The sequence below is a fragment of the Salmo salar genome, chromosome ssa25 (assembly GCF_905237065.1).
Source record: "Salmo salar chromosome ssa25, Ssal_v3.1, whole genome shotgun sequence".
In the NCBI taxonomy this organism is placed as follows: Eukaryota; Metazoa; Chordata; class Actinopteri; order Salmoniformes; family Salmonidae; genus Salmo; species Salmo salar.
This window is the reverse complement of record NC_059466.1, coordinates 50,061,687-50,133,775: the sequence shown is the minus strand read 5'-3', so window position 1 is coordinate 50,133,775 and position 72,089 is coordinate 50,061,687. Positions and strand designations below refer to the sequence as shown.

At 46.6% G+C, this 72,089-nt stretch overlaps 3 protein-coding genes across 11 annotated transcripts in view; 2 read left to right on the top strand and 1 right to left on the bottom strand.

The window, feature by feature from the left end:
- LOC106586918 (transmembrane protein 198-B) overlaps window positions 1-6,708 on the bottom strand; it is a 43,423-nt gene extending 36,715 nt beyond the window's left edge. The window contains exon 1 of the mRNA XM_045707885.1: window positions 6,280-6,708. The gene's annotated coding sequence lies outside the window, so the exon portion shown is untranslated. The remainder of the gene's footprint in view (window positions 1-6,279) is intronic.
- An 8,351-nt stretch (window positions 6,709-15,059) lies between these two features.
- Window positions 15,060-55,786, top strand: LOC106586919 (myc box-dependent-interacting protein 1). 5 transcript variants are annotated; one of them, XM_045707875.1, is made up of 20 exons: window positions 15,060-15,213; window positions 15,330-15,466; window positions 18,653-18,733; window positions 19,607-19,661; window positions 19,904-19,998; window positions 23,605-23,700; window positions 24,676-24,789; window positions 25,209-25,301; window positions 26,820-26,905; window positions 28,883-28,958; window positions 31,312-31,367; window positions 37,497-37,578; window positions 44,282-44,404; window positions 45,226-45,321; window positions 45,706-45,729; window positions 49,300-49,632; window positions 50,041-50,100; window positions 51,875-51,946; window positions 52,064-52,165; window positions 55,556-55,786. In XM_045707875.1, the coding sequence occupies exons 2-20, from the start codon at window positions 15,380-15,382 to the stop codon at window positions 55,655-55,657; spliced, it is 1,833 nt and encodes a 610-aa protein (XP_045563831.1). In that variant the 5' UTR covers window positions 15,060-15,213; window positions 15,330-15,379; the 3' UTR covers window positions 55,658-55,786. The 5 variants fall into 5 exon arrangements, with proteins under 5 accessions (XP_045563831.1, XP_045563830.1, XP_045563832.1 ...); XM_045707874.1 differs by having other exon boundaries at window positions 15,060-15,466; XM_045707876.1 differs by lacking the exon at window positions 45,226-45,321 and having other exon boundaries at window positions 15,060-15,466.
- Window positions 55,787-67,478: 11,692 nt separating this feature from the next.
- Window positions 67,479-72,089, top strand: part of slc23a3 (solute carrier family 23 member 3) — a 21,812-nt gene continuing 17,201 nt past the window's right edge. For 2 of the 5 annotated variants that reach the window (XR_006762025.1, XM_045707880.1), the window contains exons 1-2: window positions 67,480-67,782; window positions 70,364-70,566. Coding sequence is in view for 4 of the 5 variants with exons in the window: in XM_045707880.1 (XP_045563836.1) it covers window positions 70,423-70,566 (144 nt within the window). In the remaining variant the exon portion in view is untranslated. Of the gene's footprint in view, window positions 67,783-70,363; window positions 70,567-72,089 lie in introns of all 5 variants that reach the window. The other 3 variants (XM_045707879.1, XM_045707881.1, XM_045707882.1) reach the window with 3 other exon arrangements.

Genomic DNA, 72,089 nt, shown 5'->3' with positions numbered 1-72,089 from the left:
CAGCCTCACTATGATATCCCTAGTCCACTGTGTTAACCATACAGCCAGCCTCACTATGATATCCCTAGTCCACTGTGGAGCACAGGACACTGCTGTCCAGTTGATCTCTGTAAATCCCAGGTTAGTACTGAGGAGGTGACAGAAACTTAAAGAGGTTTAGTGGACGGCTCACTGTTATAGCCACTCCAGGACCAGACCATGGACATCAAGATACTACAGTCAGTGACTAATGGCCCTGGTCAAAAGTAGTGCACTATGTAGGGAATAGGGGTGCCAGCCCAGGTCAAAAGTAGTGCACTATGTAGGGAATAGGGGTGCCAGCCCAGGTCAAAAGTAGTGCACTATAAAGGGAATAGGGGTGCCATTTGGGATTCAGACTGTCTATAGCTGTCAGCGACTCTGACACAGAGATAGCGATGCAGGAGATTTGTATGAGACATAGCAGGTAATACAAAGCCTGGTCCCAGATCTGTTTGAGCCGTCTAACCAACTCATATGATCGTTGTCACACTGCATGGAGGATTAAGGACAGATAGAACTTCATCTAGGGCTAAGTGACACTATTATGATTCCATTCTTACTCAAACCACAACACAGTCTGTTTCTAGAACATGACCCTCTCTCTACATGATGTGTTCTAGAAAATGACCCTCTCTCTACATGATGTGTTCTAGAACATGACCCTCTCTCTACATGATGTGTTCTAGAACATGACCCTCTCTCTACATGATGTTCTAGAACATGACCCTCTCTCTACATGATGTTCTAGAACATGACCCTCTCTCTACATGTGTTCTAGAACATGACCCTCTCTCTACATGTGTTCTAGAACATGACCCTCTCTCTACATGATGTTCTAGAACATGACCCTCTCTCTACATGATGTTCTAGAACATGACCCTCTCTCTACATGATGTTCTAGAACATGACCCTCTCTCTACATGATGTGTTCTAGAACATGACCCTCTCTCTACATGATGTGTTCTAGAACATGACCCTCTCTCTACATGATGTGTTCTAGAACATGACCCTCTCTCTACATGATGTTCTAGATCATGACCCTCTCTCTACATGATGTTCTAGAACATGACCCTCTCTCTACATGATGTGTTCTAGAACATGACCCTCTCTCTACATGATGTGTTCTAGAACATGACCCTCTCTCTACATGATGTTCTAGAACATGACCCTCTCTCTACATGATGTTCTAGAACATGACCCTCTCTCTACATGATGTTCTAGAACATGACCCTCTCTCTACATGATGTTCTAGAACATGACCCTCTCTCTACATGATGTTCTAGAACATGACCCTCTCTCTACATGATGTGTTCTAGAACATGACCCTCTCTCTACATGATGTTCTAGAACATGACCCTCTCTCTACATGATGTGTTCTAGAACATGACCCTCTCTCTACATGATGTTCTAGAACATGACCCTCTCTCTACATGATGTTCTAGAACATGACCCTCTCTCTAAATGATGTGTTCTAGAACATGACCCTCTCTCTACATGATGTGTTCTAGAACATGACCCTCTCTCTACATGATGTGTTCTAGAACATGACCCTCTCTCTACATGATGTTCTAGAACATGACCCTCTCTCTACATGATGTGTTCTAGAACATGACCCTCTCTCTACATGATGTGTTCTAGAACATGACCCTCTCTCTACATGATGTTCTAGAACATGACCCTCTCTCTACATGATGTTCTAGAACATGACCCTCTCTCTACATGATGTTCTAGAACATGACCCTCTCTCTACATGATGTGTTCTAGAACATGACCCTCTCTCTACATGATGTTCTAGAACATGACCCTCTCTCTACATGATGTGTTCTAGAACATGACCCTCTCTCTACATGATGTTCTAGAACATGACCCTCTCTCTACATGATGTGTTCTAGAACATGACCCTCTCTCTACATGATGTTCTAGAACATGACCCTCTCTCTACATGATGTTCTAGAACATGACCCTCTCTCTACATGATGTTCTAGAACATGACCCTCTCTCTACATGATGTTCTAGAACATGACCCTCTCTCTACATGATGTTCTAGAACATGACCCTCTCTCTACATGATGTGTTCTAGAACATGACCCTCTCTCTACATGATGTGTTCTAGAACATGACCCTCTCTCTACATGATGTTCTAGAACATGACCCTCTCTCTACATGATGTTCTAGAACATGACCCTCTCTCTACATGATGTGTTCTAGAACATGACCCTCTCTCTACATGATGTGTTCTAGAACATGACCCTCTCTCTACATGATGTTCTAGAACATGACCCTCTCTCTACATGTGTTCTAGAACATGACCCTCTCTCTACATGATGTTCTAGAACATGACCCTCTCTCTACATGATGTTCTAGAACATGACCCTCTCTCTACATGATGTTCTAGAACATGACCCTCTCTCTACATGATGTTCTAGAACATGACCCTCTCTCTACATGATGTTCTAGAACATGACCCTCTCTCTACATGATGTGTTCTAGAACATGACCCTCTCTCTACATGATGTTCTAGAACATGACCCTCTCTCTACATGATGTGTTCTAGAACATGACCCTCTCTCTACATGATGTTCTAGAACATGACCCTCTCTCTACATGATGTTCTAGAACATGACCCTCTCTCTAAATGATGTGTTCTAGAACATGACCCTCTCTCTACATGATGTGTTCTAGAACATGACCCTCTCTCTACATGATGTGTTCTAGAACATGACCCTCTCTCTACATGATGTTCTAGAACATGACCCTCTCTCTACATGATGTGTTCTAGAACATGACCCTCTCTCTACATGATGTGTTCTAGAACATGACCCTCTCTCTACATGATGTTCTAGAACATGACCCTCTCTCTACATGAGTGTTCTAGAACATGACCCTCTCTCTACATGATGTGTTCTAGAACATGACCCTCTCTCTACATGATGTTCTAGAACATGACCCTCTCTCTACATGATGTGTTCTAGAACATGACCCTCTCTCTACATGATGTTCTAGAACATGACCCTCTGTCTACATGATGTGTTCTAGAACATGACCCTCTCTCTACATGATGTGTTCTAGAACATGACCCTCTCTCTACATGATGTGTTCTAGAACATGACCCTCTCTCTACATGATGTTCTAGAACATGACCCTCTCTCTACATGATGTGTTATAGAACATGACCCTCTCTCTACATGATGTTCTAGAACATGACCCTCTCTCTACATGATGTGTTCTAGAACATGACCCTCTCTCTACATGATGTGTTCTAGAACATGACCCTCTCTCTACATGATGTTCTAGAACATGACCCTCTCTCTACATGTGTTCTAGAACATGACCCTCTCTCTACATGATGTGTTCTAGAACATGACCCTCTCTCTACATGATGTGTTCTAGAACATGACCCTCTCTCTACATGTGTTCTAGAACATGACCCTCTCTCTACATGATGTGTTCTAGAACATGACCCTCTCTTTACATGATGTGTTCTAGAACATGACCCTCTCTCTACATGATGTGTTCTAGAACATGACCCTCTCTCTACATGATGTGTTCTAGAACATGACCCTCTCTCTACATGATGTGTTCTAGAACATGACCCTCTCTCTACATGATGTGTTCTAGAACATGACCCTCTCTCTACATGATGTGTTCTAGAACATGACCCTCTCTCTACATGATGTGTTCTAGAACATGACCCTCTCTCTACATGATGTGTTCTAGAACATGACCCTCTCTCTACATGATGTGTTCTAGAACATGACCCTCTCTCTACATGATGTGTTCTAGAACATGACCCTCTCTCTACATGATGTGTTCTAGAACATGACCCTCTCTCTACATGATGTGTTCTAGAACATGACCCTCTCTCTACATGATGTGTTATAGAACATGACCCTCTCTCTACATGATGTTCTAGAACATGACCCTCTCTCTACATGATGTTCTAGAACATGACCCTCTCTTTACATGATGTGTTCTAGAACATGACCCTCTCTCTACATGATGTGTTCTAGAACATGACCCTCTCTCTACATGATGTTCTAGAACATGACCCTCTCTCTACATGATGTGTTCTAGAACATGACCCTCTCTCTACATGATGTTCTAGAACAAACAACAACATGGTGTCCTTGAGTGTCTTCAAAGTAGCAGCAGCTCCCTGGATAAAGACTGCCATCTGCATGGTTTTGTCATACTGTAGCTGTTGCTGGTGTCTATACAGCATCTGCTGGTGAATCTGTAGCTGTTGGGAAGGACAGCAGTGAAGTGGATTAATAAGGTTAGAATCGACTTTCTCTCTCTGTCATCCTTTCTCACAGTCTCCCTCTTGCTCTCTCTCTCTCTCTCTCTCACAGTCCCACCACCCACCCCCCTCTCTCTCTCTTTCTCTATCCCATCACTCTCTCTCTCTTCCAGTCTAATTTTCTCTCAATCCCACTCTCTTCCTCAGGCCATCACCTCCTCTCTCTATCCCTCTCCTTCTCTCTCATCTCCCTCACCCTCTCTCTCATCTCCATCACCCTCTCTCTCTCTCCCTCACCCCCTCTCTCTCTCTCTCACTCACTCCTCTCTCTCATCTCCCTTACGTCCCTCCCTCTCTCACCCTTTCTCTCTCCCTCACACCCTCTCTTTCATCTCCCTTACCCCTTCACTCTCTCACCCTCTCTCTCTCCTTCACTCTCATCTCCTTTACTCCCCCCCTCACCCTCTCCCTCTGTCCTCTGATAATGAATTAGCCTATCAAAACATTTGGCCTGTTGCAGCATAACTCATTTAGATTGTGAGCCCCCTCCCCTCAGGAGAAGTGCTGTTGCTGCCTGGGTTCTTCTGTCCTTCCATTATTACATAACTGCCTTCACAAAAACACAATGCTCCCGTTTCACACCATTTAACGCTAAGCAGCGTCCATATTACATTCCCAATTCTTTCCTTCCTCGTCCTAACCATCCGTCACTCACTATCCCTAAAGCAGTGTCTAAAGCAACGATTGAAATGCACGTGTTCTGCCTTCAGTACACAGGGGACATTTAAAAAATAAAATAAAATAAATCTTCAAACTAGCGAATATTTAAAATGTAAATTAAGGCTCTTTCACAACAAATTGTTCATTTAACACAGGAGCCTCAAACCACATACAGTATATAACAAAGGGTAGCTTATACTGTATGGTGTTGTCTGTAACAACCACAGTCCAAGACACGGCCAACCAAAAAGCGGTGAAAAACACGTCCTCCTTTACAAGAGACTCATACACACAAAGCTCTCAGGGTCTTTGCACCGATAGCTCTGTGTGTAAATTTGAAGAGTGGGTTTACATTTCTTCAGACCGATCCCCTGTTGTTTTCCCAAGATTGTCCCTTTTCAACTTGAACTAAACTGCCTCATCCTCAGACTACCAGCTCCGAGCCTACATCTCACCTCACACACCCCTAATGACTCTAATCATAACCAAAGTCATTACATGCACACACTATGTACACGCACGCACACACACGCGTGCACGCACATACACGAACGCACGCACACACTATGTACACACACACACACACACACACACACACATAGACAAAGACTGAAACACGTAAACAACTATACTGAATGCATAGGTCTACCTAATGGTCTTTTATATAGGCGGATGCAAAAAAAAAAAAAAACGGTATATATTATATATATATATATTTATATTAAAGCCATTAAAAGCCATCTGCTATGTTTCTGCTGGATGTAGGTGACTATTTATATCATATCTGTACAATGTGCTCAATTGTCAACACAGATTGTGATGGACCGAGTCGTGAGATCGCGCACGTGACTTTTCACCAAGAGTTCTCCGGGTAGCGCAGCGGGCACGCGGGGAATCGATTACAATTATACCACCCTAATATCTAATTAAATACCAACATTTATATATATATATAACCACAGCGATACTTGTTGTTTTTGGTGGGGATATTTGAACAATGGATATGGAGACAATTAAATGTGTTAAGGCATAGGCTATAACCGTTAGTTGGAACATTATTGAAAACAACAAAATGAAAAAAAACAAGGCTTTATTACAAAACCTGTTGTTGTTGTTGTTTTCCTTCATGATAATGTGACATTTTCCCAACGAATTCATTTATTATCTTACTTGTATTGTCAGTTGTCTCCATCGTGTCTTGTCATCAGAAAGACAGTAAGCCTTGAACACAATGTTCAAATGCATCAGACAACAAACGGCTGTTATCGAACAAAGAAAGTTCCACCTGCTTCACTCACCTCCTTTATAAACGACCCGGCATATAGAACATCAACTATCCCCAGCCAGAGTCCATTTAATCATCCTCTGTGTCTGTTCACTGCATCCAAGACAGTCATGTGCCCTCAATCCTTGTCCCGGTCAATGTCTGGCACAAACGGCTACAGAGGAACCTAGAACCTAGAACCACAGAGACTAGCACACTGTCCCCGTCCACCACCAATCCATCCGGATACAGAACAACTTCTCAAAGCTCCAGATTCTGTTATATTCAATGTTAAATAATGAACCACCTATGGTTAGAAATATATATATATTTTTTAAATCAAGCCTTGTTTTTAATTAAAAAACTGTTGTCATAAAGTCCATCTCTTGGTTTGAGATTTCTCTTGTTCTTCCCCAATCCCGACACGGTGGTGTTTCTCGCATCGCGTAGCTCCAGTTTGCCTTGGATGAGACCACTGTGCACCGGAACACAGGGTTGTAGGCTGTAGCACAGCGGAGGATATCAGTGGGTGGAGAGTGCGCTACTCGAGACGTGGAGAAGTCATGTTCTGTTCTTTGCTTTATTTACTGTCGGAGAAATTAAATAAATATGATAAAATAGCATACAGTACAACTACATATTTAGATCAGATCATAATGAAAATATCACGCTACATTAAAACCCCTTTTTAAATGCTTATAATGTACATGCTTTACATTTAGAAGAAACATCTAAAGAAAACCGTTCTTATGTCCGTTGTCTGTGGTCCACAACATTCAAATAATGAATACTGACCACTCAACACCACCACAGGTACAGAGGCTGTAGTAGACTACCAGTGATTCAACACCACCACAGGTACAGAGGCTGTAGTAGACTACCAGTGATTCAACACCACCACAGGTACAGAGGCTGTAGTAGACTACCAGTGATTCAGCACCACCACAGGTACAGAGGCTGTAGTAGACTACCAGTGATTCAGCATCACCACAGGTACAGAGGCTGTAGTAGACTACCAGTGATTCAGCACCAACACCACAGGTACAGAGGCTGTAGTAGACTACCAGTGATTCAGCACCAACACCACAGGTACAGAGGCTGTAGTAGACTACCAGTGATTCAGCACCACCACAGGTACAGAGGCTGTAGTAGACTACCAGTGATTCAGCACCACCACCACAGGTACAGAGGCTGTAGTAGACTACCAGTGATTCAGCACCACCACAGGTACAGAGACTGTAGTAGACTACCAGTGATTCAGCACCACCACAGGTACAGAGGCTGTAGTAGACTACCAGTGATTCAACACCACCACAGGTACAGAGGCTGTAGTAAACTACCAGTGATTCAGCACCACCACAGGTACAGAGGCTGTAGTAGACTACCAGTGATTCAATACCACCACAGGTACAGAGGCTGTAGTAGACTACCAGTGATTCAAAACCACCACAGGTACAGAGGCTGTAGTAGACTACCAGTGATTCAACACCACCACAGGTACAGAGACTGTAGTAGACTACCAGTGATTCAGCACCACCACAGGTACAGAGGCTGTAGTAGACTACCAGTGATTCAGCATCACCACAGGTACAGAGGCTGTAGTAGACTACCAGTGATTCAGCACCAACACCACAGGTACAGAGGCTGTAGTAGACTACCAGTGATTCAGCACCACCACAGGTACAGAGGCTGTAGTAGACTACCAGTGATTCAACACCACCACAGGTACAGAGGCTGTAGTAGACTACCAGTGATTCAACACCACCACAGGTACAGAGACTGTAGTAGACTACCAGTGATTCAACACCACCACAGGTACAGAGGCTGTAGTAGACTACCAGTGATTCAGCACCACCACAGGTACAGAGGCTGTAGTAGACTACCAGTGATTCAGCATCACCACAGGTACAGAGGCTGTAGTAGACTACCAATGATTTATCACCAACACCACAGGTACAGAGGCTGTAGTAGACTACCAGTGATTCAGCACCACCACAGGTACAGAGGCTGTAGTAGACTACCAGTGATTCAGCACCACCACCACAGGTACAGAGGCTGTAGTAGACTACCAGTGATTCAACACCACCACAGGTACAGAGGCTGTAGTAGACTACCAGTGATTCAACACCACCACAGGTACAGAGGCTGTAGAAGACTACCAGTGATTCAGCACCACCACAGGTACAGAGGCTGTAGTAGACTACCAGTGATTCAACACCACCACAGGTACAGAGGCTGTAGTAGACTACCAGTGATTCAACACCACCACAGGTACAGAGACTGTAGTAGACTACCAGTGATTCAGCACCACCACAGGTACAGAGGCTGTAGTAGACTACCAGTGATTCAGCATCACCACAGGTACAGAGGCTGTAGTAGACTACCAGTGATTCAGCACCAACACCACAGGTACAGAGGCTGTAGTAGACTACCAGTGATTCAGCACCAACACCACAGGTACAGAGGCTGTAGTAGACTACCAGTGATTCAGCACCACCACAGGTACAGAGGCTGTAGTAGACTACCAGTGATTCAGCATCACCACAGGTACAGAGGCTGTAGTAGACTACCAGTGATTCAGCACCACCACAGGTACAGAGGCTGTAGTAGACTACCAGTGATTCAACACCACCACAGGTACATAGGCTGTAGTAGACTACCAGTGATTCAGCACCACCACAGGTACAGAGGCTGTAGTAGACTGCCAGTGATTCAACACCACCACAGGTACAGAGGCTGTAGTAGACTACCAGTGATTCAACACCACCACAGGTACAGAGGCTGTAGTAGACTACCAGTGATTCAGCACCACCACAGGTACAGAGGCTGTAGTAGACTACCAGTGATTCAACACCACCACAGGTACAGAGGCTGTAGTAGACTACCAGTGATTCAGCACCACCACAGGTACAGAGGCTGTAGTAGACTACCAGTGATTCAGCAACACGACAGGTACAGAGGCTGTAGTAGACTACCAGTGATTCAGCACCACCACAGGTACAGAGGCTGTAGTAGACTACCAGTGATTCAGCACCAACACCACAGGTACAGAGGCTGTAGTAGACTACCAGTGATTCAGCACCAACACCACAGGTACAGAGGCTGTAGTAGACTACCAGTGATTCAACACCACCACAGGTACAGAGGCTGTAGTAGACTACCAGTGATTCAGCACCACCACAGGTACAGAGGCTGTAGTTTACTACCAGTGATTCAACACCACCACAGGTACAGAGGCTGTAGTAGACTACCAGTGATTCAACACCACCACAGGTACAGAGGCTGTAGTAGACTACCAGTGATTCAGCACCACCACAGGTACAGAGGCTGTAGTAGACTACCAGTGATTCAGCACCACCACAGGTACAGAGGCTGTAGTAGACTACCAGTGATTCAGCACCAACACCACAGGTACAGAGGCTGTAGTAGACTACCAGTGATTCAGCACCACCACAGGTACAGAGGCTGTAGTAGACTACCAGTGATTCAGCATCACCACAGGTACAGAGGCTGTAGTAGACTACCAGTGATTCAGCACCACCACAGGTACAGAGGCTGTAGTAGACTACCAGTGATTCAGCATCACCACAGGTACAGAGGCTGTAGTAGACTACCAGTGATTCAGCACCAACACCACAGGTACAGAGGCTGTAGTAGACTACCAGTGATTCAGCACCACCACAGGTACAGAGGCTGTAGTAGACTACCAGTGATTCAACACCACCACAGGTACAGAGGCTGTAGTAGACTACCAGTGATTCAACACCACCACAGGTACAGAGACTGTAGTAGACTACCAGTGATTCAACACCACCACAGGTACAGAGGCTGTAGTAGACTACCAGTGATTCAGCACCACCACAGGTACAGAGGCTGTAGTAGACTACCAGTGATTCAGCATCACCACAGGTACAGAGGCTGTAGTAGACTACCAATGATTTATCACCAACACCACAGGTACAGAGGCTGTAGTAGACTACCAGTGATTCAGCACCACCACAGGTACAGAGGCTGTAGTAGACTACCAGTGATTCAGCACCACCACCACAGGTACAGAGGCTGTAGTAGACTACCAGTGATTCAGCACCACCACCACAGGTACAGAGGCTGTAGTAGACTACCAGTGATTCAACACCACCACAGGTACAGAGGCTGTAGTAGACTACCAGTGATTCAACACCACCACAGGTACAGAGGCTGTAGAAGACTACCAGTGATTCAGCACCACCACAGGTACAGAGGCTGTAGTAGACTACCAGTGATTCAACACCACCACAGGTACAGAGGCTGTAGTAGACTACCAGTGATTCAACACCACCACAGGTACAGAGACTGTAGTAGACTACCAGTGATTCAGCACCACCACAGGTACAGAGGCTGTAGTAGACTACCAGTGATTCAGCATCACCACAGGTACAGAGGCTGTAGTAGACTACCAGTGATTCAGCACCAACACCACAGGTACAGAGAATGTAGTAGACTACCAGTGATTCAGCACCAACACCACAGGTACAGAGGCTGTAGTAGACTACCAGTGATTCAGCACCACCACAGGTACAGAGGCTGTAGTAGACTACCAGTGATTCAGCATCACCACAGGTACAGAGGCTGTAGTAGACTACCAGTGATTCAGCACCACCACAGGTACAGAGGCTGTAGTAGACTACCAGTGATTCAACACCACCACAGGTACATAGGCTGTAGTAGACTACCAGTGATTCAGCACCACCACAGGTACAGAGGCTGTAGTAGACTACCAGTGATTCAACACCACCACAGGTACAGAGGCTGTAGTAGACTACCAGTGATTCAACACCACCACAGGTACAGAGGCTGTAGTAGACTACCAGTGATTCAGCACCACCACAGGTACAGAGGCTGTAGTAGACTACCAGTGATTCAACACCACCACAGGTACAGAGGCTGTAGTAGACTACCAGTGATTCAGCACCACCACAGGTACAGAGGCTGTAGTAGACTACCAGTGATTCAGCAACACGACAGGTACAGAGGCTGTAGTAGACTACCAGTGATTCAGCACCACCACAGGTACAGAGGCTGTAGTAGACTACCAGTGATTCAGCAACACGACAGGTACAGAGGCTGTAGTAGACTACCAGTGATTCAGCACCAACACCACAGGTACAGAGGCTGTAGTAGACTACCAGTGATTCAACACCACCACAGGTACAGAGGCTGTAGTAGACTACCAGTGATTCAGCACCACCACAGGTACAGAGGCTGTAGTTTACTACCAGTGATTCAACACCACCACAGGTACAGAGGCTGTAGTAGACTACCAGTGATTCAACACCACCATAGGTACAGAGGCTGTAGTAGACTACCAGTGATTCAGCACCACCACAGGTACAGAGGCTGTAGTAGACTACCAGTGATTCAGCACCACCACAGGTACAGAGGCTGTAGTAGACTACCAGTGATTCAGCACCAACACCACAGGTACAGAGGCTGTAGTAGACTACCAGTGATTCAGCACCACCACAGGTACAGAGGCTGTAGTAGACTACCAGTGATTCAGCATCACCACAGGTACAGAGGCTGTAGTAGACTACCAGTGATTCAGCACCAACACCACAGGTACAGAGGCTGTAGTAGACTACCAGTGATTCAGCACCAACACCACAGGTACAGAGGCTGTAGTAGACTACCAGTGATTCAGCACCACCACAGGTACAGAGGCTGTAGTAGACTACCAGTGATTCAGCATCACCACAGGTACAGAGGCTGTAGTAGACTACCAGTGATTCAGCACCACCACAGGTACAGAGGCTGTAGTAGACTACCAGTGATTCAACACCACCACAGGTACATAGGCTGTAGTAGACTACCAGTGATTCAGCACCACCACAGGTACAGAGGCTGTAGTAGACTACCAGTGATTCAACACCACCACAGGTACAGAGGCTGTAGTAGACTACCAGTGATTCAACACCACCACAGGTACAGAGGCTGTAGTAGACTACCAGTGATTCAGCACCACCACAGGTACAGAGGCTGTAGTAGACTACCAGTGATTCAACACCACCACAGGTACAGAGGCTGTAGTAGACTACCATTGATTCAGCACCACCACAGGTACAGAGGCTGTAGTAGACTACCAGTGATTCAGCAACACGACAGGTACAGAGGCTGTAGTAGACTACCAGTGATTCAGCACCACCACAGGTACAGAGGCTGTAGTAGACTACCAGTGATTCAGCAACACGACAGGTACAGAGGCTGTAGTAGACTACCAGTGATTCAGCACCAACACCACAGGTACAGAGGCTGTAGTAGACTACCAGTGATTCAACACCACCACAGGTACAGAGGCTGTAGTAGACTACCAGTGATTCAGCACCACCACAGGTACAGAGGCTGTAGTAGACTACCAGTGATTCAACACCACCACAGGTACAGAGGCTGTAGTAGACTACCAGTGATTCAACACCACCATAGGTACAGAGGCTGTAGTAGACTACCAGTGATTCAGCACCACCACAGGTACAGGGGCTGTAGTAGACTACCAGTGATTCAACACCACCACAGGTACAGAGGCTGTAGTAGACTACCAGTGATTCAGCATCACCACAGGTAGAGAGGCTGTAGTAGACTACCAGTGATTCAGCACCACCACAGGTACAGAGGCTGTAGTAGACTACCAGTGATTCAGCACCACCACAGGTACAGAGGCTGTAGTAGACTACCAGTGATTCAGCACCACCACAGGTACAGAGGCTGTAGTAGACTACCAGTGATTCAGCAACACGACAGGTACAGAGGCTGTAGTAGACTACCAGTGATTCAGCACCACCACAGGTACAGAGGCTGTAGTAGACTACCAGTGATTCAGCACCAACACCACAGGTACAGAGGCTGTAGTAGACTACCAGTGATTCAACACCACCACAGGTACAGAGGCTGTAGTAGACTACCAGTGATTCAGCACCAACACCACAGGTACAGAGGCTGTAGTAGACTACCAGTGATTCAGCACCACCACAGGTACAGAGGCTGTAGTAGACTACCAGTGATTCAGCACCACCACAGGTACAGAGGCTGTAGTAGACTACCAGTGATTCAGCACCACCACAGGTACAGAGGCTGTAGTAGACTACCAGTGATTCAGCACCACCACAGGTACAGAGGCTGTAGTAGACTACCAGTGATTCAGCACCACCACAGGTACAGAGGCTGTAGTAGACTACCAGTGATTCAGCACCACCACAGGTACAGAGTGCTGTAGTAGACTACCAGTGATTCAACACCACCACAGGTACAGAGGCTGTAGTAGACTACCAGTGATTCAGCACCACCACAGGTACAGAGGCTGTAGTAGACTACCAGTGATTCAACACCACCACAGGTACAGAGGCTGTAGTAGACTACCAGTGATTCAACACCACCACAGGTACAGAGGCTGTAGTAGACTACCAGTGATTCAGCACCACCACAGGTACAGAGGCTGTAGTAGACTACCAGTGATTCAGCATCACCACAGGTACAGAGGCTGTAGTAGACTACCAGTGATTCAGCACCATGGACAGCGCCGTACCGGACCACATAATAAACTACAGTATACATGTTTGATGCACTAACCTCGGGCTTTGTCTTTAAATAGCCCATCATTTTTCTCTGCTTGTTTCCATACTGTACTTCTTCACACAGATAGTAGGCCTACCGTCAAGTCTTTAGTCCAAACAGGACTTTTTACAGTCAAGTCTTTAGTCCAGACAGGACTTTTTACAGTCAAGTCTTTAGTCCAAACAGGACTTTTTACAGTCAAGTCTTTAGTCCAAACAGGACTTTTTTACCGTCAAGTCTTTAGTCCAAACAGGACTTTTTTACCGTCAAGTCTTTAGTCCAAACAGGACTTTTTAACGTCAAGTCTTTAGTCCAAACAGGACTTTTTACCGTCAAGTCTTTAGTCCAAACAGGACTTTTTACCGTCAAGTCTTTAGTCCAAACAGGACTTTTTACCGTCAAGTCTTTAGTCCAAACAGGACTTTTTACAGTCAAGTCTTTAGTCCAGACAGGACTTTTTACAGTCAAGTCTTTAGTCCAAACAGGACTTTTTACCGTCAAGTCTTTAGTCCAAACAGGACTTTTTACAGTCAAGTCTTTAGTCCAAACAGGACTTTTTACAGTCAAGTCTTTAGTCCAAACAGGACTTTTTACCGTCAAGTCTTTAGTCCAGACAGGACTTTTTACAGTCAAGTCTTTAGTCCAAACAGGACTTTTTACAGTCAAGTCTTTAGTCCAAACAGGACTTTTTTACCGTCAAGTCTTTAGTCCAAACAGGACTTTTTACCGTCAAGTCTTTAGTCCAAACAGGACTTTTTACCGTCAAGTCTTTAGTCCAAACAGGACTTTTTACCGTCAAGTCTTTAGTCCAGACAGGACTTTTTACCGTCAAGTCTTTAGTCCAAACAGGACTTTTTACAGTCAAGTCTTTAGTCCAAACAGGACTTTTTTACCGTCAAGTCTTTAGTCCAGACAGGACTTTTTACCGTCAAGTCTTTAGTCCAAACAGGACTTTTTACAGTCAAGTCTTTAGTCCAAACAGGAATTTTTACAGTCAAGTCTTTAGTCCAAACAGGACTTTTTACCGTCAAGTCTTTAGTCCAAACAGGACTTTTTACAGTCAAGTCTTTAGTCCAAACAGGACTTTTTACAGTCAAGTCTTTAGTCCAAACAGGACTTTTTACCGTCAAGTCTTTAGTCCAGACAGGACTTTCCGTTTTATTTGGTGAGTTGACCAAAGCAATATCGCCCCCAAGTGCATAAAGGAAAAATAACAGTAGGTCTAAGGAAACAGTGGGATGTGCAGTAAGGCTGCTAGTCAGCTTTTCGTTTTAAGAGGAAACCCCCGACGCGTTGGTTATTATCGTCCACTGACTGACATAACGCAAGGTTACGCTACTCTACGCATCGCTGGAAGTTGGAACCCCGTCGCTCGTTCTATTCGGTAAACACACACACCTGATACAAAACGTTGTAAAGGTGCATAAGCCATAGAATAACGAGCGGTGACAATTATTTATTTATTTTAATCGACGTTGATGTCTCTTTTTTTATCCGTAGGAGTTGTTATTTTTTATTATATTGAATCGAGAGCTAATCGAGAAGACAAAATGGCTGAGATGGGTATGGGGAAGGGGGTTACTGCGGGGAAACTCGCTAGTAACGTGCAGAAGAAATTAACACGGGCCCAAGAGAAGGTAAGAAACATAATAAGGTTTAATTTGTTGTTATTTACCGTTTGTTTCGGGTTATTTCGGTCATGATATCTGCTTCCATCCTGCTATGATACATCACCGGAGAGGAATCAGTGACACATCTTGACCGTTAATCTCTCTCCTCTGCTCTCATCCTTCTAGACCTATCTGCTGCCTTTTGATACCGTGAACCATCAGATCCTCCTCTCCACCCTCTCCGAGCTGGGCATCTCCGGCACCGCGCACGCTTGGATTGCGTCCTACCTGACAGGTCGCTCCTACCAGGTGGCGTGGCGAGAATCTGTCTCCGCACCACGTGCTCTCACCACTGGTGTCCCCCAGGGCTCTGTTCTTGGCCCACTCCTATTCTCGCTATACACCAAGTCACTTGGCTCTGTCATATCCTCACATGGTCTCTCATATCATTGCTATGCAGACGACACACAATTAATCTTCTCCTTTCCCCCTTCTGACAACCAGGTGGCGAATCGCATCTCTGCATGTCTGGCAGACATATCAGTGTGGATGACGGATCACCACCTCAAGCTGAACCTCGGCAAGACGGAGCTGCTCTTCCTCCCGGGGAAGGACTGCCCGTTCCATGATCTCGCCATCACGGTTGACAACTCCCTTGTGTCCTCCTCCCAGAGTGCTAAGAGCCTTGGCGTGACCCTGGACAACACCCTGTCGTTCTCCACCAACATCAAGGCGGTGACCCGATCCTGTAGGTTCATGCTCTACAACATTCGCAGAGTACGACCCTGCCTCACACAGGAAGCGGCGCAGGTCCTAATCCAGGCACTTGTCATCTCCCGTCTGGATTACTGCAACTCGCTGTTGGCTGGGCTCCCTGCCTGTGCCATTAAACCCCTACAACTCATCCAGAACGCCGCAGCCCGTCTGGTGTTCAACCTTCCCAAGTTCTCTCACGTCACCCCGCTCCTCCGCTCTCTCCACTGGCTTCCAGTCGAAGCTCGCATCCGCTACAAGACCATGGTGCTTGCCTACGGAGCTGTGAGGGGAACGGCACCTCCGTACCTTCAGGCTCTGATCAGGCCCTACACCCAAACAAGGGCACTCCGTTCATCCACCTCTGGCCTGCTCGCCTCCCTACCTCTGAGGAAGCACAGTTCCCGCTCAGCCCAGTCAAAACTGTTCGCTGCTCTGGCACCCCAATGGTGGAACAAGCTCCCTCACGACGCCAGGACAGCGGAGTCAATCACCACCTTCCGGAGACACCTGAAACCCCACCTCTTCAAGGAATACCTGGGATAGGATAAAGTAATCCTTCTAACCCCCCCCTTAAAAGATTTAGATGCACTATTGTAAAGTGGTTGTTCCACTGGATATTATAGGTGAATGCACCAATTTGTAAGTCGCTCTGGATAAGAGCGTCTGCTAAATGACTAAAATGTAAAAAATGTAACCTTTATATAAAAAACATACTATCGTCGACAAGATGCGGTAGATTTTTGTTGTTGTTGTTGTTGTGAGATTATTATTATTTACAAAAAAAGAGAGACACCATACATATACACAAAGAATATACAGACACATAAACATCGCTGACATCACACCTGCTCAGAGCCACATGCTCCCGCAGCTTTCATTTCTAGTGAATGTAAGACTCAATGCCAAATTACCTCAAATTCTGCTCTTCGGTTTTTCTTTGTAGCCCAAGTTTTTTCAATATTTAAAAACGAATGTATTTGATTCATCCACTGTCTTAACGATGGAGGGGAATTTGATTCATCCACTGTCTTAATGATGGGAGGGGAATTTGATTCATCCACTGTCTTAATGATGGGAGGGGAATTTGATTCATCCACTGTCTTAATGATGGAGGGGAATTTGATTCATCCACTGTCTTAATGATGGAGGGGAATTTGATTCATCCACTGTCTTAACGATGGAGGGGAATTTGATTCATCCACTGTCTTAATGATGGAGGGGAATTTGATTCATCCACTGTCTTAACAATGGAGGGGAATTTGATTCATCCACTGTCTTAACGATGGAGGGGAATTTGATTCATCCACTGTCTTAACGATGGAGGGGAATTTGATTCATCCACTGTCTTAACGATGGAGGGGAATTTGATTCATCCACTGTCTTAACGATGGAGGGGAATTTGATTCATCCACTGTCTTAACGATGGAGGGGAATTTGATTCATCCACTGTCTTAACGATGGAGGGGAATTTGATTCATCCACTGTCTTAACGATGGAGGGGAATTTGATTCATCCACTGTCTTAACGATGGAGGGGAATTTGATTCATCCACTGTCTTAACGATGGAGGGGAATTTGATTCATCCACTGTCTTAACGATGGAGGGGAATTTGATTCATCCACTGTCTTAACGATGGAGGGGAATTTGATTCATCCATTGTCTTAACGATGGAGGGGAATTTGATTCATCCACTGTCTTAACGATGGAGGGGAATTTGATTCATCCACTGTCTTAACGATGGAGGGGAATTTGATTCATCCACTGTCTTAACGATGGAGGGGAATTTGATTCATCCACTGTCTTAACGATGGAGGGGAATTTGATTCATCCACTGTCTTAACGATGGAGGGGAATTTGATTCATCCACTGTCTTAATGATGGGAGGGGAATTTGATTCATCCACTGTCTTAACGATGGAGGGGAATTTGATTCATCCACTGTCTTAACGATGGAGGGGAATTTGATTCATCCACTGTCTTAATGATGGGAGGGGAATTTGATTCATCCACTGTCTTAATGATGGGAGGGGAATTTGATTCATCCACTGTCTTAATGATGGAGGGGAATTTGATTCATCCACTGTCTTAATGATGGGAGAGAATATATACTGTATTACATTTTAGTCATTTAGCAGATGCTCTTATCCAGAGCGACTTACAGTAGTGAATGCATACATTTCATACATTTTTTTCTGTGCTGGCCCCCCGTGGGAATCGAACCCACAACCCTGGCGTTGCAAACACCATGCTCTACCAACTGAGCCACATGGTTACTCTACATTGTTCATCAATATTGCTATAGACGTACATCCTGTGTGTCTACTACACTGTACATGACCTACCCTGTGATTGTCTTAGTGACACATAGACGTGCTGTATGAATGAGAGACAGTGTTTTATCTGCTGTATCCACCATGGGCCAGGATGAAGATGAATGTTGTTTGTTTCTCTTCTCCAGGTTATGCAGAAGCTGGGGAAAGCGGACGAGACCAGAGATGTTGCGTTTGAGGAAGGAGTTATCAACTTCAACAAACAATATGTAAGAATCTGTCACAGAGTTCGTTGGTTTGTACAGACCAAAACGCAGCCGGGATGTGAATGCTCATCTTATTATTTAATAGAATAAATAGAACACGGAGAGAAAAAAAACGAATAAAGACTAGTGACAGTTTTACAGGCAGAATAAACGCAGTGCAAAATACAACTACCCACAACCTACCAAACAAACGCACACCTACTTATAGGACTCCCAATCAGAGGCAACTAGAAACACCTGCCTCCAATTGAGAGTCCAACACCCAAAACTACACATAGAAAACTTAACCTAGAACCTATACCAAAACTAACACACCCCACTACACCACACACAAAACCCCACAATACCAAACAAATATACCTCTGCCACGTCCTGACCAAATATAATACAAATAATACCTAAATATTGGTCAGGACGTGACAGAATCTTGTACGGAACGAACCATTTTACATTTTAGTCATTTAGAATACGCTATTTTCCGGAGCGACGTACGGGCGCAATTAGGGTTAAGTGTCTTGCTTAAGGGACACATCGCCACATTTTTCAGCTCGTCAGCTCGATGTTTCAAACCAGCGACCTTTCAGTTACTGGCCCAATGCTCTTAAATCACAACAACAACAAAAAACCCTGAGGGTCTACCTGGTTGCAATACAAAGTAGGATTATTTTTTTTCTTCTCCTGTGATGTCTACATACCCATTAAGACTCCAGTCCTGGACTGAAACAAACATTGATATATTGTAAAAACCCAACCGATCCCCATTTTAGTAGCTGCCTCCATTCCTCGCCATCTATAATTCAATCCACAGTCTTACCTTGTCTCACCTACCGGAGCTGTAAAGTGTTTAATAACAGGTGTTTTACGTTCTGTTTTCAGACAGAGGGTTCCAAACTGCAAAAAGACCTAAGGGTCTACCTGGCTGCAGTACAAAGTAAGACTTTCTCTGTAATGTCTACGTACACTTTAAGACGCCAGTCCTAAACTGAAACAAGGAGGGACTACTTGGACTTGTTCAATAAACAAAACGCTACTTTCATTTTGCCATTTCAAAACCTATTAAAGTGTTTACCTTTGTGTGTCTTTAATTAACACAACCCAGGTATTGATAATCAGTGTAGAACGATGGTGTATTCCTTCACTGGTAAGTCTGTCTGTCTGTCCTTCTGTCTACAGCGATGCACGAATCCTCCAAGAACCTTAAGGAGTGTCTGTCTGACATGTACGAGCCGGAGTGGTACGGCAAAGATGATGTGGACTGCATCGTCGAGGTCAGAGGTCATCTGAATTTATGCTACAAAAGTCAGATTAACTTCCTCTTATCCCTCGTCTCTCTCCCTCTGTCAGTCTCTCCCTCTGTCAGTCTCTCCTCTGTCAGTCTCTCCTCTGTCAGTCTCTCCCTGTCTCTTCCTCTGTCAGTCTCTTCCTCTGTCAGTCTCTCCCTCTGTCAGTCTCTCCTCTGTCAGTCTCTCCTCTGTCAGTCTCTCCTCTGTCAGTCTCTCCCTGTCTCTTCCTCTGTCAGTCTCTCCCTCTGTCAGTCTCTCCTCTGTCAGTCTCTCCTCTGTCAGTCTCTCCTCTGTCAGTCTCTCCCTGTCAGTCTCTCCTCTGTCAGTCTCTCCTCTGTCAGTCTCTCCCTCTGTCAGTCTCTCCCTGTCAGTCTCTCCCTCTGTCAGTCTCTCCCTGTCAGTCTCTCCCTGTCTCTTCCTCTGTCAGTCTCTCCTCTGTCAGTCTCTCCTCTGTCAGTCTCTCCTCTGTCAGTCTCTCCCTGTCTCCTCCTCTGTCAGTCTCTCCTCTGTCAGTCTCTCCTCTGTCAGTCTCTCCTCTGTCAGTCTCTCCTCTGTCAGTCTCTCCTCTGTCAGTCTCTCCCTGTCAGTCTCTCCCTCTGTCAGTCTCTCCTCTGTCAGTCTCTCCCTGTCTCTTCCTCTGTCAGTCTCTCCTCTGTCAGTCTCTCCTCTGTCAGTCTCTCCCTGTCTCCTCCTCTGTCAGTCTCTCCCTCTGTCAGTCTCTCCTCTGTCAGTCTCTCCTCTGTCAGTCTCTCCCTGTCTCTTCCTCTGTCAGTCTCTCCTCTGTCAGTCTCTCCTCTGTCAGTCTCTCCTCTGTCAGTCTCTCCTCTGTCAGTCTCTCCTCTGTCAGTCTCTCCTCTGTCAGTCTCTCCTCTGTCAGTCTCTCCCTGTCTCTTCCTCTGTCAGTCTCTCCTCTGTCAGTCTCTCCTCTGTCAGTCTCTCCTCTGTCAGTCTCTCCCTGTCTCTTCCTCTGTCACAGTCTCTCTGTCAGTCTCTCCTCTGTCAGTCTCTCCTCTGTCAGTCTCTCCTCTGTCAGTCTCTCCCTGTCTCTTCCTCTGTCACAGTCTCTCTGTCACAGTCTCTCCTCTGTCAGTCCCTCCCTGTCTCTTCCTCTGTGACAGTCTCTCAGCCCTCAATCTTTCCTTCTGTCTCTCTCACTCTCTCCCTGTCTCTCTCCCTGTTTCTCTCACTCTTTCTCCTTGTCTCTCTATCTCTCTCCCTGTCTCTCTCACTCTCTCGCTCCCTGTCTCTCTCCCTGTCTCTCCCTGTTTTTCTCACTCTCTCTCCTTGTCTCTCTCTCACTCTCTTCCCCTGTCTCTCTCTCACTCTCTCACTCAATCCCTGTCTCTCTTACTCTCTCTCTCACTCTCGCTCACACTCTCATTCTCTCTCTCCCTGTCTCTGTCACTCTCTCTCCCTGTTTCGCTCCCTGTCTCTCTCACTCTCTCTCACTCACTGTTATTCTCACCATCACTCTCCCTTGTGACAGAAGTAGGAGCTGTGTTAGCGTGTTAGGACAGGTTGGTATTAGAGCATAGAGCTGTACTAGCGTGTTAGGACAGGTTGGTATTAGAGCATAGAGCTGTACCAGCGTGTTAGGACAGGTTGGTATTAGAGCATAGAGCTGTACTAGCGTGTTAGGACAGGTTGGTATTAGAGCATAGAGCTGTACTAGTGTTAGGACAGGTTGGTATTAGAGCATAGAGCTGTACTAGCGTGTTAGGACAGGTTGGTATTAGAGCATAGAGCTGTACCAGCGTGTTAGGACAGGTTGGTATTAGAGCATAGAGCTGTACTAGCGTGTTAGGACAGGTTGGTATTAGAGCATAGAGCTGTACTAGTGTTAGGACAGGTTGGTATTAGAGCATAGAGCTGTACTAGCGTGTTAGGACAGGTTGGTATTAGAGCATAGAGCTGTACTAGCGTGTTAGGACAGGTTGGTATTATAGCATAGAGCTGTACTAGTGTTAGGACAGGTTAGTATTAGAGCATAGAGCTGTACTAGTGTTAGGACAGGTTGGTATTAGAGCATAGAGCTGTACTAGCGTGTTAGGACAGGTTGGTATTAGAGCATAGAGCTGTACCAGCGTGTTAGGACAGGTTGGTATTATAGCATAGAGCTGTACTAGCGTGTTAGGACAGGTTGGTATTAGAGCATAGAGCTGTACTAGTGTTAGGACAGGTTGGTATTAGAGCATAGAGCTGTACTAGCGTGTTAGGACAGGTTGGTATTAGAGCATAGAGCTGTACTAGTGTTAGGACAGGTTGGTATTAGAGCATAGAGCTGTACTAGCGTGTTAGGACAGGTTGGTATTAGAGCATAGAGCTGTACTAGCGTGTTAGGACAGGTTGGTATTAGAGCATAGAGCTGTACTAGCGTGTTAGGACAGGTTGGTATTAGAGCATAGAGCTGTACCAGCGTGTTAGGACAGGTTGGTATTAGAGCATAGAGCTGTACTAGCGTGTTAGGACAGGTTGGTATTAGAGCATAGAGCTGTACTAGCGTGTTAGGACAGGTTGGTATTAGAGCATAGAGCTGTATTAGCGTGTTAGGACAGGTTGGTATTAGAGCATAGAGCTGTACTAGCGTGTTAGGACAGGTTGGTATTAGAGCATAGAGCTGTACCAGCGTGTTAGGACAGGTTGGTATTAGAGCATAGAGCTGTACCAGCGTGTTAGGACAGGTTGGTATTAGAGCATAGAGCTGTACTAGCGTGTTAGGACAGGTTGGTATTAGAGCATAGAGCTGTACTAGCGTGTTAGGACAGGTTGGTATTAGAGCATAGAGCTGTACTAGCGTGTTAGGACAGGTTGGTATTAGAGCATAGAGCTGTACTAGTGTGTTAGGACAGGTTGGTATTAGAGCATAGAGCTGTACTAGCGTGTTAGGACAGGTTGGTATTAGAGCATAGAGCTGTACCAGCGTGTTAGGACAGGTTGGTATTAGAGCATAGAGCTGTACTAGCGTGTTAGGACAGGTTGGTATTAGAGCATAGAGCTGTACTAGCGTGTTAGGACAGGTTGGTATTAGAGCATAGAGCTGTACTAGTGTGTTAGGACAGGTTGGTATTAGAGCATAGAGCTGTACTAGCGTGTTAGGACAGGTTGGTATTAGAGCATAGAGCTGTACTAGCGTGTTAGGACAGGTTGGTATTAGAGCATAGAGCTGTACTAGCGTGTTAGGACAGGTTGGTATTAGAGCATAGAGCTGTACTAGCGTGTTAGGACAGGTTGGTATTAGAGCATAGAGCTGTACTAGCGTGTTAGGACAGGTTGGTATTAGAGCATAGAGCTGTACCAGCGTGTTAGGACAGGTTGGTATTAGAGCATAGAGCTGTACCAGCGTGTTAGGACAGGTTGGTATTAGAGCATAGAGCTGTACTATGTGTTAGGACAGGTTGGTATTACAGCAGGGTAGTTGAGCCTCAGGGTAGTTGAGCCTAGGGACAGCAGGGTAGTTGAGCCTAGGGACAGCAGGGTAAGTTGAGCCGCCTTGCGGTAAGATGTGTCTGCTCTGTATGCAGGTAAATAAATGTGCGTGGGTGCGTGCGTGCGGATTTAATGGCGACTTCCTTGTTTCTGTTCCGGTTGCAGGACACTGACGTTCTGTGGACAGACTTCCATCAGAAGCTTGTGGATAATGCTTTGATATCCATGGACACATACCTGGGGCAGTTCCCTGATATAAAGGTAGGATCATACCTGGGGCAGTTCCCGGATATAAAGGTAGGATCATACCTGGGGAAGTTCCCAGATAAAGGTAGTATCATACGTGGAGAAGTTCCCTGATATTGAGGTAGGATCATACCTGGGAAGTTCCCAGATAAAGGTAGGATCATACCTGGGGAAGTTCCCTGGTATTAAGGTAGGATCATACCTTGGGGAAGTCCCGGGTTAATAGGTTGGATCATACCTGGGGAAGTTCCCTGGTATTAAGGTAGGATCATACCTGGGGAAGTTCCCTGATATAAAGGTAGGATCATACCTGTGGAAGTTCCCTGATATAAAGGTAGGATCATACCTGGGGAAATTCCCTGGTATTAAGGTAGGATCATACCTGGGGAAGTTCCCTGGTATTAAGGTAGGATCATACCTGGGGAAGTTCCCTGGTATTAAGGTAGGATCATACCTGGGGAAGTTCCCTGGTATTAAGGTAGGATCATACCTGGGGAAGTTCCCTGGTATTAAGGTAGGATCATACCTGGGGAAGTTCCCTGGTATTAAGGTAGGATCATACCTGGGGAAGTACCCTGGCATTAAGGTAGGATCATACCTGGGGAAGTTCCCTGAAATTAAGGTAGGATCATACCTGGGGAAGTTCCCTGGCATTAAGGTAGGATCATACCTGGGGAAGTACCCTGAAATTAAGGTAGGATCATACCTGGGGATGTTCCCTGGCATTAAGGTAGGATCATACCTGGGGAAGTTCCCTGGCATTAAGGTAGGATCATACCTGGGGAAGTACCCAGGTATTAAGGTAGGATCATACCTGGGGAAGTTCCCTGTGATTAAGGTAGGATCGTCATCGTCGTACTCTCTTCCTAATGATTTGCTTTGATTCATACATACTGCATACCGACCTGTTCTTATCACTTGTGTGTTAGTCTTTCTCCCCCCGCCCATCCCCTCTTCTCTTGACAATAAAGTATTGTTCTTCTTCTTCAGTCTCGTATTGCTAAGCGTGACAGGAAGCTTGTGGACTATGACAGCGCCAGACACAACCAGTCTTCTACCAATAAGGGGAAGAAAGGAAAGGACGGGGGCATCAAGATCACCAAGGTAACAGGACCTGTCCCAGCACTGTGGGCCTTTTATTAACATCAATCTGTTGTCTGCGTTTGCCAGTAATTTACTCAGAACTAAATATATCTGTTTAAAATGACTGTCTATCTCGTTCCCTCTATCTCTCTCTATCCCCCTTTATGTATCTCTCTCCCCCTTTATCTCTCTCTTTCTCTCTTTTGCTCTTTCTATCTCTTTCTCCCCCTATTATCTCTCTCTCTCTTTCGCTCTCTTTCTCGCTCTATCTCTCTCTCCCCCCTTTATCTCTGTCTATTTCTCTCTCCCTCGCTCTCTCTCTCTCTCTCTCTCTCTCTCTCTCTCTATTTCTTTCTCTCCCTCTCCACCCCTCCCTCTCTCTTTCTCTCTCTGTCTTCCCTCCCTCTTTATATATTATCTCTCTCTCTTCCAATCTCCAGCCAGTGTCTCTGTTAGAGAGGGCCACTCCAGTTTGGGCTCAGGGCATCCTGTCAGCCCACAACATTGCTCAGAGTAACCTCTCGAGGAACCAGGTGGGTCCATCACCCTTGTCAACCACCTTGTCGACTAGTGCTTTCATGGGGATTTCAGAATGTAGTCTAGTATATAATCTGCCAGCAATAGTTTTAGACGTTTAGAAAGAGCCTCCATTTTCCACAGCTTCTTTCCCAGGCACAAAACCTTTGTCTTCAGACAAGGGAGATATGGTTTACAAAATCAAATGAAATATTCACTGAAAAACAAATACAGTATGAATAAAAATACCAATTATTTGGCATACAGTCATTGGCTAGTCATTGGCCAGTAGTTGGCCAGTAGTTGGCCAGTAGTTGGCTAGTAGTTGGTCAGTAGTTGGCCAGTAGTTGGCCAGTAGTTGGCTAGTAGTTGGCCAGTAGATGGCCAGTAGTTGGCCAGTAGTTGGCCAGTTGTTGGCCAGTAGTTGGCCAGTAGTTGGCTAGTAGTTGGTCAGTAGTTGGCCAGTAGTTGGCCAGTAGTTGGCTAGTAGTTGGTCAGTAGTTGGTCAGTAGTTGGCCAGTAGTTGGTCAGTAGTTGGTCAGTAGTTGGCCAGTAGTTGGTCAGTAGTTGGTCAGTAGTTGGCCAGTAGTTGGCTAGTAGTTGGCCAGTAGTTGGCCAGTAGTTGGTCAGTAGTTGGCCAGTAGTTGGCCAGTAGTTGGCCAGTCGTTGGCTAGTAGTTGGCCAGTAGTTGGCTAGTAGTTGGTCAGTAGTTGGCCAGTAGTTGGTCAGTAGTTGGCCAGTAGTTGGCCAGTAGTTGGCCAGTCGTTGGCCAGTCGTTGGCCAGTCGTTGGTCAGTAGTTGGCCAGTCGTTGGCCAGTAGTTGGCCAGTCGTTGGCCAGTAGTTGGCCAGTAGTTGGCCAGTAGTTGGCTAGTAGTTGGCCAGTCGTTGGCCAGTAGTTGGCCAGTAGTTGGCCAGTAGTTGGCCAGTAGTTGGCCAGTAGTTGGTCAGTAGTTGGCCAGTAGTTGGCCAGTAGTTGGCCAGTCGTTGGCTAGTAGTTGGCCAGTAGTTGGCTAGTAGTTGGTCAGTAGTTGGCCAGTAGTTGGCCAGTAGTTGGCCAGTAGTTGGCCAGTCGTTGGTCAGTCGTTGGTCAGTCGTTGGTCAGTAGTTGGCCAGTAGTTGGCCAGTCGTTGGCCAGTCGTTGGCCAGTCGTTGGCCAGTCGTTGGCCAGTAGTTGGCCAGTAGTTGGCCAGTCGTTGGCCAGTAGTTGGCCAGTCGTTGGCCAGTCGTTGGTCAGTCGTTGGCCAGTAGTCGTTGGCCAGTAGTCGTTGGCCAGTCGTTGGCCAGTCGTTGGCCAGTAGCCACCAGTCGTTGGCTGTTCACCTTCCTAATATTGAGTTGCACCCCCTTTTGCCCTCAGTGTGTAGTGTATTGGAACGGGAAGAGCAGGTGTTCATAATGTTTTGTTCACTCAGTGTGTAGTGCATTGGAACGGGAAGAGCAGGTGTTCATAATGTTTTGTCCACTCAGTGTGCAGTGTATAGGAATGGGAAGTGATAAAAATAATCATCAGTGTGTATGTGTGTGTGTGTGTCAGGCGGAGGATGAGTTGGAGAGAGCTCAGAAGGTGTTTGACGAGATTAATGAAGATCTTCAGGAGGAACTGCCCTCACTATGGAACAGGTACATCTGGAATGGAACAGGTACATCTGGAATGGAACAGGTACATCTGGAATGGAACAGGTACATCTGGAATGGAACAGGTACATCTGGAATGGAACAGGTACATCTGGAATGGAACAGGTACATCTGGAATGGAACAGGTACATCTGGAATGGAACAGGTACATCTGGAATGGAACAGGTACATCTGGAATGGAACAGGTACATCTGGAATGGAACAGGTACATCTGGAATGGAACAGGTACATCTGGAATGGAACAGGTACATCTGGAATGGAACAGGTACATCTGGAATGGAATAGGTACATCTGGAATGGAACAGGTACATCTGGAATGGAACAGGTACATCTGGAATGGAACAGGTACATCTGGAATGGAACAGGTACATCTGGAATGGAACAGGTACATCTGGAATGGAACAGGTACATCTGGAATGGAACAGGTACATCTGGAATGGAACAGGTACATCTGGAATGGAACAGGTACATCTGGAATGGAACAGGTACATCTGGAATGGAACAGGTACATCTGGAATGGAACAGGTACATCTGGAATGGAACAGGTACATCTGGAATGGAATAGGTACATCTGGAATGGAACAGGTACATCTGGAATGGAACAGGTACATCTGGAATGGAACAGGTACATCTGGAATGGAACAGGTACATCTGGAATGGAACAGGTACATCTGGAATGGAACAGGTACATCTGGAATGGAACAGGTACATCTGGAATGGAACAGGTACATCTGGAATGGAACAGGTACATCTGGAATGGAACAGGTACATCTGGAATGGAACAGGTACATCTGGAATGGAACAGGTACATCTGGAATGGAACAGGTAAGTCTGGAATGGAACAGGTACATCTGGAATGGAACAGGTACATCTGGAATGGAACAGGTACATCTGGAATGGAACAGGTACATCTGGAATGGAACAGGTACATCTGGAATGGAACAGGTACATCTGGAATGGAACAGGTACATCTGGAATGGAACAGGTACATCTGGAATGGAACAGGTACATCTGGAATGGAACAGGTACATCTGGAATGGAACAGGTACATCTGGAATGGAACAGGTAAGTCTGGAATGGAACAGGTACATCTGGAATGGAACAGGTACATCTGGAATGGAACAGGTACATCTGGAATGGAACAGGTATATCTGGAATGGAACAGGTACATCTGGAATGGAACAGGTACATCTGGAATGGAACAGGTACATCTGGAATGGAACAGGTACATCTGGAATGGAACAGGTACATCTGGAATGGAACAGGTACATCTGGAATGGAACAGGTACATCTGGAATGGAACAGGTACATCTGGAATGGAACAGGTAAGTCTGGAATGGAACAGGTACATCTGGAATGGAACAGGTACATCTGGAATGGAACAGGTACATCTGGAATGGAACAGGTACATCTGGAATGGAACAGGTACATCTGGAATGGAACAGGTACATCTGGAATGGAACAGGTACATCTGGAATGGAACAGGTACATCTGGAATGGAACAGGTACATCTGGAATGGAACAGGTACATCTGGAATGGAACAGGTACATCTGGAATGGAACAGGTACATCTGGAATGGAACAGGTACATTTCACTATGGAACAGGTACATCTGGAATGGAACAGGTACATCTGGAATGGAACAGGTACATCTGGAATGGAACAGGTACATCTGGAATGGAACAGGTACATCTGGAATGGAACAGGTACATTTCACTATGGAACAGGTACATCTGGAATGGAACAGGTACATTTCACTATGGAACAGGTACATCTGGAATGGAACAGGTACATCTGGAATGGAAGAAAAAATAAAATATATGTATTTGTAGCGTTTGATATTATAGACAGTACTAGCTATACATTAATACATGTCACTTCAATAAGGTTTGTAATAATTGTTAGTAAAATCTCTCTCCCCCTTCCATCTCTTATCTCCATCCTCTCTCTCTGTCTCCATAGTCGTGTTGGCTTCTACGTTAGCACCTTCCAGAGTATGGCTGGCTTTGAGGAGAAGTTCCACAAGGAGATGGGGAAGGTGAGTCTGTTGTCCATCCCAAGGAGATGGGGAGGTGAGTCTGTTGTCCATCCCAAGGAGATGGGGAAGGTGAGTCTGTTGTCCATCCCAAGGAGATGGGGAAGGTGAGTCTGTTGTCCATCCCAAGGAGATGGGGAGGTGAGTCTGCTGTCCATCCCAAGGAGATGGGGAGGTGAGTCTGTTGTCCATCCCAAGGAGATGGGGAAGGTGAGTCTGTTGTCCATCCCAAGGAGATGGGGAAGGTGAGTCTGTTGTCCATCCCAAAGAGATGGGGAGGTGAGTCTGTTGTCCATCCCAAGGAGATGGGGAGGTGAGTCTGTTGTCCATCCCAAGGAGATGGGGAAGGTGAGTCTGCTGTCCATCCCAAGGAGATGGGGAGGTGAGTCTGCTGTCCATCCCAAGGAGATGGGGAAGGTGAGTCTGTTGTCCATCCCAAGGAGATGTGGAAGGTGAGTCTGTTGTCCATCCCAAGGAGATGGGGAGGTGAGTCTGCTGTCCATCCCAAGGAGATGGGGAGGTGAGTCTGCTGTCCATCCCAAGGAGATGGGGAGGTGAGTCTGTTGTCCATCCCAAGGAGATGGGGAAGGTGAGTCTGCTGTCCATCACAAGGAGATGGGGAGGTGAGTCTGCTGTCCATCCCAAGGAGATGGGGAGGTGAGTCTGCTGTCCATCCCAAGGAGATGGGGAGGTGAGTCTGTTGTCCATCCCAAGGAGATGGGAAGGTGAGTCTGTTGTCCATCCCAAAGAGATGGGGAGGTGTGTCTGTTGTCCATCCCAAGGAGATGGGGAGGTGAGTCTGCTGTCCATCCCAAGGAGATGGGAAGGTGAGTCTGTTGTCCATCCCAAGGAGATGGGGAGGTGAGTCTGCTGTCCATCCCAAGGAGATGGGGAAGGTGAGTCTGTTGTCCATCCCAAGGAGATGGGGGAGGTGAGTCTGTTGTCCATCCCAAGGAGATGGGGAGGTGAGTCTGCTGTCCATCCCAAGGAGATGGGGAGGTGAGTCTGTTGTCCATCCCAAGGAGATGGGAAGGTGAGTCTGTTGTCCATCCCAAGGAGATGGGAAGGTGAGTCTGTTGTCCATCCCAAAGAGATGGGAAGGTGAGTCTGCTGTCCATCCCAAGGAGATGGGGAGGTGAGTCTGTTGTCCATCCCAAAGAGATGGGGAGGTGAGTCTGTTGTCCATCCCAAGGAGATGGGAAGGTGAGTCTGTTGTCCATCCCAAGGAGATGGGGAGGTGAGTCTGCTGTCCATCCCAAGGAGATGGGGAAGGTGAGTCTGCTGTCCATCCCAAGGAGATGGGGAGGTGAGTCTGTTGTCCATCCCAAGGAGATGGGGAGGTGAGTCTGTTGTCCATCCCAAGGAGATGGGGAGGTGAGTCTGTTGTCCATCCCAAGGAGATGGGGAGGTGAGTCTGTTGTCCATCCCAAAGAGATGGGGAAGGTGAGTCTGCTGTCCATCCCAAGGAGATGGGGAAGGTGAGTCTGTTGTCCATCCCAAGGAGATGGGGAGGTGAGTCTGTTGTCCATCCCAAGGAGATGGGAAGGTGAGTCTGTTGTCCATCCCAAGGAGATGGGAAGGTGAGTCTGCTGTCCATCCCAAGGAGATGGGGAGGTGAGTCTGTTGTCCATCCCAAGGAGATGGGGAGGTGAGTCTGCTGTCCATCCCAAGGAGATGGGGAGGTGAGTCTGTTGTCCATCCCAAGGAGATGGGGAAGGTGAGTCTGCTGTCCATCACAAGGAGATGGGGAGGTGAGTCTGCTGTCCATCCCAAGGAGATGGGGAGGTGAGTCTGCTGTCCATCCCAAGGAGATGGGGAGGTGAGTCTGCTGTCCATCACAAGGAGATGGGGAGGTGAGTCTGCTGTCCATCACAAGGAGATGGGGAGGTGAGTCTGCTGTCCATCCCAAGGAGATGGGAAGGTGAGTCTGCTGTCCATCCCAAGGAGATGGGGAGGTGAGTCTGCTGTCCATCCCAAGGAGATGGGGAAGGTGAGTCTGCTGTCCATCCCAAAGAGATTGGGAAGGTGAGTCTGTTGTCCATCCCAAGGAGTTTGGGAAGGTGAGTCTGTTGTCCATCCCAAGTTAGTGGTGATTTTCCTCTGAGTGATGACTTGCATGTTGGTGTAACCGAGATGTCCATGGATATCGAAGATTTGATAGTCTGTCTGTCTGTCTGTCTGTCTGTCTGTCTGTCTGTCTGTCTGTCTGTCTGTCTGTCTGTCTGTCTGTCTGTCTGTCTGTCTGTCTGTCTGTCTGTCTCTCTCTCTCTCTCTCTCTCTCTCTCTCTCTCTCTCTCTCTCTCTCTCTCTCTCTCTCTCTCTCTCTCTCTCTCTGTGTTATACTCACCGTGTGCAGCTGGACCAGAATCTGTACGATGTTCTTGTCAAACTGGAGAGACAGGACATGTGCGGGTGAGTCTCTGTTATTGTGTTTTATACTTTCCTCTTTTATCATTGTTAATTCAGTCACTAGTTTATATAGGATGACTTCTGTCAAACTATCAATAACATCTAGGATGTAAACATCACACCCCATTGTTCTGATGACAGTATTGTGGATGGGAGGAGGGGTCCTTGTGTCTATGTGTAGACATGTTGTGAAAGGTGTTGGTTGGAGTGACAGAGGGCTATTGTGTTGATCAAAGGGGCTATTGTACTGGTGCCTGTGGTGACACGGTGGGGGTTGAAGTGATGAGTTAGTTAGGATGGATGGGGGCTCCTTCTTACATCAGCTGTACAGCACTTTGTGACATCAGCTGATGTAAGAAGGTCTTTATAAATGCATTTGATTTGATTTGTTACCTCCTGAATTTTAAATTGATCAAATATATTTGTTAAATCTCACTAATTCTACACACAATACTCAATAATGACAAAGTGAAAACATGTTTTTAGAAATGTTTGTACATTTATTGAAAATAAAATACTGAAAATGAATTTACATAAGTATTCACACCCCTGAGTCAATACTTTGTAGAAGCGCCTTTGGCAGCGATTACAGCTGTGAGTCTTCCTGGGTAAAGTCTCTAAGATCTTTGCATACGTGGAGTGTGCAACATTCGCCCATTTTTCTTTTGTAAATTATTTAAGCTCGGTCAATTTGATTGTTGATCGTTGCTAGACAGACATTTTCAAGTCTTGCCATAGATTTACATGTCGATTTTAAGTCGAAACTGTAACTAGGCAACTCAGGAACATTCATTGTTGTCTTGGTAATCAACTCTGGTAATCATCAGTGTAGATTTGGGTTATTTGTGTTTTAGGTTATTGTCCTGGTGAAAGAAGAATTTGTCTCCCAGAGTCTGTTGAAAAGCAGACTGAACCAGGGTTTCCTCTAGGATTCTACCTGTGCTTATAGCTGTATTCTGTTTCTTTTTATCCTAAAAAACTCCCATGTCCTTGCCGATGGCAAGCATACCCATAACATGATGCAGCCACCACCATGGTTGAAAATATGAAGAGTGGTACTCTGTGATGTGTTGTGTTGGATTGGCAACAAACATAACACTTTCTATTCAGGACAAAAAAAGTTATTTTTTTGCAGTTTTACTTAAGTGCCTTGTTGCAAACAGGATGCATGTTTTGGAATATTTTTATTCTGTACAGGCTTCCTCCTTTTCACTCTGGAAATTAGGTTAGTATTGTGGAGTAACTACAATGTTGTTGACCCATCCTCAGTTTTCTCCTACCACAACCATTAAACTCTGTAACTCTTTTAAAATCACCATTGGCCTCATGGTGAAATCCCTGAGCAGTTTACTTCCTCTCTAGCAACTTGTTTTTTTAATTTATTTAACCTTCATTTAACTAGGCAAGTCAGTTAAGAACAAATTCTTATTTACAATGACAGCCTACCAGGGAACAGTGGGTTAACTGCCTTGTTCAGGAGCAGAATGACAGATTTTTACCATGTCAGGTCAGAGATTTGATCCATCAACCTGTCGGTTATCGGCCCAACGCTCTAACCACTAGGCTACCTGCCTCTCTAACCACTAGGCTACCTGCCCCTCTAACCACTAGGCTACCTGCCCCTCTAACCACTAGGCTACCTGCCCCTCTAACCACTAGGCTACCTGCCCCTCTAACCACTAGGCTACCTGCCCCTCTAACCACTAGGCTACCTGCCTCCTCTAACCACTAGGCTACCTGCCTCCTCTAACCACTAGGCTACCTGCCTCCTATAACCACTAGGCTACCTGCCTCTCTAACCACTAGGCTACCTGCCTCCTCTAACCACTAGGCTACCCTGCCTCCTCTAACCACTAGGCTACCTGCCTCTCTAACCACTAGGCTACCTGCCCCTCTAACCACTAGTCTACCTGCCTCCTCTAACCACTAGGCTACCTGCCCCTCTAACCACTAGGCTACCTGCCCCTCTAACCACTAGGCTACCTGCCTCCTCTAACCACTAGGCTACCTGCCCCTCTAACCTCTAGGCTACCTGCCCCTCTAACCACTAGGCTACCTGCCTCTCTAACCACTAGGCTACCTGCCTCCTCTAACCACTAGGCTACCTGCCCCTCTAACCACTAGGCTACCTGCCCCTCTAACCACTAGGCTACCTGCCTCCTCTAACCACTAGGCTACCTGCCCCTCTAACCTCTAGGCTACCTGCCCCTCTAACCACTAGGCTACCTGCCCCTCTAACCACTAGGCTACCTGCCTCTCTAACCACTAGGCTACCTGCCTCTCTAACCACTAGGCTACCTGCCCCTCTAACCACTAGGATACCTGCCTCTTAATGTAGTTAGGAAGGACGTCTGTATCTTTGTAGTGATTGGGTACATTGATATACCATTCAAAGTAGTCATTTAAAAATCATGTTAAACACTATTATTGCACACAGAGAGAGTCCATGCAACTTATTATGTGACTTGTTATGTGACTTGTTAAGCACATTTTTACTCCTGGACTTATTTAGGCTTGTCATAACAAAGGGGTTGAATACTTATTGACTCAAGACATTTAAACTTTTAATTTATAAAAATGTTCTACAAACACAATTCCACTTTGACATTATGGGGTATTGTGGGTATGTAAGACAAAATACTTGGTGCTTTTCAAGTAGATCAAGTAGAGTCGTTGTAATTTTTTTAACCTTTATATAAGGGGAGGGTTTTGGTTAGGGTGTCCTGTTAAAACTGTTTTGGTGTTGGAGGGGTTTGGTTAGGGTGTCCTGTTAAAACTGTTTTGGTGTTGGAGGGTTTTGGTTAGGGTGTCCTGTTAAAACTGTTTTGGTGTTGGAGGGTTTTGGTTAGGGTGTCCTGTTAAAACTGTTTTGGTGGTGTTGGAGGGTTTTGGTTAGGGTGTCCTGTTAAAACTGTTTTGGTGGTGTTGGAGGGTTTTGGTTAGGGTGTCCTGTTAAAACTGTTTTGGTGTTGGAGGGTTTTGGTTAGGGTGTCCTGTTAAAACTGTTTTGGTGTTGGAGGGGTTTGGTTAGGGTGTCCTGTTAAAACTGTTTTGGTGTTGGAGGGTTTTGGTTAGGGTGTCCTGTTAAAACTGTTTTGGTGTTGGAGGGTTTTGGTTAGGGTGTCCTGTTAAAACTGTTTTGGTGTTGGAGGGTTTTGGTTAGGGTGTCCTGTTAAAACTGTTTTGGTGTTGGAGGGGTTTGGTTAGGGTGTCCTGTTAAAACTGTTTTGGTGTTGGAGGGTTTTGGTTAGGGTGTCCTGTTAAAACTGTTTTGGTGTTGGAGGGTTTTGGTTAGGGTGTCCTGTTAAAACTGTTTTGGTGGTGTTGGAGGGTTTTGGTTAGGGTGTCCTGTTAAAACTGTTTTGGTGGTGTTGGAGGGTTTTGGTTAGGGTGTCCTGTTAAAACTGTTTTGGTGTTGGAGGGTTTTGGTTAGGGTGTCCTGTTAAAACTGTTTTGGTGTTGGAGGGTTTTGGTTAGGGTGTCCTGTTAAAACTGTTTTGGTGTTGGAGGGGTTTTGGTTAGGGTGTCCTGTTAAAACTGTTTTGGTGTTGGAGGGTTTTGGTTAGGGTGTCCTGTTAAAACTGTTTTGGTGTTGGAGGGGTTTTGGTTAGAGTGTCCTGTTAAAACTGTTTTGGTGTTGGAGGGTTTTGGTTAGGGTGTCCTGTTAAAACTGTTTTGGTGTTGGAGGGTTTTGGTTAGGGTGTCCTGTTAAAACTGTTTTGGTGTTGGAGGGTTTTGGTTAGGGTGTCCTGTTAAAACTGTTTTGGTGTTGGAGGGGTTTTGGTTAGGGTGTCCTGTTAAAACTGTTTTGGTGTTGGAGGGTTTTGGTTAGGGGTGTCCTGTTAAAACTGTTTTGGTGTTGGAGGGGTTTTGGTTAGAGTGTCCTGTTAAAACTGTTTTGGTGTTGGAGGGTTTTGGTTAGGGTGTCCTGTTAAAACTGTTTTGGTGTTGGAGGGTTTTGGTTAGGGTGTCCTGTTAAAACTGTTTTGGTGTTGGAGGGGTTTGGTTAGGGTGTCCTGTTAAAACTGTTTTGGTGGTGTTGGAGGGTTTTGGTTAGGGTGTCCTGTTAAAACTGTTTTGGTGTTGGAGGGGTTTGGTTAGGGTGTCCTGTTAAAACTGTTTTGGTGGTGTTGGAGGGTTTTGGTTAGGGTGTCCTGTTAAAACTGTTTTGGTGGTGTTGGAGGGTTTTGGTTAGGGTGTCCTGTTAAAACTGTTTTGGTGTTGGAGGGTTTTGGTTAGGGTGTCCTGTTAAAACTGTTTTGGTGTTGGAGGGTTTTGGTTAGGGTGTCCTGTTAAAACTGTTTTGGTGGTGTTGGAGGGTTTTGGTTAGGGTGTCCTGTTAAAACTGTTTTGGTGTTGGAGGGTTTTGGTTAGGGTGTCCTGTTAAAACTGTTTTGGTGTTGGAGGGGTTTGGTTAGGGTGTCCTGTTAAAACTGTTTTGGTGTTGGAGGGTTTTGGTTAGGGTGTCCTGTTAAAACTGTTTTGGTGTTGGAGGGTTTTGGTTAGGGTGTCCTGTTAAAACTGTTTGGTGGTGTTGGAGGGTTTTGGTTAGGGTGTCCTGTTAAAACTGTTTTGGTGGTGTTGGAGGGTTTTGGTTAGGGTGTCCTGTTAAAACTGTTTTGGTGGTGTTGGAGGGTTTTGGTTAGGGTGTCCTGTTAAAACTGTTTTGGTGTTGGAGGGTTTTGGTTAGGGTGTCCTGTTAAAACTGTTTTGGTGTTGGAGGGTTTTGGTTAGGGTGTCCTGTTAAAACTGTTTTGGTTAGGGTGTCCTGTTAAAACTGTTTTGGTGGTGTTGGAGGGTTTTGGTTAGGGTGTCCTGTTAAAACTGTTTTGGTGTTGGAGGGTTTTGGTTAGGGTGTCCTGTTAAAACTGTTTTGGTGTTGGAGGGTTTTGGTTAGGGTGTCCTGTTAAAACTGTTTTGGTGGTGTTGGAGGGTAGGGTTAGGGTGTCCTGTTAAAACTGTTTTGGTGTTGGAGGGTTTTGGTTAGGGTGTCCTGTTAAAACTGTTTTGAATGGGGAGTCTTTTTTTTGGAGTCTGGGTTAAAATCCAACATTGTAATCAAACTGGTTGAAGGTATTTTAAGGCCACTCGGAGCATTCTGAGGAATCAACAAGCAGTCTGGACTTCACAGAGCCCTGGAAGTTACACTTTTCTCTTTCAATCACTTTGATGCAATTTTCTAAACTTTTAGTCAATTGACTGAGTACAACAAACACATTCACAAAGTCTCTTGTTCATCTGCTTTTCAAAACGCAATATTCACTTTTAGTATGATTTTCATGTCAACAATACAATTAACTATCGCTTATTCAAACTGCTCAAAACGGATAACGATATAGTGTCTAGTTAACGTATATAGTTTGATGACTGCTGAACACTATCTTTCTCTTCTCTGTCCTTCTCCCTCTCTCTCTGTCTGTCTCTTTCTCTCCTCGTTCCTTCTCCCCTCTCTCTCTGTCTGTCTCTCTCTCTCCTCGTTCCTTCTCCCCTCTCTCTCTGTCTATCTCCTCTCTCTCCTCGTTCCTTCTCCCCTCTCTCTCTGTCTCTCTCTCTCTCCTCGTTCCTTCTCCTCTCTCTCTGTCTCTCTCTCTCCTCGTTCCTTCTCCCCTCTCTCTCTGTCTGTCTCTTCTCTCTCTCTCTCTCTCTCTCTTCTCTTTCCTTCTCCCTTTCTCTCTCTCTCTCTTTCCTTCTCCCCTCTCCCTCTCTCCTTCTCCCTCTCTCTCTCTCCTTCTCTCTCTCTCCTTCTTCTCTCTCTCTCTCTCTCTCTTCTCTTTCCTTCTCCCTTTCTCTCTCTCTCTTTCCTTCTCCCCTCTCCCTCTCTCCTTCTCCCTCTCTCTCTCTCCTTCTCTCTCTCTCCTTCTTCTCTCTCTCTCTCTCTCTCTCTCTCTCTCTCTCCTTCTCCTTCTCTCTCTCTCTCTCTCTTTCCTTCTCCCCTCTCTCTCTCTCCTTCTCCCTCTCTCTCTCTCCTTCTCTCTCTCTCCTTCTCTCTCTCTCTCTCTCTTCTCTCTCCTCGTTCCTTCTCCCTCTCTCTCTCTTCTCTTTCCTTCTCCCCTCTCTCTCTCTTCTCTTTCCTTCTCCTCTCTCTCTCTCTCTCTCTCTCTCTCGCTCTCCTTTCTTCCCTCTCTCTTCTAGTGAGCTCCCCAGAGGAGCAAGTCTAGCCAATCACACTCTGAGTCCAGGCGGACCGCCTCCCATCCCTAAGTCCCCCTCCAAGGTATTGTCACACACACACACACACACACACACACACACACACACACACACACACACACACACACACACACACACACACACACACACACACACACACACACACACACACAAATACACACAAACACACACACACAAATACACACAAATACACACACACTCAAATACACACAAATACACACACACTCAAATACACACAAATACACACACACTCAAATACACACAAATACACACACACACAAATACAAACACATATAGTCACACACACACACACATATACACACACAGACAAACACACACACACACACACACGTGGCCCTCTGGAAATTGTTGCTGCAAGTCTTTGGGGAAGTTTTTCAAGGCAAGCACAGATAGACGTTCACGTGGGCCCGGATACAAAAACATACACATGCACCTTTTCATAATTTAGAGAAAACAACAGACAACAGATCAGGGGCGGACTGGGAAAATAATTTGGCCCTGGCATTTTTTCCACACAAGCCCACATCGCTGGGTACGCTGCCAACTCACCTCTGTTCTCTGCTGTCACTCTGTGCTTCTTCTTGTTCTCTGTCTGTCTGCATGTCTGCTTAATGTAAAATACTGTTCTCTGTCTGTCTACATGTATGCTTAATGTAAAATACTGTTCTCTGTCTGTCTGCATGTCCGCTTAATGTAAAATACTGTTCTCTGTCTGTCTGCCTGTCTGCTTAATGTAAAATACTGTTCTCTGTCTGTCTACATGTATGCTTAATGTAAAATACTGTTCTCTGTCTGTCTACATGTATGCTTAATGTAAAATACTGTTCTCTGTCTGTCTGCATGTCCGCTTAATGTAAAATACTGTTCTCTGTCTGTCTGCCTGTCTGCTTAATGTAAAATACTGTTCTCTGTCTGTCTGCATGTCCGCTTAATGTAAAATACTGTTCTCTGTCTGTCTACATGTATGCTTAATGTAAAATACTGTTCTCTGTCTGTCTACATGTATGCTTAATGTAAAATACTGTTCTCTGTCTGTCTGCATGTCCGCTTAATGTAAAATACTGTTCTCTGTCTGTCTGCATGTCTGCTTAATGTAAAATACTGTTCTCTGTCTGTCTACATGTATGCTTAATGTAAAATACTGTTCTCTGTCTGTCTGCCTGTCTGCTTAATGTAAAATACTGTTCTCTGTCTGTCTGCCTGTCTGCTTAATGTAAAATACTGTTCTCTGTCTGTCTGCCTGTCTGCTCAATGTAAAATACTGTTCTCTGTCTGCCTGCATGTCTGCTTAATGTAAAATACTGTTCTCTGTCTGTCTGCCTGTCTGCTTAATGTAAAATACTGTTCTCTGTCTGTCTACATGTATGCTTAATGTAAAATACTGTTCTCTGTCTGTCTGTCTGTCTGTCTGTCTGTCTGTCTGTCTGTCTGTCTGTCTGTCTGCCTGTCTGCTTAATGTAAAATACTGTTCTCTGTCTGTCTGCATGTCCGCTTAATGTAAAATACTGTTCTCTGTCTGTCTACATGTATGCTTCATGTAAAATACTGTTCTCTGTCAGGCAGACAGACAGACAGACAGACAGACAGTCTGCTTAATGTAAAATACTGTTCTCTGTCTGTCTGCCTGTTTGCCTGTCTGCTTAATGTAAAATACTGTTCTCTGTCTGTCTGCCTGTCTGCTCAATGTAAAATACTGTTCTCTGTCTGCCTGCATGTCTGCTTAATGTAAAATACTGTTCTCTGTCTGTCTGCCTGTCTGCCTGTCTGCTTAATGTAAACTACTGTTCTCTGTCTGCCTGTCTGCTTAATGTAAAATACTGTTCTCTGTCTGCCTGCATGTCTGCTTAATGTAAACTACATGATACTGTAAATGGCCTCATTAACAGGGCAGACTGTCCAGGTAGTGGAGCCAGAAGCATTCCCGTTTTAGTAGGACGTTATCAATGTCCCCACCCCTACAGGGCATGGGAACCTTCTCTGTCACAATCAACTTGAGTGTTGTAATGTCGTGATTTAATTCTGAGGAAGCACTGTTGATCATTTCTAAGAATGGATGACTTTATGTTCGGTGATGCGGACCTTGAGTAATCGCTTAGTTTTTCCCGCACTTTAGTAAATAAACATGTGATGAAGCACAGGTGGTTCTGCTGTGGATATTGAGGGTTTTCTACGTTTTTTTTCAGGTGATGGAATATTTCTGTGCTATACAGTGAGGGAAAAAAGTATTTGATCCCCTGCTTGATTTTGTACGTTTGCCCACTGACAAAGAAATGATCAGTCTATAATTTTAATGGTAGGTTTATTTGAACAGTGAGAGACAGAATAACAACAAAAATATCCAGAAAAACGCATGTCAAAACATTTTGAAATTTATTTGCATTTTAATGAGGAAATAAGTATTTGACCCCCCCCTTCAATCAGAAAGATTTCTGGCTCCCAGGTGTCTTTTATACAGGTAATGAGCTGAGATTAGGAGCACACTCTTAAATTGTGTTACCTGTGTTACCTGTTACCTGTATAAAAGAGACCTGTCCACAGAAGCAATCAATCAATCAGATTCCAAACTCTCCACCATGGCCAAGACCAAAGAGCTCTCCAAGGATGTCAGGGACAAGATTGTAGACCTACACAAGGCTGGAATGGGCTACAAGACCATCGCCAAGCAGCTTGGTGAGAAGGTGACAACATTTGTTGCGATTATTCGCAAATGGAAGAAACACAAAAGAATTGTCAATATCCCTCGGCCTGGGGCTCCATGCAAGATCTCACCTCGTGGGGTTGCAATGATCCATTTTTTTTCGTACTGGTCCCCCTAAGTCAGAACCGTCCAGAGTAGTGATGCTAGTCGGGCGGGCAGGTACAGGCAGCGATCGGTTGAAAAGCATGCATTTAGTTTTACCAGAATTTAAGAGCGGTTGGGGGCCACGGAAAAGAGAGTTGTATGGCATTGAAGCTCGTTTGGAGGTTAGTTAACACAGTGTCCAAAGAAGGGCCAGAAGTATACAGAATGGTGTCGTCTGCGTAGACGTGGATCAGAGAATCACCAGCAGCAAGAGCGACATCATTGATATATACAGAGAAAAGAGTCGGCCCGAGAATTGAACCCTGTGGTACCCCCATAGAGACTGCCAGAGGACCGGACAACAGGCCCTCCGATTTGACACACTGAACTCTATCTGAGAAGTAGTTGGTGAACCAGGCAGTCATTTGAGAAACCAAGGCTGTTGAGTCTGCCGATAAGAATGCGGTGATTGACAGAGTCGAAAGCCTTGGCCAGGTCGATGAAGACGGCTGCACAGTACTGTCTTTTTTCGATGGCGGTTATTATATCGTTTAGGACCTTGAGCGTGGCTGAGGTGCACCCATGACCAGCTCGGAAACCAGATTGCATAGCGGAAAAGTTAAGGTGGGATTCGAAATGGTCGGGGATCTGTTTGTTAACTTGGCTTTCAAAGACTTTAGAAAGGCAGAGCAGGATGGATATAGGTCTATAACAGTTTGGGTCTAGAGTGTCTCCCCCTTTGAAGAGGGGGATGACCGCAACAGCTTTCCAATCTTTAGGGATCTCAGACGATACGAAAGAGAGGTTGAACAGGCTAGTAATAGGGATTGCCACAATTGCGGCGGATCATTTTAGAAAGAGAGGGTCCAGATTGTCTAGCCCAGCTGATTTGTAGGGATCCAGATTTTGCAGCTCTTTCAGAACATCAGCCGTCTGGATTTTGGTGAAGGAGAAGCGGGGTGGGCTTGGGCAAGTTGCTGCGGGGTGAATAGTTAGTTAGTTTAAAAAAAATGGAATGGGGCATGCTTATTTAAGATGGTGAGAAAAGCACTTTTAAAGAATAACCAGGCATCCTCTACTGACGGGATGAGGTCAATATCCTTCCAGGATACCCGGGCCAGGTCGATTAGAAAGGCCTGCTTGCTGAAGTGTGTTAGGGAGCGTTTGACAGTGATGAGGGGTGGTCGTTTGACCGCGGACCCATTACGGATGCAGGCAATGAGGCAGTGATTGCTGAGATCCTGGTTGAGGACAGCAGAGGTGTATTTAGAGGGCAGGTTGGTCATTGTAATATCTATGAGGGTGCCCGTGTTTACGGATTTGGGGTTGTACCTGGTAGGTTCCTTGATAATTTGTGTGAGATTGAGGGCATCTAGCTTAGATTGTAGGACTGCTTGGGTGTTAAGCAAATCCCAGTTTAGGTCACCTAACAGTATGAACTCTGAAGATAAATGGGGTCAATCAATTTGCATATGGAGTCCAGAGCACAACTGGGGGCAGAGGGGGGTCTACATCAAGCGGCAACAGTGAGAGACTTATTTCTGGAAAGGTGGATTTTTAGAAGTAGAAGCTCGAACTGTTTGGGCACAGAACTGGATAGCATGACAGAACTCTGCAGGCTATCTCTGCAGTAGATTGCGACCTCGCCCCCTTTGGCAGTTCTATCTTGGCAGAAAATGTTGTTGTTGGGGATGGAAATTTCATAATTTTTGGTTGCCTTCCTAAGCCAGGATTCAGACACGGCTAGGACATCCGGGTTGGCAGAGTGTGCTAAAGCAGTGAGTAAAACAAACTTAGGGAGGAGGCTTCTAATGTTAACATGCATGAAACCAAGGCTTTTACGGTTACAGAAGTCAACGAATGATAGCGCCTGGGGAATAAGTGTGGTACTGGGGTCTACAGGGCCTGGATTAACCTCTACATCACCAGAGGAACAGAGGAGGAGAGGAGAGGAGAGGAGGAGTAGGATAAGGGTACGGCTAAAGGCTATAAGAACTGGTCGTCTAGTGCGTTGGGAGCAGAGAATAAAAGGAGCAGATTTTTTTTTGGGGGGGGGTAGAATTGATTCAAGGCATAATGTTCAGACAAGGGTATGGTAGGATGTGAGTACAGTGGAGGTAAACGTAGGCATTGAGTGAAGATGAGAGAGGTTTCGTCTCTCGTGGGACCAGTTAACCAGGTGAGGTCTCCGCATGTGTAACGGCCGTCTGAAGGAGTAGACCAAGTTGCAGTGTGTATCGTGCTCATCTTCTTTATTATTATTAAACAACGGGAAAAAACAAACGACAGCCAAACAGTTCTGTCAAGTATACTCACAAAACAGAAAACATCTACCCACAAAACCCAAAGGAAAAACACGCTGCCTAAGTATGACTCCCAATCAGCAACAACGATGTACAGCTGTCCCTGATTGAGAGCCATACCAGGCCAAAACTAAGAAATACAAAGCATAGAAAAAAGGACATAGAATGCCCACCCATATCACACCCTGACCAAACCTAAATAGAGACATAAAAAAGGCTCTCTCAGGTCAGGGCGTGACAGTATGTGTGGGGGGTGGGACAAAAGAGCTATCTAAGGCAAGGTGAACGGGACTGAGGGCTCTACAGTGAAACAAAACAGTAAGGACTAGCCGAGACAGCAGTAGACAAGGCATATTGACATTAGAGAGAGGCATAAAGCAGTCACAGGTGTTGATCGGGAGAGCTAAGACAACAACGGGTAAATTCTTGAGGGAAACCTGTTTCAGTCTTCCAGAGATTTGAGACTGGGATGGAGGTTCACCTTCCAGCAGGACAATGACCCTAAGCATACTGCTAAAACAACACTTGAGTGGTTTAACGGGAAACATTTAATTGTCTTGGAATGGCCTTGTCAAAGCCCAGACCTCAATCCAATTGAGAATATGTGGTATGACTTAAAGATTGCTGTACACCAGCAGAACCCATCCAACTTGAAGGAGCTGGAGCAGTTTTGCCTTGAAGAATGGGCAAAAATCCCAGTGGCTAGATGTGTCAAGCTTATAGAGACATACCCCAAGAGACTTGCAGCTGTAATTGCTGCAAAAGGTGGCTCTACAATGTATTGACTTTGGGGGGTGAATAGTTATGCACCCTCAAGTTTTCTGTTTTTCTGTCTTATTTCTTGTTTGTTTCACAATAAAAAAATATATTTCTTCTTCAAAGTGGTAGGCATGTTGTGTAAATCAGATTATACAAATACCCCTCCCAAAAATCTATTTTAATTCCAGGTTGTAAGGTAACAAAATAGGAAAAATGCCAAGTGGGTGAATACTTTCGCAAGCCACTGTATGTATCACCCATTGTTACTTTATCAATTCTCTAGTAAGCCATTGTACCTCCTTTACACTAGTGTTCTATTCATACAGTGGTTTAGATATTTACACTAGTGTTCTATTTAACAGCATATTATGGAACAGTACTCTCTCCTTTCATATCTTCACATACAGAATCCCTATGTAATGTTCTAAATCCCGAGAGGTACGCATATCATGTTCGAGGAAATCTCGGTGGTCCCAGACCACATGGACAATCCCCAGAAATGCCTATAGACAGCTGTCGGAGGTGCTTCTCTGAAAAGCCCTTACCCATCTCAGCTGTTAACCTCTCAAACTCTTCAATGGGCTCTCCTGTCAGTGCTCACTACATGTAGATCGACACACATGCTGGCTCTGTCTAGTCTATTACCAACTGTCAGGAGAGACGCAGACGTTTTGGTAAACCTTTATGAGCATTGATAAAACTATTTATAGATGGTGTAAATATTATTACCATTTAAGTAGTTATTTACAAATATCTATTGACATTTATGAGCGTTTATAAAGGTTTATAGCCTGGTCCGATGTCTGTTTGTGCTGTCTTGTCAACCCATGATGAAACCCATATTCTGACCTGTCTTTTCTCTCCGTCATAACGTTGTGTAGCTGAGACCAGCGATGCCGCCGCGGCCTGAATCCAGCCCCTGTCGGGACATGAAACCAGAAAACATCATTAACCTGTTTGATGCTGCTGCTGCTCCAAACATCAGTGTTACTTCCCCAACACAGGTACGGCCTGTTACCTGTTACCTGTTACCTACCTCCTTGACCTAACCCTTAGTCTACCCTAAACCTAGCCTAACCCCTTACTGCAGGGGTCGGCAACAGGCGGCCCGGAGCCAAAACCGTACCGCAAGTTTTTTTTGCCCCAACCCCCCCCCCAAAAAAAGTTTTGAGATTGTCGTTTTTTGTTCTAAAAAGACTGAAAAATCACAAGGTTTAATTTAGGAAATCTGTTCCCAAGTTTTGCCACGAAGAAACGAGACCTATGTGATGGTGTCTCAATGTAATCAAGGTAGAAAATGATTGTTATTTTCAAATACAATCTCTTTTTGGGCTTAGTTGTGGTCCATTTGCGGTGTACTAAATAAATGATAAATAATAATAATAAGCAAATAAATAATAGATAAGTAAATGATTAGAATTATGTTCCGGTCCGCCGACCATCCACTCGGATAAAAATCGGGCCCGCGGCTAAATCTAGTTGCCTACCCATGCCTTACTGTAAGTGTTTATATTTTGTTGATAGTTTTTTTTATCAGGACTATCCACCAGGGTTGGGGTCAATAATGAATTGAAGTTATCTGAATTTTAAATAAAAAAATATATATACTTTTTTGGGGACTTAAATAAATAGCTTCTCTTTTTCAGATTACTGCCAAGTTATTGAAAATAACAATTATTGAATGAATTAGAATTTCTATTTTTCTTCCTGAATTGACTCCATTCAATTGGACCCCGACTCCACATAATGTGTGGCCCTTGTTAATCCTACCATCCTACTCCTGTTAACTGTCTGTTTTGTGTCGTCTCCTTCCTTCCCCTGTCAGTTTGACAGCCCTGCAGGGGCCAACCTGTTGGACATGGACCTGACCACCCTGGCTGCACCAAGTCATGGTGGCACAGCCGTGTCCTCGGCCTCTCAGGTTGGTTGGCCCGGTCTGTCAGATTACCCGGTCTGTCAGATTACCCGGTCTGTCAGATTACCCGGTCTGTCAGATTGCCCGGTCTGTCAGTTGGCCCGGTATGTCAGACGGCCAGGCAGGCAATATGTCAAGTGTGTGCTCTGTCATATTGGTATCAGCTCCTATAATATGTGTATGACACATGCTCAGAGCCCTGACTGAGCTCCGTCTACATGGAGAGATATTCATTGTCACGTCTAACGTTGACTCGTTAGCATTTTCACCACTTCTGTTTGTTTTGTCATATGACATTGAAGTGCATGGGCTGATTAAACAGACAATCTCAGTGTTGTGTGTTTATCCATGTTCTCTCTCTCTCTCCCTTTCTCTTTGTGCCCCCTGAAGGCGATATCGTGGGACACATGGGAGGTAAGCACGGTGATCATACTCCACATTGGCCGTAGATTCACTCCAACAGGGACTGTCTAGCTGATGTAACGGGCATGGGACTGTCTAGCTGATGTAACGGGCATGGGACTGTCTAGCTGATGTAACGGGCATGGGACTGTCTAGCTGATGTAACGGGCATGGGACTGTCTAGCTGATGTTACAGGCATGGGACTGTCTAGCTGATGTAACAGGCATGGGACTGTCTAGCTGATGTAACAGGCATGGGACTGTCTAGCTGATGTAACAGGCATGGGACTGTCTAGCTGATGTAACGGGCATGGGACTGTCTAGCTGATGTAACGGGCATGGGACTGTCCAACTGATGTAACAGGCATGGGACTGTCTAGCTGATGTAACGGGCATGGGACTGTCTAGCTGATGTAACGGGCATGGGACTGTCTAACTGATGTAACAGGCATGGGACTGTCTAGCTGATGTAACGGGCATGGGACTGTCTAGCTGATGTAACAGGCATGGGACTGTCTAGCTGATGTAACAGGCATGGGACTGTCTAGCTGATGTAACAGGCATGGGACAGTCTAGCTGATGTAACGGGCATGGGACTGTCTAGCTGATGTAACGGGCATGGGACTGTCTAGCTGATGTAACGGGCATGGGACTGTCTAGCTGATGTAACAGGCATGGGACTGTCTAGCTGATGTTACAGGCATGGGACTGTCTAGCTGATGTAACAGGCATGGGACTGTCTAGCTGATGTAACAGGCATGGGACTGTCTAGCTGATGTAACAGGCATGGGACTGTCTAGCTGATGTAACGGGCATGGGACTGTCTAGCTGATGTAACGGGCATGGGACTGTCTAACTGATGTAACAGGCATGGGACTGTCTAGCTGATGTAACGGGCATGGGACTGTCTAGCTGATGTAACAGGCATGGGACTGTCTAGCTGATGTAACAGGCATGGGACTGTCTAGCTGATGTAACAGGCATGGGACAGTCTAGCTGATGTAACGGGCATGGGACTGTCTAGCTGATGTAACGGGCATGGGACTGTCTAGCTGATGTAACGGGCATGGGACTGTCTAGCTGATGTAACGGGCATGGGACTGTCTAGCTGATGTAACGGGCATGGGACTGTCTAACTGATGTAACGGGCATGGGACTGTCTAGCTGATGTAACGGGCATGGGACTGTCTAGCTGATGTAACAGGCATGGGACTGTCTAGCTGATGTAACAGGCATGGGACTGTCTAGCTGATGTAACAGGCATGGGACAGTCTAGCTGATGTAACGGGCATGGGACTGTCTAGCTGATGTAACGGGCATGGGACTGTCTAGCTGATGTAACGGGCATGGGACTGTCTAGCTGATGTAACAGGCATGGGACTGTCTAGCTGATGTAACAGGCATGGGACTGTCTAGCTGATGTAACAGGCATGGGACTGTCTAGCTGATGTAACAGGCATGGGACTGTCTAGCTGATGTAACAGGCATGGGACTGTCTAGCATGATACTCTCAGAATAATAAAATAGTGCTTTCGAGAGTTTTCAGGTTTGCTTTCATGCCGTGACTAAAATCTAATCTCCTCAGCTGTAAAAAATAATAGAACCTACAACAAAAGGAGGGATATAGAGCAAGATGTTACCTGGTAGCCTGAATGCCAGTCTGTTTGTGCCATCATCATGCCAACTCTATAACAGCCTAATGATCTAAAACCTATTGATCTGGAGGGAAAGGGAAAGGGGGATACCTAGTCAGTTGTACAAAGCCTAATGATCTAAAACCTATTGATCTGGAGGGAAAGGGAAAGGGGGATACCTAGTCAGTTGTACAAAGCCTAATGATCTAAAACCTATGATCTGGAGGGAAAGGGAAAGGGGGATACCTAGTCAGTTGTACAAAGCCTAATGATCTAAAACCTATTGATCTGGAGGGAAAGGGAAAGGGGGATACCTAGTCAGTTGTACAAAGCCTAATGATCTAAAACCTATTGATCTGGAGGGAAAGGGAAAGGGGGATACCTAGTCAGTTGTACAAAGCCTAATGATCTAAAACCTATTGATCTGGAGGGAAAGGGAAAGGGGGATACCTAGTCAGTTGTACAAAGCCTAATGATCTAAAACCTATTGATCTGGAGGGAAAGGGAAAGGGGGATACCTAGTCAGTTGTACAAAGCCTAATGATCTAAAACCTATTGATCTGGAGGGAAAGGGAAAGGGGGATACCTAGTCAGTTGTACAAAGCCTAATGATCTTTTTTAATTGGTGTTTTCACTTTTTCGCCACATCCCTCACTTCTCAATCTTTTTATTTTTTCAATTAATTAATTCAATTAATTGTTATTCATTTCTTGCATTTATATTATCCCTGATAATTGGCTCATTGCCTTGGAAACCCTGGCCTGACCCGTTGCTTGGCCACTATTGCTTCCTATGGTATCCTATGGCCCCATTGTACCCCATTTTATCTGCCCCTATTCCCTCGCCCCTCGCCCCTCGCCCCTACCCCCTATATCCTCACTCCTACCCCTCGCCCCTACCCCCTATATCCTCACTCCTACCCCTCGCCTCTACCCCCTATACCCTCACTCCTACCCCTTGCCCCTACCCCCTATACCCTCACTCCTACCCCTCGCCCCTACCCCCTATACCCTCGCTCCTACCCCTCGCCCCTACCCCTATATCCTCACTCCTACCCCTCGCCTCTACCCCTATACCCTCACTTCTACCCCTCGCCCCTACCCCTATACCCTCGCCCCTACCCCCTATAACCTCACTCCTACCCCTCGCCTCTCACCCCTATACACTCACTCCTACCCCTCGCTCCTACCCCCTATACCCTCACTCCTACCCCTCGCCCCAACCCCATATACCCTCGCACCCTACTCTCTCTCCCCTGCCCCTCGCCCCTACCCCCTATACCCTCGCCCCTACCCCTCACCCCTGCCCCTCGCCCATACCCCCTATACACTTACTCTCTTTCCCCTACCCCCTCTCCCCTACCCCATACCCCCTATACCCTCGCTCCTACCCCTACCCCCATATACACTCTCACCCTACTCCCTACTCTCTCTCTTCCCTTACTCCCTCGCCCCTACCCCTCGCCCCTACCCCTCGCCCCTACCCCTCGCCCCTGCCCCTTGCCCCTACCCCTCGCCCCTGCCCCTCGCCCCTACCCCTCGCCCCTGCCCCTCGCCCCTACCCTCGCCCCTGCCCCTCGCCCCTACCCTCGCCCCTGCCCCTCGCCCCTACCCTCGCCCCTACCCCTCGCCCCTGCCCCTCGCCCCTGCCCTCGCCCCTGCCCCTCGGCCCTGCCCCTCGCCCCTGCCCCTCGCCCCTGCCCCTCGCCCCTGCCCTCGCCCCTACCCCTCGCCCCTACCCTCGCCCCTACCCTCGCCCCTGCCCCTCGCCCCTGCCCTCGCCCCTACCCTCGCCCCTACCCTCGCCCCTGCCCATTGCCATGGAAAACCTGGCCCGAAAAAAACTTCTGTATGGCTTCCAATGGGTTTCCTAATGCCAATGGCCATGCCCTATTCTGCCCATTTAAATTGCCCCCCCCGCCTACATCCCGCCCCTCGCCCCTACCTAGCCTGAGGAAACTCCTGCTCCACCAGAGGAGCCCCAGGGCTGGGATGATGACGGTACCCTGCCGGTGCGTGCTGCTGGCTGGGATGATGACGGTACCCTGCCGGTGCGTGCTGCTGGCTGGGATGATGACGGTACCCTGCCGGTGCGTGCTGCTGGCTTTGGGGATGACGTTATATCTGCCGCCACGGCAGGCTGGGATGACGATGGCTCTCTGCCTGTGAGGGTGGATGACTCCTGGGGGGACGATGGTGTTGCCGATGCCGCTGCTTCCGCTGCCGTGGCCGAGTCTGAGGCTGCTGGCTGGGATGATGAGGAGGAGGAGGGGATGCCCCAGGTACGATGGAAAGAGTAGGATGCATCTGGAGCTGGGTGGATGCATCGGCTACAACACCGATCTGGTGGTCTAGCAGGACAGGATGGAGGATACTGTAGTTGTAGACACATGATGGCGAAGCTCACTGGTTCTGTCTGGTTCTGTCTGGTTCTTCCCAGTGGTAGTAGACAGAGTGACAGGTATTCTTTCAGAAAACAAGGTCTTCTGACCTCAACGGGACTTCCTGGTTAGGTAAATAGATCGCTGTGGATCTTGTTTCTCCAGCTCCATTCTAAATAAAAAATGGATCCCAGTCTTTCAGCATCGCCTGTCTGTAACAGGGGGGTTGATAGATAGACTGGGGTGTATTTTAGTGTCGGTCCTGATGTGCTGTTTGTGACTGTTCCTCCTCTCTCCCACTCCCAACAGGCTGACACGCCCACAGCAGCTGCTGAAGCACATACACCGACAGCCACAGCAGCAGAGGAGGTAAGTTTCACCTTGATTGATATTGTTGGCTGGTAAGATTGGTTGTTAGGTTGATTGATTGATTGATAGATTGATTGATTGATTGATTGATTGATTGATTCATTGGTGATTGAGTGATTAGTTGATTATATTTATGAATTGATGGATTGATTGTTCTCAGAGCCCCCCCCACGGACATCCATTGAAAAGCACGAGCCCTCCCATGCCAGCAACATTCAGGCCTTACCCAGCCTAACCAGGCCCAATTGCTTCTGCCAAATTAAAGAACCTGCCCGAAACCAGAGCTGCTCATTAGCTGCCCGTCTCCGTCTGTCACTAGCTCACCCTGCGCTTCAGCTCGCTCTGCATGCACTCTGCTCATGGCGTCTCTGAGTCTGTGAGTAACCATAGCAACGGCTCCGCTTGGGCTGCTCTGCTCAGTGAAGAGACGTGAGAGAGCAGTTAGCTGTTAGCTGTTAGCTACTTTCCATCAGTCTAAACCAGGGGGTGGGCAACTCCAGTCCTCCAAGGCCTGATTGGTGTTACACTTTTCCCTCCATCCCTAGCAAACACAGCTGATTTAATTAGACTAATTGCATTGTAAACTGAAGATCATGATTAGGTGATTATTGGAGTCAGGTGTGTTAGCTGGGGACCTGGGGCAAAACTCGTGTCGCCAATCAGGCCCTCGAGGACTGGAGTTGCCCAACCCCTTGCTCTAAACTCGGAGAAAACTTAAGGAACAGAATTATTTTCTGTGAAGTTATCTGTCTCTATATTTGACGAGGTTGAAGCACTTCTGACACCATGTTATGATTTTAGTCAGATATGACTATACTGCAGCAGCAGAACACGAACAAATGACTCAGATTTAAAATGTTAGTGGTCAATTTAGTGATACCCAAGCCATACCTGTATCCTAGTTATTGATGAGACAACAGGCCCTGCCCGTATCCTAGTTATTGATGAGACAACAGGCCCTGCCCGTATCCTAGTTATTGATGAGACAACAGGCCCTACCCATATCCTAGTTATTGATGAGACAGCAGGCCCTGCCCATATCCTAGTTATTGATGAGACAGCAGGCCCTACCCATATCCTAGTTATTGATGAGACAGCAGGCCCTGCCCATCCCTAGTTATTGATGAGACAGCAGGCCCTACCCATATCCTAGTTATTGATGAGACAGCAGGCCCTGTCCATATCCTAGTTATTGATGAGACAGCAGGCCATACCTGTATCCTAGTTATTGATGAGACAGCAGGCCCTGCCCATCCCTAGTTATTGATGAGACAGCAGGCCCTACCCATATCCTAGTTATTGATGAGACAGCAGGCCCTGTCCGTATCCTAGCTATTGATGAGACAGCAGGCCCTGTCCGTATCCTAGCTATTGATGAGACAGCAGGCCCTGCCCGTATCCTAGTTATTGATGAGACAACAGGCCCTGCCCGTATCCTAGTTATTGATGAGACAGCAGGCCCTGCCTGTATCCTAGTTATTGATGAGACAGCAGCCCTGCCTGTATCCTAGCTATTGATGAGACAGCAGGCCCTGCCCGTATCCTAGTTATTGATGAGACAGCAGGCCCTACCCGTATCCTAGTTATTGATGGGACAGCAGGGCCCTACCTGTATCCTAGTTATTGATGAGACAACAGGCCCTACCTGGCTCTAACCCGATGAATAATGTCGGGCACAGGTTGGGTAGTAGAGCTCTCATGTCCTACATGCAGTAGCTACTGAGTCGATGTGTGGTATTGCATATTTACATGTTTGATATATTTCTTCTTCAAGACTCCTGCTATCACAACAGTAGCGACCAATGGGACTTCAGAGGTAGAGATGCCTCCAGGATTCCTCTTTAAAGTGAGTGGGGATGATGATGATATGTGAATAAATTCTACGTAGTCTAATATGTATCTATTATTTCCAAGTAGGGAATGATATGACACTGAATAGTACTATTTTCTTCATCATGTTCAGGTGACCACCATGCATGACTATGCAGCTAATGACTCGGATGAGCTGGAGATGAAGGCTGGAGACATAGTGCTGGTTGTGGCCTTCGACAACCCAGAAGAACAGGTCAGTACAAGCCCAAGTCATCTCATCTTAACCCACCTCCTTGGTCCTAAAAACCCAACAGATCTGTAAAGTGTTAACAATATGAGGAAAGCTTCAGCCAGCATCGAGGTGTTAGAACCCCAGCGTCGAGGTGTTAGAACCCCAGCGTCGAGGTGTTAGAACCCCAGCGTCGACGTGTTAGAACCCCAGCGTCGACGTGTTAGAACCCCAGCGTCGAGGCGTTAGAACCACTGCATCGAGGCGTTAGAACCACTGCATCGAGGCGTTAGAACCACTGCGTCGAGGTGTTAGAACCACAGCGTCGAGGTGTTAGAACCCCACCGTCGAGGTGTTAGAACCCCAGCGTCGAGGTGTTAGAACCCCAGCGTCGAGGTGTTAGAACCCCAGCGTCGAGGTGTTAGAACCCTACCGTCGAGGTGTTAGAACTCCAAGGACTCAATGTTACACAATACATGTATGTTTTGTTCGATAAAGTTCATATTTATATCCAAAAAACCCATTTTACATTGGCGCGTGATGTTCAGAAAATGTATTGCCTCCAAAACTTCCGGTGAATGAGCACATCAATTTACAAAAATACTCATCATAAACGTTGATAAAATTTACAACTGTTATTGAAAGAATTATAGATACACTTCTCCTTAATGCAACCGCTGTGTCAGATTTCAAAACAGCTTTACGGCGAAAGCACATTGTTCAATATTCTGAGTACAGAGCTCAGTCATCAAAGCAAGCTATACAGTTACCCGCCAAGTTCTGGAGTCAACAAAACTGAGAAATACTATTATAAATCTTCACTTACCTTTGCTGATCTTTGTCGGAATGCACTCCCAGGACTCCCACTTCCACATGAAATGTTCGTTTTGTTCGATAAACTCCATATCTTTGTCCAAATACCTCCTTTTGTTCGCGCGTTCAGGTCACTATCCAAAGGCAAAATGTGCGAGCGCAAAACCCGAGACGAAAAGTCAAAAAGTTCCATTACCGTTCGTAGAAACATGTCAAACGATGTTTACAATCAATTCTTAGGGTCTTTTTATCATAAATATTCGATAGTATTCCAACCGGACAATAGCGTATGCATTACAGAGGAAAAACAAGGAACGGCACGCCTGCGTGACTGCGCAGTAAACAACTCATTGGTCTCAGGCAGTCCACTTGTTGAGTCAGCTCTTATTCTCTCCCCAGTAACAGTAGAAGCATGAAACAAGGTTCTAAAGACTGTTGACATCTAGTGGAAGCCTTAGGAAGTGCAAAATGACCCCACAGACACTGTAGTTTGGATAGGCAATCACTTGAAAAACTGCAAACCTCAGATTTCCCACTTCCTGGTTGGATTTTTCTCAGGTTTTTGCCTGCCATATGAGTTCTGTTATACTCACAGACATCATTCAAACAGTTTTAGAAACATCAGAGTGTTTTCTATCCAAATCTACTAATAATATGCAAATATTTGACTCTGGGCCCGAGTAGCAGGCAGTTTACTCTGGGCACGCTTTTCATCCGAACGTGAAAATACTGCCCCCTATCCCAAACAAGTTGTGCATAGATTACATAATTTTTTTCCCACTGGCCCTGTTTCGAGACGGGTGCATGATAATGGTCCATTTTAAATCAAAACAAATGTCACACATATATTATTTAGTATATGTTAAGACAAGATTAAATCAAGAATAGTGTGATGTGTGAAAATATTAGACTATCACTTGTGAATTATATATAATCACTTGTGAATGATGCCCAGCATTAGAAACAATGCCTTTTTATTTTTTGCGACTTATTCGAATCATAGTCGCGCACCTCATTGAGCCTAGCCTATAGGCCTATATGTTTTGATAAGGTTTGTTATCACAACTAAAGTGGCCAAATCACTTCTTAAAATGAAGCACATTAATCCACTTTACAAGGGGTGTAGATCCTAACTACATATATAAGCAGCGTGTGAGTTTCAAGTTTGGGGAAAATAATTTTCACCATAAAAATGCACCGTTATAATAAAATCATTAGATGCATAATTACATTTGCAGTCACTTTTGACAATGGTGTTTTCCCGCTAATGGAACAGTTACGCTTATATCCTACCACCATGTGCGCATTGCTGCGCTTATAATGTGAAGAAATAGCCTAATAGTTTATCAACATTTTAAGCTAAATGTTCTGATCTGTTGCGTCAGCTACATTCTGTAGAAAATGTTTTTTTTTGATGCTAGTGGTTGTATTAATTTGGGATCTATCGCATCCTACAACTGTCCCAGACTGTGTTTGGAATATTTATTTCTCGCACAGAATAGAATTGGTTAACTTTTATACTACGGGGGATAGTAGGTTGACATAGGCTAGTGATTTTGCTGTTCGTTATGCCTACTCATCTTATTGGTTGACAAAAAGTAAATGTGGACAGTTCTTCCAATATCTTCAATATGCACCTTGGAATTGGGTAAGGACGCTCGCAGTTGCGTCCACCGATGTGTCTGTCTTCACTTGTAGCCTGTGAGAAAGACCCGATCACGTGAGAGTGAGAAACACTTTGGATTGCTGCAGCACACTCAGGGAGAAGGGCACAACGCAGCACTCAGGGCCCGCAAAAGGCATGTATTTTTTAGGGGGAATTATGGCCACAAAGGGGATGCCACCGTGAAATTCGAGGCATTATCAAGTGCTTGTCAAATTGTGAATGAGAGACTGATGAAGTGTGTACAGCCTGCGCAAAAAAACAACAAAGCAGAGCTCATTCCAATCAATCAACTTTTTTAATTAGTCACATCATGCAGCCTTACAATGTATTAAAAATAAAAACATACAGCCCAACTTTTGTAGAACAACTACAGCCCTAGGTGCAACTCAATGTTAGGAAGGTGTTCCTAATGTTTTGTACACTCAGTGCATGTAAACAACATGCCATGGCAGTCTCAGTCACCAGATCTCAACTCAATTGAACACTTATTGGAGATTGTAGAGCTGCGCCTGAGACAGCATTTTTCCACCACCGTCAACAAAACACCAAATTATGGAATTTCTCGTGGAAGAATGATGTCACATCCCTCCAATAGTTCCAGACACTTAAAGAATCTATACTGGGGCAGCAGGTAGCCCAGTGGTTAGAGAGTTGGACTAGTAACTGAAAGATTGCCAGATCGAATCCATGAGCTGACAAGGTAAAAATCTGTCTTTCTGCCCCCGAACAAGGCAGTTAACCCACTGTTCCTAGGCCATCATTGAAAATAAAAATGTGTTCTTAACTGACTTGCCTAGTTAAACAAAGGTACACAATTGAAGCTATTGTGGTGGCCCAATGCCCTCTTAAGATGCTTTATGTTGGTGTTTCCTTTACTTTAGCAATTACCTGTATATCCACACTGTTGTGTGTGTGTGTGTGTGTGTGTGTTGCAGGATGAGGGCTGGCTGATGGGAATGAAGGAGGGAGACTGGATCCAGAATAAAGAGAGCGCTGTCAAAGGGGTGTTCCCTGAGAACTTTACCTCCAGGCTGTGAGAGAGGAGACACTTCCTCTCCTACTTTGTCCACTCTCTCTTCCACAAGATCCTCTCTTCTCTGACCTCTCTCTCTGACCTCTCTCTCTTCCCTCTCTCTCTCTGACCTCTCTCTTTTCACTCTCTCTTCCCTCTTCCCTCTCTCTCCCTTCCCTCTCTCTTCCCTCTCTTTTCCCTCTCTCTTCCCTCTCTCTTCCCTCTCTCTTCCCTCTCTCTTCCCTCTCTCTTCCCTCTCTCTTCCCTCTCTCTCTCTTCCCTCTCACTCTCTTCCCTCTCTTCCCTCTCTCTCTCTATCTCTTCCCTCTCTCTCTATTCCCTCTTTCTTCCCCCCCTCTCTCTCTTCCCTCTCTCTCTTCCCTCTGTCTCTCTGCCCTCTCTTTCTCTCTCTCTCTCTTCCCTCTCTCCCTTCCCTCTCTCTCTCTCTTCCCTCTCCCTTCCCTCTGTCTCTCTCTTCCCTCTCTCTTCCCTCTGTTTCTCTGCCCGTGCCATCCTCCCTCCTCCTTTCCTAACCTCTGGGATTGTACAGGAGTGATACTGTAGGCATTGGCATGAGAAACAGCACTGCATAATCAGCTGTCTGTTCTGTAACCGTTTCTAGCATGGATCACGCTGTAGGGTCAGATTACTATTACTACATACGATAATGATTATAATATTATATTTGTCAAGTGCTTCTTAAACAAAAGGTGTAGACTAACAGTGAAATGTTTAATTACAGGCCCCTTGCAGAGAGAAGGAAAATAGAGAAATAGTAGAGAAATTATAACATGAGGAATAAATATATGCACAATGAGTTAAGATAACTTGGCTGTATAGATACGAAGTTCCAGTACAGAGGAGATGTGCAGGGCTATGAGGTAATTGAGGTAAATATGTACATATAGGTAGGGATAAAGTAACTAGGCAACAGGATAGATAATAAACTGTAACAGCAGTCTGTATCTGATGAGTCAACAGAGTGCAGAAAGGGTCAATGCAGATAGTCCGGGTAGCTATTTGGTTTAACTATTGAACTAACTATTCAGCAGTCTTATGTCTTGGAGGGTAGAAGCTGTTCAGGGTCTTGTTGCTTCCAGAATTGGTGCATCGGTACCGCTTGCCGTACGGTAGCAGAAAGAAAAGTCTATGACTTGGGGGGCTGGAGTCTTTGACAAGTTTTAGGGCCTTTCTCTTACACCGCCTGGTATAGAGGTCCTGGATGGCAGGAAGCTTGGTCCCGGTGATGTACTGGCCCATACGTATTACCCTCTGAAGCATCTTGCGGTCTGATGCCAAGGAAACAACTTGCCTTCATTTCATATAAACATTTAAACTGGTCTACAAATGTATTTTCCTTAAATTCTATGTTTAAAGAGCCCCTAGACCATGCTACCATGCTACCATGTTACCAGCCCTAAGAGCCCCTAGACCATGCTACCATGTTACCAGCCCTAAGAGCCCCTAGAGCATGCTACCATGTTACCAGCCCTAAGAGCCCCTAGACCATACTACCATGTTACCAGCCCTAAGAGCCCCTAGACCATGCTACCATGTTACCATGTTACCAGCCCTAAGAGCCCCTAGACCATGCTACCATGCTACCAGCCCTAAGAGCCCCTAGACCATACTACCATGCTACCAGCCCTAAGAGCCCCTAGACCATGCTACCATGATACCAGCCCTAAGAGCCCCTAGACCATGCTACCATGATACCAGCCCTAAGAGCCCCTAGACCATGCTACCATGCTACCATGCTTCCAGCCCTAAGAGCCCCTAGACCATGCTACCATGTTACCAGCCCTAAGAGCCCCTAGACCATGCTACCATGTTACCAGCCCTAAGAGCCCCTAGACCATACTACCATGTTACCAGCCCTAAGAGCCCCTAGACCATGCTACCATGTTACCATGTTACCAGCCCTAAGAGCCCCTAGACCATGCTACCATGCTACCAGCCCTAAGAGCCCCTAGACCATACTACCATGCTACCAGCCCTAAGAGCCCCTAGACCATGCTACCATGATACCAGCCCTAAGAGCCCCTAGACCATGCTACCATGCTACCATGCTGCCAGCCCTAAGAGCCCCTAGACCATGCTACCATGTTACCAGCCCTAAGAGCCCCTAGACCATGCTACCATGTTACCAGCCCTAAGAGCCCCTAGACCATGCTACCATGCTACCAGCCCTAAGAGCCCCTAGACCATGCTACCAGCCCTAAGAGCCCCTAGACCATGCTACCATGATACCAGCCCTAAGAGCCCCTAGACCATGCTACCATGTTACCAGCCCGAAGAGCCCCTAGACCATGCTACCATGTTACCAGCTCTAAGAGCCCCTAAACCATGCTACCATGTTACCAGCCCTAAGAGCCCCTAGACCATACTACCATGTTACCAGCCCTAAGAGCCCCTAGACCATGCTACCATGCTACCATGCTTCCAGCCCTAAGAGCCCCTAGACCATGCTACCATGTTACCAGCCCTAAGAGCCCCTAGACCATGCTACCATGATACCATGTTACCAGCCCTAAGAGCCCCTAGACCATGCTACCAGCCCTAAGAGCCCCTAGACCATGCTACCATGATACCAGCCCTAAGAGCCCCTAGACCATGCTACCATGTTAGCTTCCAGCCCTAAGAGCCCCTAGACCATGCTACCATGTTACCAGCTCTAAGAGCCCCTAGACCATACTACCATGATACCATGTTACCAGCCCTAAGAGCTCCTAGACCATGCTACCATGTTACCAGCCCTAAGAGCCCCTAGACCATGCTACCATGCTACCAGCCCTAAGAGCCCCTAGACCATGCTACCATGCTACCAGCCCTAAGAGCCCCTAGACCATGCTACCATGATACCAGCCCTAAGAGCCCCTAGACCATGCTACCATGATACCAGCCCTAAGAGCCCCTAGACCATGCTACCATGTTACCAGCCCTAAGAGCCCCTAGACCATGCTACCATGCTACCAGCCCTAAGAGCCCCTAGACCATGCTACCATGATACCAGCCCTAAGAGCCCCTAGACCATGCTACCATGCTACCATGTTACCAGCCCTAAGAGCCCCTAGACCATGCTACCATGCCATTACCAGCTCTAAGAGCCCCTAGACCATGCTACCATGCTACCAGCCCTAAGAGCCCCTAGACCATGCTACCATGATACCAGCCCTAAGAGCCCCTAGACCATGCTACCATGCTACCATGCTTCCAGCCCTAAGAGCCCCTAGACCATGCTACCATGTTTCCAGCCCTAAGAGCCCCTAGACCATGCTACCATGTTACCAGCCCTAAGAGCCCCTAGACCATGCTACCATGTTACCAGCCCTAAGAGCCCCTAGACCATGCTACCATGCTACCAGCCCTAAGAGCCCCTAGACCATGCTACAATCAGCCCTAAGAGCCTAGACCATGCTACCATGTTATCAGCCCTAAGAGCCCCTAGACCATGCTACCATGTTACCAGCTCTAAGAGCCCCTAAACCATGCTACCATGTTACCAGCCCTAAGAGCCCCTAGACCATACTACCATGTTACCAGCCCTAAGAGCCCCTAGACCATGCTACCATGCTACCATGCTTACCAGCCCTAAGAGCCCCTAGACCATGCTACCATGTTACCAGCCCTAAGAGCCCCTAGACCATGCTACCATGCTACCATGTTACCAGCCCTAAGAGCCCCTAGACCATGCTACCATGCTACCAGCCCTAAGAGCCCCTAGACCATGCTACCATGATACCAGCCCTAAGAGCCCCTAGACCATGCTACCATGTTACCAGCCCTAAGAGCCCCTAGACCATGCTACCATGTTACCAGCTCTAAGAGCCCCTAGACCATACTACCATGATACCATGTTACCAGCCCAAAGAGCTCCTAGACCATGCTACCATGCTACCAGCCCTAAGAGCCCCTAGACCATGCTACCATGCTACCATGCTACCAGCCCTAAGAGCCCCTAGACCATGCTACCATGATACCAGCCCTAAGAGCCCCTAGACCATGCTACCATGATACCAGCCCTAAGAGCCCCTAGACCATGTTCTACCATGTTACCAGCCCTAAGAGCCCCTAGACCATGCTACCATGCTACCAGCCCTAAGAGCCCCTAGACCATGCTACCATGATACCAGCCCTAAGAGCCCCTAGACCATGCTACCATGCTACCATGTTACCAGCCCTAAGAGCCCCTAGACCATGCTACCATGATACCATGTTACCAGCTCTAAGAGCCCCTAGACCATGCTACCATGTTACCAGCCCTAAGAGCCCCTAGACCATGCTACCATGCTTCCAGCCCTAAGAGCTCCTAGACCATGCTACCATGCTTCCAGCCCTAAGAGCCCCTAGACCATGCTACCATGTTACCAGCCCTAAGAGCCCCTAGACCATGCTACCATGTTACCAGCCCTAAGAGCCCCTAGACCATGCTACCATGCTACCATGTTACCAGCCCTAAGAGCCCCTAGACCATGCTACCATGCTACCATGTTATCAGCCCTAAGAGCCCCTAGACCATGCTACCATGTTATCAGCCCTAAGAGCCCCTAGACCATGCTACCATGTTACCAGCCCTAAGAGCCCCTAGACCATACTACCATGATACCATGCTACCAGCCCTAAGAGCCCCTAGACCATACTACCATGCTACCATGTTATCAGCCCTAAGAGCCCCTAGACCATGCTACCATGCTACCAGCCCTAAGAGCCCCTAGACCATACTACCATGCTACCATGTTATCAGCCCTAAGAGCCCCTAGACCATGTTACCATGTTACCAGCCCTAAGAGCCCCTAGACCATGCTACCATGCTTCCAGCCCTAAGAGCTCCTAGACCATGCTACCATGTTACCAGCCCTAAGAGCCCCTAGACCATGCTACCATGATACCAGCCCTAAGAGCCCCTAGACCATGCTACCATGTTACCATGTTACCAGCCCTAAGAGCCCCTAGACCATGCTACCATGCTACCATGTTACCAGCCCTAAGAGCCCCTAGACCATGCTACCATGTTACCAGCCCTAAGAGCCCCTAGACCATGCTACCATGCTACCAGCCCTAAGAGCCCCTAGACCATGCTACCAATCCTACCATGTTACCAGCCCTAAGAGCTCCTAGACCATGCTACCATGTTACCAGCCCTAAGAGCCCCTAGACCATGCTACCATGTTGCCATGCTACCATGTTACCAGCCCTAAGAGCCCCTAGACCATACTACCATGTTACCAGCCCTAAGAGCCCCTAGACCATGCTACCATGTTACCAGCCCTAAGAGCCCCTAGACCATGCTACCATGCTACCATGTTACCAGCCCTAAGCGCTTCTAGACCATACTACCATGTTACCAGCCCTAAGAGCTCCTAGACCATGCTACCATGCTACCAGCCCTAAGAGCCCCTAGACCATACTACCATGCTACCATGTTATCAGCCCTAAGAGCCCCTAGACCATGCTACCATGCTACCAGCCCTAAGAGCCCCTAGACCATACTACCATGCTACCATGTTATCAGCCCTAAGAGCCCCTAGACCATGTTACCATGTTACCAGCCCTAAGAGCCCCTAGACCATGCTACCATGCTTCCAGCCCTAAGAGCTCCTAGACCATGCTACCATGTTACCAGCCCTAAGAGCCCCTAGACCATGCTACCATGATACCAGCCCTAAGAGCCCCTAGACCATGCTACCATGTTACCATGTTACCAGCCCTAAGAGCCCCTAGACCATGCTACCATGCTACCATGTTACCAGCCCTAAGAGCCCCTAGACCATGCTACCATGTTACCAGCCCTAAGAGCCCCTAGACCATGCTACCATGCTACCAGCCCTAAGAGACCCTAGACCATGCTACCAATCCTACCATGTTACCAGCCCTAAGAGCTCCTAGACCATGCTACCATGCTACCAGCCCTAAGAGCCCCTAGACCATGCTACCATGTTGCCATGCTACCATGTTACCAGTCCTAAGAGCCCCTAGACCATACTACCATGTTACCAGCCCTAAGAGCCCCTAGACCATGCTACCATGCTACCAGCCCTAAGAGCCCCTAGACCATGCTACCATGCTACCATGTTACCAGCCCTAAGCGCTTCTAGACCATACTACCATGTTACCAGCCCTAAGAGCTCCTAGACCATGCTACCATGCTACCAGCCCTAAGAGCCCCTAGACCATGCTACCATGATTCCAGCCCTAAGCGCCCCTAGACCATGCTACCATGTTACCAGCCCTAAGAGCCCCTAGACCATTCTACCATGTTACCAGCCCTAAGAGCCCCTAGACCATGCTACCATGTTACCAGCCCTAAGAGCCCCTAGACCAGGCTACCATGCTACCATGTTACCAGCCCTAAGAGCCCCTAGACCATGCTACCATGTTACCATGCTACCATGTTACCAGCCCTAAGAGCCCCTAGACCATACTACCATGATACCATGTTACCAGCCCTAAGAGCCCCTAGACCATGCTACCATGCTACCATGTTACCAGCCCTAAGAGCCCCTAGACCATGCTACCATGTTACCAGCCCTAAGAGCCCCTAGACCATGCTACCATGATACCAGCCCTAAGAGCTCCTAGACCATACTACCATGATACCAGCCCTAAGAGCCCCTAGACCATGCTACCATGTTACCAGCCCTAAGAGCCCCTAGACCATGCTACCATGCTACCATGTTACCATGTTACCAGCCCTAAGAGCCCCTAGACCATGCTACCATGTTACCAGCTCTAAGAGCCCCTAGACCATGCTACCATGCTACCATGTTACCAGCTCTAAGAGCCCATAGACCATGCTAACATGCTACCATGTTACCAGCTCTAAGAGCCCCTAGACCATGCTACCATGTTACCAGCCCTAAGAGACCCTAGACCATGCTACCATGTTACCAGCCCTAAGAGCCCCTAGACCATGCTACCATGTTACCATGATACCAGCCCTAAGAGCCCCTAGACCATGCTACCATGCTACCAGCCCTAAGAGCCCCTAGAACATGCTACCATGTTACCAGCCCTAAGAGCCCCTAGACCATGCTACCATGCTTCCAGCCCTAAGAGCTCCTAGACCATGCTACCATGCTTCCAGCCCTAAGAGCTCCTAGACCATGCTACCAGCCCTAAGAGCCCCTAGACCATGCTACCATGTTACCAGCCCTAAGAGACCCTAGACCATGCTACCATGTTACCAGCCCCAAGAGCCCCTAGACCATGCTACCATGCTACCATGTTACCAGCCCTAAGAGCCCCTAGACCATACTACCATGTTACCAGCCCTAAGAGCCCCTAGACCATGCTACCATGTTACCAGCCCTAAGAGCCCCTAGACCATACTACCATGCTACCATGCTACCATGTTACCATGCTACCATGCTACCATGTTACCATACTACCATGTTACCAGCCCTAAGAGCCCCTAGACCATGCTACCATGTTACCAGCCCTAAGAGCCCCTAGACCATACTACCATGCTACCATGCTACCATGCTACCATGTTACCATACTACCATGTTACCAGCCCTAAGAGCCCCTAGACCATGCTACCATGATACCAGCCCTAAGAGCCCCTAGACCATGCTACCATGTTACCAGCCCTAAGAGCCCCTAGACCATGCTACCATGTTACCAGCCCTAAGAGCCCCTAGACCATGCTACCATGTTACCAGCCCTAAGAGCCCCTAGACCATGCTACCATGTTACCAGCCCTAAGAGCCCCTAGACCATGCTACCATGCTACCAGCCCTAAGAGCTCCTAGACCATGCTACCATGCTACCAGCCCTAAGAGCCCCTAGACCATGCTACCATGCTACCAGCCCTAAGAGCCCCTAGACCATGCTACAGCCATGTTACCAGCCATAAGAGCCCCTAGACCATACTACCATCCTACCATGTTACCAGCCCTAAGAGCCCCACGACCAGCCCTAAGAGCCCTAGACCATACTGCCATGCTACCAGCCCTAAGAGCCCCTAGACCATGCTACCATGATACATGTTACCAGCCCTAAGAGCCCCTAGACCATGCTACCATGTTACCAGCCCTAAGAGCCCCTAGACCATACTACCATGCTACCATGTTACCAGCCCTAAGAGCCCCTAGACCATACTACCATCCTACCATGTTACCAGCCCTAAGAGCCCCTAGACCATGCTACCATGTTACCAGCCCTAAGAGCTCCTAGACCATACTGCCATGCTACCAGCCCTAAGAGCCCCTAGACCATGCTACCATGATACCATGTTACCAGCCCTAAGAGCCCCTAGACCATGCTACCATGATACCATGTTACCAGCCCTAAGAGCCCCTAGACCATGCTACCATGATACCAGCCCTAAGAGCCCCTAGACCATGCTACCATGTTACCAGCCCTAAGAGCCCCTAGACCATGCTACCATGTTACCAGCCCTAAGAGCCCCTAGACCATGCTACCATGCTACCAGCCCTAAGAGCTCCTAGACCATACTACCATGTTACCAGCCCTAAGAGCTCCTAGACCATACTACCATGATACCAGCCCTAAGAGCCCCTAGACCATGCTACCATGCTACCAGCCCTAAGAGCCCCTAGACCATGCTACCATGCTACCATGTTACCATGTTACCAGCTCTAAGAGCCCCTAGACCATGCTACCATGCTACCATGTTACCAGCTCTAAGAGCCCCTAGACCATGCTACCAGCCCTAAGAGCCCCTAGACCATGCTACCATGCTACCATGTTACCAGCTCTAAGAGCCCCTAGACCATGCTACCATGCTACCAGCCCTAAGAGCCCCTAGACCATGCTACCATGATACCAGCCCTAAGAGCCCCTAGACCATGCTACCATGCTACCATGCTACCAGCCCTAAGAGCCCCTAGACCATGCTACCATGTTACCAGCCCTAAGAGCCCCTAGACCATGCTACCATGATACCAGCCCTAAGAGCCCCTAGACCATGCTACCATGATACCAGCCCTAAGAGCCCCTAGACCATGCTACCATGTTACCAGCTCTAAGAGCCCCTAGACCATGCTACCATGCTACCAGCCCTAAGAGCCCCTAGACCATGCTACCATGTTACCATGATACCAGCCCTAAGAGCCCCTAGACCATGCTACCATGCTACCAGCCCTAAGAGCTCCTAGACCATGCTACCATGTTACCATGTTACCAGCCCTAAGAGCCCCTAGACCATGCTACCATGTTACCAGCCCTAAGAGCTCCTAGACCATGCTACCATGTTACCAGCCCTAAGAGCCCCTAGACCATGCTACCATGTTACCATGATACCAGCCCTAAGAGCTCCTAGACCATGCTACCATGCTTCCAGCCCTAAGAGCTCCTAGACCATGCTACCATGTTACCAGCCCTAAGAGCCCCTAGACCATGCTACCATGTTACCAGCCCTAAGAGCCCCTAGACCACCATGCTACCAGCCCTAAGAGCCCCTAGACCATGCTACCATGCTACCAGCCCTAAGAGCCCCTAGACCATGCTACCATGCTACCATGTTACCAGCCCTAAGAGCCCCTAGACCATGCTACCATGCTACCATGATACCAGCCCTAAGAGCCCCTAGACCATGCTACCACGTTACCAGCCCTAAGAGCCCCTAGACCATGCTACCATGTTACCAGCCCTAAGAGCCCCTAGACCATGCTACCATGATACCAGCCCTAAGAGCCCCTAGACCATGCTACCATGATACCAGCCCTAAGAGCCCCTAGACCATGCTACCATGATACCAGCCCTAAGAGCTCCTAGACCATGCTACCATGTTACCAGCCCTAAGAGCCCCTAGACCATGCTACCATGATACCAGCCCTAAGAGCCCCTAGACCATGCTACCATGATACCAGCCCTAAGAGCCCCTAGACCATGCTACCATGTTACCAGCCCTAAGAGCCCCTAGACCATGCTACCATGCTACCATGTTACCAGCCCTAAGAGCCCCTAGACCATGCTACCATGATACCAGCCCTAAGAGCCCCTAGACCATGCTACCATGATACCAGCCCTAAGAGCTCCTAGACCATGCTACCATGTTACCAGCCCTAAGAGCCCCTAGACCATGCTACCATGCTTCCAGCCCTAAGCGCTTATAGACCTTTTTGATGTGACTCGTTGGGTTTCTCCCAAACCCCCCTCACCCACTAAAGTGTGTTTGTGTCAAGGTTGCCAGGTTTCGTATGATGATTCCCGGGTTGCCAGGTGTTGTGATGATCCAGCTTGAATAGACTAACTAACCCTCATCCCTGTTCTATACTGTATGTAATAGTCCTCTTGAACCAAACGTTACTAACTTAACAATACATTTCCTGCATCCTACCTTAAGATATTTAAGGAAACAGACGATCTGTGTAAGGACACTAGATATGGTTCCTGAAGGCGTGATCATATACATCCAAGCGTCTGTATACTGAGAGATATGCTGTTTATTTACAGGAAGTGTAAATGTTTCTCCTGTGTGTGAAAGATGTTAAGTAACTCTGACCCTTCTGCGTTTAAAAAAAAAAAGTGTGACTGTTGGCTTCTGGTTCAGAACACAACTTTATTCTTAATTTTTTATTTTTTGTATGGCGTTAAAGCAATGATCTTGGAAGATATTGAAATGGAAATATAGCTATTGTTGTATCCCCATGTCATGCCCCAGTGCAGTGAGACTTCTGACATCTGGTTTTTCATTGACGTGATGTACCAGAGAGATTTTCATCTGACCTGTTGAAATGATGCTGTAACTGTGTGAGTGTGTGTGAGTGTGTGTGTGTGTGTGAGTGTGTGTGAGTGTGAGTGAGTGTGAATGCTTGCTTGCATCCACCAGTGTGTGTGTGTGTGTGTCCTCTTCATACAGAGTGTTTTTGTGTCCCTCTTCAGAAGTCCCTCCCACTTTATTAAAAAGCCTATTGTCATAGCTGTCACATTCTCCTGTGTGGTGATTGGATAAGACCGTTTTACAGGAGCCATTCTGATTGGTTAGGGACTCGGGAGAAGCCATTCTGATTGGTTAGGGACTCGGGAGAGACCTCTCCTAATCAGTCATATGTATTATTATTGTGCATTTGTCATGTATATTATATATGTCTAATTTACCGAACTGTGACAACGAAGAGACATTTATTGTTATTATAAAAATATTCATATCTGTGTTACGTGTGTAAATTTGTTAAGGAGCATGCCAAAATAAATCCATGTGAGTATTATACTAGAAATCCTCTGTGTTGAACTCATTAGGGTGATAAAGACCTTGTTCCTCCTCAAGCTATGGGGGAATAATACTGTTTTTTTCTTGTTTCTAATTGACCAATGCTAATAAAATGGAATTTAGACGCTCAATTTGGGTCTCTATTTTACTTTACTCTGTGGTTCATACTTGCTTCCTGTCCTTGTGTCCCCTATTATCATCGTCAAAGTAAAGTTTTCTCTCAACACAACTTTACAGTATGTATGTTTTCTCTCAACACAACTTTACAGTATGTATGTTTTCTCTCAACACAACTTTACAGTATGTGTGTTTTCTCTCAACACAACTTTACAGTATGTGTGTTTTCTCTCAACACAACTTTACAGTATGTATGTTTTTATAACCTGTAGTCTTTTTTGTGACAGACTTAACTTTGTCAGTGTGACAATTTGGCTCAAGATTTACTTCTGGCTTCCCAAGATTATATAATCTCATAGTCATGATAGTCAGGACTTTAAAATCAATCCAGTAGGCATTTTAGCTCACCCACTCATTGTTTTGGTGTGTGTGTGTGTGTGTGTGTGTGTGTGTGTGTGTGTGTGTGTGTGTGTGAAGATAATGATTAAAAGAAAGAGATACAAGTAATGACAAACTACTGACTTGGAACTGTCCTGGGTCAAAGTTCACCTAGGACAGAAGAGAGGGGACAGATTGGCTACACGTTTCAGCTGATCCTCTGTTGTTGTTGTTGTTTAGGGGTTTGCAGCGGATGAGTTGAAGACCGAGAGCAGGAGAGAGAGAGAGAGAGAGAGTGAAGGAAGTCTGTATTCATGTAAGGAGTTTAGACGAGAAGAAAACAGCAGTGTATGATAATGGATGCAGGTCAACGTTTTGACCCGGAGCTTCCTGACGAAACCAGAAGCACCAGCAGGACAGATATCTCAAGTGTGAACCAACATCCACCCTGCTTTCTAAACCTGCTGTTGGCGGTACAGGTAAGCCCCTTGGTCACTCAGCTAAGTGACAAAGCCATTGTTGTAGTTAAATGGAATATATTTACGCATGACTGTAAGTTGCTTTGGATAAAAATGTCTGCATTATGGCATATATTATAGTATATATATACAGTGAGGGAAAAGGGTATTTGATCCCCTGCTGATTTTGTACGTTTGCCCACTGACAAAGAAATGATCAGTCTATAATTTTAATGGTAGGTTTATTTGAACAGTGAGAGACAGAATAACAACAAAAAAATCCAGATAAACGCATGTCAAAAATGTTATAAAATTATTTGCATTTTAATGAGGGAAATAAGTATTTGACCCCTCTGCAAAACATGACTTAGTACTTGGTGGCAAAACCCTTGTTGACAATCAGAGGTCAGACGTTTCTTGTAGTTGGCCACCAGGTTTCCACACATCTCAGAAGGGATTTTGTCCCACTCCTCTTTGCAGATCTTCTCCAAGTCATTAAGGTTTCGAGGCTGACGTTTGGCAACTCGAACCTTCAGCTCCCTCCACAGATTTTCTATTGGATTAAGGTCTGGAGACTGGCTCGGCCACTCCAGGACCTTAATGTGCTTCTTCTTGAGCCACTCCTTTGTCGCCTTGGCCGTGTGTTTTGGGTCATTGTCATGCTGGAATACCCATCCACGACCCATTTTCAATGCCCTGGCTGAGGGAAGGAGGTTCTCACCCAAGATTTGACAGTACATGGCCCCGTCAAATGATGCAGTGAAGTTGTCCTGTCCCCTTAGCAGAAAAATACCCCCAAAGCATAATGTTTCCACCTCCATGTTTGACGGTGGGGATGGTGTTTTTGGGGTCATAGGCAGCATTCCTCCTCCTCCAAACACGGCGAGTTGAGTTGATGCCAAAGAGCTCGATTTTGGTCTCATCTGACCACAGCACTTTCACCCAGTTGTCCTCTGAATCATTCAGATGTTCATTGGCAAACTTCAGACGGGCATGTATATGTATTCTTGAGCAGGGGGACCTTGCGGGCGCTGCAGGATTTCAGTCCTTCACGGCGTAGTGTGTTACCAATTGTTTTCTTGGTGACTATGGTCCCAGCTGCCTTGAGATCATTGACAAGATCCTCCCGTGTAGTTCTGGGCTGATTCCTCACCGTTCTCATGATCATTGCAACTCCACGAGGTGAGATCTTGCATGGAGCCACAGGCCGAGGGAGATTGACAGTTCTTTTGTGTTTCTTCCATTTGCGAATAATCGCACCAACTGTTGTCACCTTCTCACCAAGCTGCTTGGCGATGGTCTTGTAGCCCATTCTAGCCTTGTGTAGGTCTACAATCTTGTCCCTGTCATCCTTGGAGAGCTCTTTGGTCTTGGCCATGGTGGAGAGTTTGGAATCTGATTGATTGATTGCTTCTGTGGACAGGTGTCTTTTATACAGGTAACAAGCTGAGATTAGGAGCACTCCCTTTAAGAGTGTGCTCCTAATCTCAGCTCGTTACCTGTATAAAAGACACCTGGGAGCCAGAAATCTTTCTGATTGAGAGGGGTCAAATACTTATTTCCCTCATTAAAATGCAAATAAATGTATAACATTTTTGACATGCGTTTTTCTGGATTTTTGTTGTTGTTATTCTGTCTTTCACTGTTCAAATAAACCTACCATTAAAATTATAGACTGATCATTTCTTTGTCAGTGGGCAAACATACAAAATCAACAGGGGATCAAATACTTTTTTCCCTCACTGTATATTAGATGTGTACTTACTCTTGAAACAGTTCAACATAAACCGGTATGGAGAAACATGCAGTGACCACAGACCACATGCAGGTTGTTGTTTAAATGTCAGTTGTAGCCTACCTACCACTGGCTTGTTGTTGGTACCTCCCACTGGCTTGTTGTTGGCCTACCTACCACTGGCTTGCTGTTGGTACCTACCTCCCACTGGCTTGCAGTTGGTACCTACTGTCATGACGTTGGCCTGTGGGTAAGGTTTATGACCCCCCCCATAAATACCTTTCTCTCTTCCACTCTCTGAATCTACTGAAGGACTAGAATAGCTGTGTTAAATATAGAGAGTCTGGGAACATCAAACAAATGGGGAAAGGTACCACATATTTTGTTAATAAAACCAGTTGGAAATATGCTTGGGAACGTAATGAGTATGTATGTCAGTTTGGTTGTCATCTGAGACATTATGACTGATGACAGGACGACATAAACTGTACCTGAGAAAGTATACGCCCTCTAGTTATCAGAGTCACATGGAATTGTTATGCAATTGAAATGTTTGATATTGAAAATGTTTGTTAGGAGATGAAATGTAATTTTAGCTTCCGAATGAGAGATTTGGGTTTTCATAAGGAAAGTGCCCTGCTCGATCAGTGGCCCAACCCTGTGAAGAGACAGGGGTTATAAACGATGAAACACCTCCCTCCCCCTCTCCACTATATAAGCCTTTGACGAAAAGATAACCAGGGGTTCCAGTACGGGAGGTCTGCAGCCTCTACGTTAGAAGGACACACATGTCAAGAACAGAACTAAGCCAACCTCGGCGTGAGCTCTGGTATGAACTGGTATGAACTTTGAGCTTATTCACTACAGAAGTGCTACTTCCTAGCCGTTGAGTTAGCAGCGGCCGCTGTAACGTGGGCTAGGAAAGGATGGACGACGGATCCAGTCTAACAGACGGACGAAGATACCACCACGTATCGAATTTACCACCAGAGACATTCTTGCGAGGACAGGAAGGTCTGTTGGCCAACCCGGCCAGCATCTACGACCAATCTACCGAAGCGCAGCTCAGAGTAAATATTTATTGCATTTTCCTTTTCCAAATGGGCGGTAATTTAGAATGCATAAGATAATGTATTTACGATAGCATAGCTGCTGTTTCTGTGTTCCTAAATCTTCCCGCTCTTTTATTCAAGCCCAACCCCCTTTCCTTTGTGTAACCAGCTTTCATACAGGTTCCGTCCACCAGGGGTGAATTCTGTATGACATCATTGTATTCTGTGTATTTGTAATTCTGTGTGATTAGTTAGGTATTTAGTAAATAAATAATTAAACCCAATTTTGTATTGCTGATTCAACTTGTTAGCCAGGGTTCGTGAAGATAGCCAAGAATTTACAACTTTCATTATGAGACTGAAAATAAGACAAGGGTTAATATTGACTGTTATCGATGTAAAATATTACAAAGTATTTTAAGAGTTTATTCGGAAGATAACGGCTCTATAAACGTTCTTCCGTGGTGCCCCGACTTTCTAGTTAATTACATTTACATGATTAGCTTAATCAGGTAATATTAATTACAGAGAAATCATTTTATAAGTTAGCATGTCATATCACTTAATCCGGCATAGCCAAAGACATGACACTACCTACCACTGGCTTGTTGTTGGTACCTACCACTGGCTTGTTGTTGGTACCTACCTACCACTGGCTTGCTGTTGGTACCTACCTACCACTGGCTTGCTGTTGGTACCTACCTACCACTGGCTTGCTGTTGGTACCTACCTACCACTGGCTTGCTGTTGGTACCTACCTACCACTGGCTTGCTGTTGGTACCTACCCACCACTGGCTTGCTGTTGGTACCTACCTACCACTGGCTTGCTGTTGGTACCTACCTCCCACTGGCTTGCTGTTGGTACCTACCTACCACTGGCTTGTTGTTGGTACCTACCACTGGCTTGTTGTTGGTACCTACCTCCCACTGGCTTGCTGTTGGTACCTACCTACCACTGGCTTGCTGTTGGTACCTACCTACCACTGGCTTGCTGTTGGTACCTACCTACCACTGGCTTGCTGTTGGTACCTACCCACCACTGGCTTGCTGTTGGTACCTACCTACCACTGGCTTGTTGTTGGTACCTACCACTGGCTTGCTGTTGGTACCTACCACTGGCTTGTTGTTGGTACCTACCACTGGCTTGCTGTTGGTACCTACCTACCACTGGCTTGCTGTTGGTACCTACCTACCACTGGCTTGCTGTTGGTACCTACCTACCACTGGCTTGCTGTTGGTACCTACCCACCACTGGCTTGCTGTTGGTACCTACCCACCACTGGCTTGCTGTTGGTACCTACCTACCACTGGCTTGTTGTTGGTACCTACCTACCACTGGCTTGCTGTTGGTACCTACCTACCACTGGCTTGCTGTTGGTACCTACCTACCACTGGCTTGTTGTTGGTACCTACCTACCACTGGCTTGTTGTTGGTACCTACCACTGGCTTGCTGTTGGTACCTACCTCCCACTGGCTTGCTGTTGGTACCTACCTACCACTGGCTTGTTGTTGGTACCTACCACTGGCTTGCTGTTGGTA

Coding starts and splice junctions, on each gene's coding strand:
- LOC106586919 (XM_045707874.1), top strand. CDS start 15,308: ATGTCTCTTTTTTTATCCGTAGGAGTTGTTATTTTTTATTATATTGAA. Junction 31,368..37,496: donor GAGAGACAGGACATGTGCGG/GTGAGTCTCTGT, acceptor TCTCTCTTCTAG/TGAGCTCCCCAGAGGAGCAA. Junction 45,322..45,705: donor CCGTGTCCTCGGCCTCTCAG/GTTGGTTGGCCC, acceptor TGCCCCCTGAAG/GCGATATCGTGGGACACATG.